This window comes from Lathyrus oleraceus, chromosome 7 (assembly GCF_024323335.1).
Source record: "Lathyrus oleraceus cultivar Zhongwan6 chromosome 7, CAAS_Psat_ZW6_1.0, whole genome shotgun sequence".
Classification (NCBI taxonomy): Eukaryota; Viridiplantae; Streptophyta; class Magnoliopsida; order Fabales; family Fabaceae; genus Lathyrus; species Lathyrus oleraceus.
The window spans coordinates 525,809,117-525,881,205 of NC_066585.1; the positions used below are offsets into that span (position 1 = coordinate 525,809,117).

General features: G+C 35.7%; 2 protein-coding genes and 1 non-coding gene across 3 annotated transcripts in view; all 3 read left to right on the top strand.

The window, feature by feature from the left end:
• The first annotated feature begins 29,881 nt into the window (after positions 1-29,881).
• LOC127109240 (small nucleolar RNA R71) lies at positions 29,882-29,988 on the top strand. The gene has a single exon (XR_007796570.1). It is a non-coding gene; the product is annotated as a small nucleolar RNA R71 (small nucleolar RNA).
• Positions 29,989-41,435: 11,447 nt separating this feature from the next.
• Positions 41,436-41,855, top strand: LOC127104764 (uncharacterized). The gene has a single exon (XM_051041922.1). It carries the CDS (start codon positions 41,436-41,438, stop codon positions 41,853-41,855), a length of 420 nt encoding a protein of 139 aa, XP_050897879.1.
• A 28,542-nt stretch (positions 41,856-70,397) lies between these two features.
• The window catches only part of LOC127108487 (uncharacterized), a 2,307-nt gene continuing 615 nt past the window's right edge, over positions 70,398-72,089 (top strand). Inside the window, exons 1-6 of the mRNA XM_051045962.1 lie at positions 70,398-70,529; positions 70,641-70,712; positions 70,988-71,167; positions 71,472-71,588; positions 71,700-71,834; positions 71,930-72,089. The exon at positions 71,930-72,089 is cut by the window's right edge and continues 615 nt beyond it. Coding sequence (XP_050901919.1) covers positions 70,461-70,529; positions 70,641-70,712; positions 70,988-71,167; positions 71,472-71,588; positions 71,700-71,834; positions 71,930-72,089 — 733 coding nt within the window. The 5' untranslated portion in view covers positions 70,398-70,460. The remainder of the gene's footprint in view (positions 70,530-70,640; positions 70,713-70,987; positions 71,168-71,471; positions 71,589-71,699; positions 71,835-71,929) is intronic.

A 72,089-nucleotide genomic window follows, 5' to 3' on the forward strand; every position in this document is an offset into this window, starting at 1 on the left:
TTCTCCCCGGCCAAATCCTTATAAAAGTTTAATAATTTCAGGGCCCACAATGCTTTGTGCTCCAATTCAACCGGCAAATGGCAAGTTTTACCAACCACCAATTGAAAAGGAGTTAGCCCAATTGGAGATTTGAAAGCGGTACGGTATGCCCATAACGCTTCATCCAATTTTTGTGACCACTCTTTTTTTGAATTTGACACGTTTTTTTCGAGAATTCTCTTAATCTCACGATTAGAGACTTCGGCTTGACCATTAGCTTGTGGGTGATACGGAGTCGTCACTCTATGTGATACACCGTAATGTTTTAAAACGTTTTCTAACGGTGCATTACAAAAGTGTGACCCTCCGTCACTAATCAACACTCGGGGGTTCCAAAACGGGAAAAGATGTTTTTCTTTAAGAATTTTATTACCGTTTTCGCATCAGCCCGAGGTGAGGCAATCGCCTCAACCCACTTAGAAACGTAATCAACAGCCACAAGCATATACTCGTTACCATAAGAGGGTCGGAATGGTCCTACAAAATTGATACCCCAACAATCAAATACTTCAACCTCTTGGATGTTTTGGAGAGGCATCTCGTCTCTCTTACCAATCCCACCGCTTCTTTGGCAACTATCACAACTTTGCGCATGGGTATGTGCGTCTTTGAAAATAGTAGGCCAATAAAATCCTGACTGAAGGACTTTAGTGGCCGTTCTTACCCCATTATAGTGTCTGTCATAAGGCGAGTTGTGACAATGCCAGAGAATGCTTTGCACCTCATCGCCGGTAACACACCTTCTCAAAAGGTTGTCACCACCAAACTTAAACAAATATGGGTCATCCCATACGTAGTACTTGGCATCCGAGAGGAATTTCCTCTTTTGGTTCGAAGTTAGGTCGGGAGGCACCAAAACACTAGCCTTGTGGTTCGCAAAGTCTGCAAACCACGACCTAACTTGAACTTTAAAAAGTTTTTAATCAGGAAACTCTTCTCGGTTTTCTTTCTTTGAAGTTGTAACCTCCACATTAACTAGGCGAGATAAATGATCCGCCACCAAATTTTCCGATCCTTTCTTGTCTTTGATTTCAACATCAAATTCTTGCAACAAGAGGATCCAACGGATGAGCCTTTGCTTTGAATCCGGTTTGGTGAGCAAATATTTAATCGCCGAGCGATCGGTATACACTACGACTTTGGACCCTATAAGATAAGACCTAAACTTTTCAAGCGCATACACTATCGCAAGTAATTCTTTTTCAGTGGTGGCATAGTTAATTTGAGCCTCATTAAGAACTTTAGTTGCGTAATGTATCGCATGAAAACTTTTCTCTTTTCTTTGGCCTAATACCGCTCCGATTGCATAGTCGCTCATATCACACATGAGCTCAAAATTTAAATTCCAATTTGGAGCGACTATAATTGGAGCGGTAACCAATTTTTCCTTTAAAATCTCAAATGCTTGTAAACACTCATCAGTTAAAAGAAATACCTGGTCCTTAGCTAGCAAATTACTCAAAGGCTTAGCTACCTTTGAGAAATCTTTGATAAAGCGCCGATAGAAACCGTCGTGCCCCAAAAAGCTTCGGATTCCCTTCACATTCACCGGAGGAGGTAACTTTTCAATCACTTCAACTTTAGCACGATCAACTTCAAGCCCTCTTGAAGAGACTTTATGCCCAAGCACGACCCCCTCGGTCACCATGAAGTGGCACTTCTCCCAATTAAGCACAAGATTGGTCTTCACACATCTTTCAAGCACCGTTTCCAAGTTTGCCAAGCACAGACTAAAGGAGCCACCAAATACTGAGAAGTCATCCATAAAGACTTCCATTGTTTTCTCGATAAGGTTGGCAAAAATAGCTTGCACACATCTTTGGAAAGTCGCCGGTGCATTGCATAACCCAAAGGGCATTTTACAGTATGCGAAAATTCCAAAAGGACATGTGAAAGCCGTCTTTTCATGATCGGCCGGGTCAACCGCAATTTGGTTATACCCAGAATAGCCATCTAAGAAACAATAGTATTGTTGCCCCGAGAGTCTTTCTAACATTTGATCCATGAACGGGAGTGGAAAATGATCTTTTCGAGTTGTGATATTCAACCGCCTATAACCAATACACATACGCCACCCCGTTGCAACTTTGGTCGGGATCAACTCATCTTTTTCATTTCGAATCACGGTAATGCCACCTTTCTTCGGAACCACATGCACAAGACTAACCCATGGGCTATCCGAAATCGGGTAAATCATTCCCGCATCCAACAACTTAACAACCTCCTTTCTAACAACTTCCTTCATAGTAGGATTTAAGCGGCGTTGTGGTTGAGCTACCGGCTTAAAATCCTCTTCCATTAAGATCTTGTGCATGCAATAGGAAGGACTAATTCCTTTGAGATCAGAAAGAGTCCAACCCATGGCTTCTTGATTCTTTTTCAACACATTGATCAAACGGGCTTCTTCATTTTTTGTCAAAAGGTTGCTTATGATAACCGGCTTGGCTTCGGTGTCGTCGAGGAATGCATACTTCAAAGTAGAAGGTAACATTTTCAATTCAATCGGAGATTTTTCCTCTTTAACCTCCTTCTTCAAGTCTTCCTCCTCAACTTCCCACGGTTGTAGTTCGTTTAAACTATCGAGTTCCCTCAAGCATTCATCAAGAGCTTGCTCTTCTTCAACTGTGAAAACTTCAAAGGAATCATCAAGAGCTAACTCCATAGGAGATATTTCATGAATATGCTTAGAAACTTCAAAGGTTGCCTCATCAATCGCATCAATGCAAAAACTATCACGTCTATCATTTGAATGCTTCATGGCTTCGAATAGATCGAAAGTAACTTCTTCATTTTGGACCCTTACCTTCATCAAACCGTCGTCAACGTCTATCATCATGCGTGCGGTTTTCATGAACGGTCGGCCAAGAATGAGCGGGGCATCGTCGTCCTCTTCCATATCAATCACAATGAAATCGACCGGGAAAAAGAATTTGTCGACTTTAACCAAAACATCTTGGGCTACGCCATGAGGATGGGTAGTCGACTTATCGGCCAATTGCAAAGTCATCCGGATGGCCTTCATTTCAATGTTGCCAAGCCTCTTCACAATAGACAATGGTATAAGATTAATGCTTGACCCCAAATCAATTAGCCCCTTTCCGACATAGACGTCACCAATTTTAACCGGCAAAGTAACTCGCCCCGGATCAACCTCTTTTTTCGGAAGCGTCCGTTGAATGATCGCACTACAGCTCGCATCTAGGACAATGGTCTCCGGTTCCGTATACCTCCATTTTTTAGTAAGTATGTCTTTCATGAATTTTGCATACTTAGGCATTTGCTCCAATGCTTCGGCAAACAGAATGTTCACTTGCAGTTGTTTGAAAATATCCATGAACCGGGCGTAATGCCGTTCATTCTCCCTTTTAGATGGAGCATGTGGATACGGAAGGTTTTGGATTGGAGTAGCGCTCACTACCTCCTTTCCTTTAGCAACTCTAGAACTTCTTGCTCTTTTCTTTTTCACTTCCTCCACTATCACTTCATCATTCTTATTTTCGACTTCCACACTTTCTTTATTTTCAACTTCACCATTCTTTTCATTCTTTTCAACTTCTTCCTCACTCCACTCCCCAACTTCACCATCAATACTATCCTCTATTATTTTCTCCTCATCATTTTTTTCTTCATCTCTTTTTTTCACTCTCATCTCTTTTTTTTACTCTCACTAACCAACTCCCTTCCACTTCTCGTCGTTATCGCCTTACAATGCTCTTTAGCAAGTTGTCCGACTTGAGTCTCGAGATTTTTGATTGCCGCATCGTTGCTCTTTTGATTAGCCATCGACATTTGCATAAATTGTGTCAATGTCTCTTCTAACTTTGAAGTCACGACCGGCGGTTGTTGAGGTTGGTAAGGATTTTGGGGAGGGTTTTGACGGCTAGAAGAACCACCCTCATAACCTTGGTTATGGTAATAGTTACTCCTTGGTGTCATACCCCAATTTTGTCCGGGCATATTAAAATTTTTGTAAAATCGATTTCATTTTTAATTTGCATCATATGCACAGCATGACATGCATTTCATCATGAATAAAACCTAAAATATCAGTCAGAATAAATTTATTGAAAATACAGACAAACTGGTTAAATCATTTCTCAAGAACATGTAAAATCAGCGGGTAAAAAGTTTCAGAATTAAAATTACAGACACCAGTATTATTAACCTACGGTTCATGTAGTTTAAACTGGTATGCCTGTTATATTTTTCAGCGACTGTTTCAGGTGCGTTTTAACCCGCCTGAGCCTTTTAACCGGTGCAAATTTATTTCAGAATTCGAAGAAACGTTGTATTTTTTCAATAAGTATATTGTGTGATGATCATTTTAGTGTTTCCAATTTAACTTTTCGAGTAAATTTATATCCAATTTCTATTTTTAATCAGATCATTTTATTTCTTTATTCAAAATATCAAATTAAATAATTAAAGTTTTTATTTGTAATAATCCTATTTATTAGTTAAAAATGAATAACAATGATGGTTTTTAGAATAATAATGTTAAAATAAGATAGCATAGGATTCTCTTCTTTTTCAAATTGACAGCTTGCATAACCCACCCCACACGTCTTTCTCAATCACTCAGCTACCAACACGTCTCTCTCAATCACTCAGCTACCTACACGTCTCTCTCAATCACTCAGTTACCTCTCTCTCTCAAATCTAAAAAAATCTCACGCCACTCCCTCTAAAAAAGGAGGACCCACTCACATTTCTCATTCAGAACTCTCCACTCTCCCTCTCTCAAGAAATCCTCATAAAAAAACCCACTGTAAATCGTCTCTCATCAACCTTCGCTCCCACCGCTCAAAACCCTCGTCAACACGACCACCTTCAATCACCTTAAACCATCACCAAACCCTAAATCCGCCGCCACAAAACCCCTTCAACCGCTGGAACCCCTTCCGCGTCGCCTCCGTCAAGCAGCTCACAACTCTCCAAACCCTCGCTGTTCCACCTTCAACAACCCCAAACGAAAACGCCGTTTCATCCTTTTCCCCCAGATCTACCCAAATGCCTTCATTCGACCCTACGCTGTGATAACAGGAGCACGCCGGATTTGCTATTGGACTAAGATGAAGTTTGTTGAGTCAAACGCGAAGAAGCTTCAAAGAATCGAAAGCGGTAACTCGTAGCACAGCAGTAAGAGCTAGCAGCAACAATAACCCAAACAGCATCATCGAGGAGGCAATAATCGGTAACGTTTTGGTTGTAGATCGTGTTTGAATTTCTATTTTGATTACACTGCTTGGTAGTTGACAGTACCAATGAAAGGTTGAAAGAACTATGTCATTTTGATTCGTTTAGGACTATGGAGTTATGCTTAATATAGTGTTGGTCTTGAGCATATACCGGCAACTCGTGTGTTTTACTGCATTTGTCAGTTTGTTTTATGTTGTCTTGTGCTTTAGATCTTGAGGAGTGAATTTCGGTGTTTATCTCGATTTATCTTGTGCGGTAGCATCCTTCTTGGGTGTAAATACCGTAAATAATTTTAACAGATTCTCACACTATGCCTTTGCGTTTCGGTTTTGGGTCAACCCCGTAATCTCATTAACATTTTGATTTAAGTTTGCATAAATATTTTACTGTCCATCCTTTCAATTGTGTCTTCAATTTTCAATATTGCTTGGTAATTGAGATTGATAACACTGGAAATATTGTGGTAATTACTAGGTGTTCATTTCGGTTATCCGGCGTGCGAATTAGTTTAAACCCGAATATCATGATTCAGTTGCAGTTATGTTTTGGTTTGCTTTGGTTTGTCATTAGCTTGCAGTATGATGAGTTACTGCGTTTGTAACATTCAAGTTTTTCTAACATTGTAAATGTGTATCTATGTTATGAACCGATCCTTTCTGTCTGTGCCTCACCGTTTCCGTTTCAGTTTAGTTTTCATTTTTCCGATCCGAATAATTGGTACTGATGCGTGAATATCATAAAGACAATGTAGGATTATGGAGGAATTTCACATAATTAGTTTTCTGGTCTTACTATTTCAACAATGCCTGTATTTGGAATCTTATTTAGTTGGTTCTCTAATTTTTATTTTTCAGTAGATTGTCTTTAGAATTCAATTGAGGTAGTTTTTATCTAGTGATTTCATTGAATTACACCAGGACAATGTCAATCTGCTCACATGCCGTAACCCTTTTGCATGATCGGTCTCAGCTATTCGCAAATGCATAGATTAAATTTAGGAACATATTTTATTTTACCTCTTAAAAAATGTATATACATGTAGATTTGCTGCTAAAAAAAAACATTTTACCTGCACCAAGTTTGGTAATGTTCTTAAATATGTAGGTATATTGTGATTCTCATGTATATATTAAATTGCCATTTCTTTTGCCTTTCTCTATTTTCATGCCATGTGCCGCCTTTATAAACTGGCTCTTGTTATAAAATTGTGGAAGGTATGCCTACGGAGTGACTAAAGAGGAGTACTGAATTCCTCTAGTTTTTATTATGCTAATTGATTTCAATTATATTTAAGCTTTCTAACTGTGTATATAGGTTAATAAGTTATTTAATTTTTTACAATTAATTTTAACTATTTTGGATATTCAATTTGATAAAATAATTTTAATAATCAATTTTAACTATTTTGGGTATTCAATTTGATAGAATAATTTTGTTAGTTAATTATAATTATAATTGATTAAGTGGTTTAGTTAAATTTTAATTAATTATTTTTGTTAATTAAGGATTAATCACTATAGCAATTTCCTAATCATTTTCAAACCATACGAAAAAGGAGATGGTTTTGAGTTTTCAACTCCTCTCCTCGATTGTTTACGAATTCTTTTACTCGGTTAGTCAAATGGTCGTCATTTCTAATCCATTTAAGCACAAACAAGTCAAATACTTTTATAACAAGAAACCAAAAGGGAGATAACTTTGAGTCTTCAAATTTTTCTCCACGACTATTTGAATATAAGTTCTCTTACTTGGTTAGTCAAAATTATTGTCGTTCCTCTACAAACTTCCAAATCCGATCAAATCAAATTATTTTCATAATAAGCTAAATGAAAAGGGAGATGACTTTGAGTTTTCAACTTTTCTCCTCAATTGTTTGAATACGAGTTCTCTTACTCGGTCAGTCGAACAAATGTCATTTTTACAAACATACAACTTAATCAAATCATTTTCATAACAAACTATACGAACAGGGAGATGGTCTTGAGTTTTCAATTCCTCTCCTCAGATGCTTGGATATGAGTTGTCTTACTCAGACATTCAAGCACTTGTCGTTTATCCTAAAATACATCAACCATACGTAAACCTATTTCCATAATCACTCAGATGAAAAAGAAAGCGGTCTAGAGTCTTCTATTCCCTTTCCCGATTATTAGGATACGAGTTGTCTTACTCGGTTATCCGAGTATTCGTCATCCGTTTAAAATACTTTAATCATCATTAAGATCCTTTCACAATTAAGGATGAAAAAAGAAAGCGGTCTAGAGTCTTCTATTCCCTTTCCCGACTGTTAGGATACGAGTTGTCTTACTCGACCATCCGAGTAATCGTCATCCAACCAAAAATCTCAACACAACCAATCTATCTTTTCTCGCCCTCGTGCGATCGAAACCAGTCAAACAAAACATCTAACATATTAATCCAACTTGTCACCCTCGTGTAATGAAAACTCTTTTCAGAAAGAACACTGTTAATCCTTTCTAATGCGCACAACAAACTAAATGCTTAAGCCTTCGCCGAGAGTAGATAAGCCAACGTTTAGCCTTTAGGATGCGATCTAAACAGTCGTTCATTAAAAGACACCAACCAACCGTAGTTCCCCGAACTACGAATGCTCTGATTTCCTTATTGCACCATAAGGATACGTAGGCAGGAGATTGCTGTATCTTCGCGAGCACACTAATAAAAAACCTCCCCTGTCTCCCTTCCGAAGTTCTCATCCATTTCTATTTTTCAATATCTTATAACCCAAAGATAACAAACAAACATAAATTAACACACGAAACGTACATTAGAACTAAAAGGTTCCCGTTGAGTACAACGGACGTAAGGGGTGTTAATACCTTCCCCTTACGTAATCCACTCCCGAACCCGAATATGGTTGCGACGACCATTATTCTATTTTCTAAAGGTTTTATCGATATTTTCCTTATTCCTTCATTGGGATAAATAAAGTTCGGTGGTGACTCTGTTCGAACGTAATTTTTTCCGCGACCATCGCGAGGAATCGTATTTTTCGAGATGCGACAGATGGCGACTCTGCTGGGGAAAGCTCCAAGCAAAAGAGGGTGAAGCCTAATTTAGTTCAATTTCTGTATTGTGTGTTAATCTTGTTTGTTTTTCTGTTTTTTGTATTCTGCAATTATTATTCTGTCATAATTATTATATTGTGATTTATTGACTATGTCTTATTTGGGGTTCTCTGGTTGGTGATACTTTGTGAGATAGGCTTTCCACCCGAGTCTGAGAAAAACCATAAGATTAAGTTGGTGGTTGCGTAGTGGGCGCCCACAAGGAGTCTTCCTTGTTGGGAAGAAACGAAGATCCCGCCTAGAGGAGATTCTCTTGAGATATTATTTTCCGACGAGTCTTCGTCACGACGATATTATTTTCAAGTTGGATCAATGACTCTAGGGACCTTTTAACCCACTATATCCGGTGGTTATGTAGTATTAACCTACAAAGTTTCAGACTTGTTAGGTTAATACGAAAGCCCCAATCAGATGAGATCCCTTGGACGTATTACTATCTTACAATAATATTTCCAACCTCGATCTATGACTCTGAGAACCTTGTTAGAACCCTGGACTCGAGAGTCGTGTAGTAGAATCCTCATGGAGTTTTCCTTGTTGGGATAATACGAAGACCTCACCTAGACGAGATCTTCTTAAGGATATTATTGTCCGACGAGTCTTCGTCACGGCAGTGACGTTCTCAAGAAATATTCGTGACTCTAAGAACCTACCGACTGTAGAGCCTACCCATGGGGTTCCATTAATCAGAGATATCTGTCATTTACCCGTTATTCTGATCCATCTGAAAACACTTTGAACCTGTGATCCTGAACATGTCACTACACTCATACACATATCATTGCATTTGCATTCATCATCATACATTTCATATCTCTTTTCACCAAAAAATATATACAAAAACTCATCCATCCTTCGTCCATAACCTGCGTTGATTTCCCGATACTCATATCAGACTTGAAGTAGCTCTTGAAAGATTATGGATCCATTGGAGCAAAGTCACATTGCATTAAGAGGAGATGTTGACTCGATGAAAAACCATCTAGACCAACTTGTGGAAGCTATGATAGTTTCATCAAAACAAGAAGACATCCTTAACACTGGCAATCATTGGACTAATTTGTTTCTATTTTGGCATTTGTAGTTTCTTTGTTGTTAAAAGCTGCTTGTGTTTAAACATTGTTTGTTTTTAATGGTAATATTGATGAAGTAATGATGCATATTTTGAATTAATTATCTCGTATTCGCTCATTTTTCTTCTCTTATATCAAAAACAAAAAAATACATCAATGTTTCTCCCATTCACTTTTCTTTATCATAACTTTTATTTTAGCAAAGATTTGAGGGAGGATGACGAAAACAAAATACCCATAATTGCTGACTACATGCTTTCGGATAAAATCCTGCTGATGATGTACATGCATTGTTTAAAATTCCCAAACACTGGAGAGATAAGGAGTTAATCCCTAGTCAACCACTTTGAGCCTAGAAGTAGGTGGTTCTTTCGGATAAACAAACCCTTATGTTAAACCTGGGGCAGGGTAGTGTTCAGTTAATCTGACTACACATTCAAATTACAAGATGAAATATCCAGTATGTGGATCAACTACATGCCATTCTTCGCACACATCCTAAAGTGTCGAAGGAACCTTGAAAAAATCAAAAAGTTATGACGGTTGTTCTTCAATGACCAATGACTTGGCAGTCACATTCTAAAAAAAAAGAATCAAAGAAAAGCCCGCTAAGTCGATACCCCAAAAGGAGACTTAGGCAAAAACCGGGGCAATCCCGATGGACTAAAACTTCAAAAAGCGGTCCATGCAAAAGTTAGGGATCAAAACAAAAATCAAAGGAGGTCACGAAAACCCTCAACAAAATAAAAACAAGATTTAGTGACCACCATATCAAGAATCAAAGGGTCACCAATATCCATGAAGAGCAAAATAAAGTGTCTGTCATTTCAAGAGATCTTACACCTGCAAACTCTCCTAAAAGTTGAATGTGTATGTTGAATTAACTGAACGTAGGATTGGAGATCATCGTGAAGAATGGGTGGGTTAAAATAAATTTCGAGCCTTATATCCTTTGTTTCAAAAACCATGAACCAAACCACGTTGCAACCTTCAAAAGACCTAATTGAGGTAGGGTTATTTCCAAAAGCATACTACAGCAAGGTTGCGTAAACTGACTCCTAAAGATTTGCTAATCTTCAACATCAATGTCATTACTCTCAATGTGTCTTTCACACTTTAAATTGCTAAATCAGCATTACATTTGGACTCATGGTCCACTCGTCACACATTATCACATCATTCAAATAAATTATTTTCAAAACTTGCATGAGTATCGCATTAAAATTACCATTTCTGAACAAACAATTTTAACTGCAAGACAGTACTTGACGTCAGGGAAATTCCAACAATAAGGAACAATCAGAGAAACTTGGACATTCGTTGGTGCTGACCCGAATCAAGACTACCTCACAACCTATGAATCTGGGGCATGCCACTTAAACATCAGTTGATAATGGGAAGATTACTCCAAGAATTGGCCAGTCTTAAAACAATCTCCAAACATCTGTTAATCAGGGGCAAGTCATTTCAAGAATCATTTGATCCAGAGTAAATCATCTCAAGACTCTATTAACTAGGGGCAAATCACCTAGAGGTTCTGTTGGCCAGGGGCAGACCCCTTCAATGTTCAACTAGGGTGAGTTACGTCGCTTCAACGCTCATACCGGGGCAAGCTACCTCAAGAGCACAGAAAAGTCAACCGCTCCAAGAGTCGGTTAACCAAGGATAAATCCTTTCATGGATCAAAATTCTGGGGCAATCCATCTTCAAATTATGGTACAATTGCTTTCAACATCCTTTCGAGGTAAACATTTTGCATAGACCCGTCACATTGGGGCAAGATAAGCCATACAGGAGCAAGTCATCTCCCTGACTTCAAGCTGTTCAAGCGAAAGCTTTTTCACACGTCATCAACTGCAAAGTTCAAGATGAGTGTCGGGGAATCATGCTACCACCCAAAAAAAAAACCTTCTGGCTGACAGAAGCCTTTCTACAAAAAACCTTCTCTTCCAATACCCGCGCAGGGGCATTTTGGAAACATTCCAATCATTACATAAATCATCATCATGCATTAGTCATGTCGCTTTGCTCTAGCATAAAGCCATGCATATCATATCATTTATCAGGCATAACCCATAACATGAACCTGACATCAAAAAGCCTTGAAACCCAAAATCTGACGCCAAAGTCCAATTCTCGTTTGGCAAATTATTTCAATGCCCAGTTCCCGTCTAGCAATTTATTACAAAGTCCAGTTCTCGCCTGGAAATTTATTTCAAAGTCCAGTTCCCGTCTGGAAATTTATTTCAAAGCCCAGTTCCCGTTTGGAAACCTTTTCCAAAAGCCCAGTTCCCGTCTGACGATTTATTTCCAAAGTCCAGTTCTCGTCTGGAGAACTATATCAAAAATCAGTTCTTGCATGACAAATCATTTGCCAAATACCAGTTCTCGTATGGTAAATTATCTCTTAATACCAGTTCTCGTCTGGTAGGTCACTTATTTCGATACCAGTTCTCGTCTGGTAGTCAATTATTTTCACCAGTTCTCGTCTGGTAGCCTATTTTAAAAAAGTCAGTTCCTGTCTGACAAACAAAAACAAATTCAGTCCCGTCTGACATTTCAATTATTTTCACCAGTTCACGTCTGGTAACATATCCTTCAAGTGTTGTCCTCATCTGGCAATTCAACCTCCTTCACCAGCTCTCATATGGCAGTTCCCATATAAAGTCCAACCTCATTGACAGTCAAAAATAAAACCCTACAAAAATATCCAATTACCTAGTTGCATTCCCACATGCATCACACGAATCATCCATACATGGTTTTCCTACCAAATAGAAAATTCAAAAAAACACAGTCATATCAATCATCAACATACTCATGCATAACACTCCACAAGATGGGAATTTCAACAAAACAAAAATCATTCGCATTCCTACATGCACATCCCAAATATCCCCAGCAATTGCATACTTGCATGCATCTCATGCACCATCTCATGCATGGTATTCCCACCTAAAGTGGGACATTATACAAAATCAAATATAAATATCAGGATCCAAGGTCATTCATGTATATCTTGGACGTTCCTTATTTCCAAATAAAATTATTACCCTGCATATGCTCGTGGGATTATTTCTCAGCAAATCATTTTTCAAACTTTATGATTAATAATGATATTCCCAGCATTTTCTTTGCTAGCATTGCTCCCCATGCAGAGGTTACCATAAAAAGTCTCTTATGAGCTTTCCCCCTGCAAAGCTTGACTAGTAAATATCCTCCAAAAGGAGTCCTTTCTTAAATATTTCCCCCAACAGACGAATATTCGAGATACTGCTTCATTTATCTGAAGAATCTCATCTCTCTGTTTGAGATACTGCTTCATCAATTTGAAGAATCTCATTTGTTTTTTAGAGATACTGCTCTAAGTATCCTCGGAGAGTCTTAGATTCAATTAAGGTATCATTCCCCTTGTTCGGAATATCTTAATTCTATCATATAAGATGCTGCTTCGACTCGATACAGAGAATCTCACTTTTACTATTTGAGATGCTGCTTCATCAATATGAAGAGTCTCATTTCAGGTTTTTTTTAGAGATACTGCTCTAAGTATCCTCGGAAAGTCTTAGATTCAATTAAAGTATCTTTCCCTTGCGGGAATATCTTAATTCTATCGTATAAGATGCTGCTTCGACTCGATACAGAGAATCTCATTTTTACTGTTTGAGATACTGCTTCATCAATATGAAGAGTCTCACTTCAGATTTTTTTAGAGATACTGCTCTAATATCCTCGGAGAGTCTTAGATTCAATTAAGGTATCTTTCCCTTGCGGGAATATCTTAATTCTATCATATAAGATGCTGCTTCGACTCGATACAGAGAATCTCATTTTTACTGTTTGAGATACTGCTTCATCAATATGAAGAGTCTCACTTCAGATTTTTTTAGAGATACTGCTCTAATATCCTCGAAGAGTCTTAGATTCAATTAAAGTATTTTTCCCTTGCTGGAATATTTTAATTCTATCATATAAGATGCTGTTTCGACTCGATACGGAGAATCTCACTTTTACTGTTTGAGATACTGCTTCATCAATCTGAAGAGTCTCATTTCAGATTTTTTTTAGAGATACTGCTCTAAGTATCCTCGAAGAGTCTTAGATTCGATTAAGGTATCTTTCCCTTGCTGGAATACCTTAATTATATCATATAAGATGCTGCTTCGACCCGATACAGAGAATCTCACTTTTACTGTTTGAGATACTGCTTCATCAATATGAAGAGTCTCATTTTCAGATGTTTTTTAGAGATACTGCTCTAAGTATCCTCGAAGAGTCTTAGATTCGATTAAGGTATCTTTCCCTTGCTGGAATACCTTAATTATATCATATAAGATGCTGCTTCAACCCGATACAGAGAATCTCACTTTTACTGTTTGAGATATTGCTTCATCAATATGAAGAGTCTCATTTCAGATTTTTTTAGAGATGCTGCTCTAAGTATCCTCGGAGAGTCTTAGATTCAATTAAAGTATTTTTCCCTTGCTGGAATATTTTAATTCTATCATATAAGATGTTGTTTCGACTCGATACGGAGAATCTCACTTTTACTGTTTGAGATACTGCTTCATCAATCTGAAGAGTCTCATTTCAGATTTTTTTTAGAGATACTGCTCTAAGTACCTTCGGAGAGTCTTAGATTCAATTAAGGTATTTTTTCCTTTGCTGGAATATTTTAATTCTATCAAATAAGAAGCTGTTTCGACTTGATATAGAGAATCTCACTTTTACTGTTGAGATGCTGCTTCATCGATATGAAGAGTCTCATGCCAGATTTTCTTTATACTGCTCTAGCATCTTGAAAAATCTTGAGTTTTAGCTAGGGATGTCATTCCATTGCTAACATGTCTCGACTGTGATGTCCAAGATACTGTTCTGACGACTCCCAGAAAGTCTTGGTTGTTCCATTTTACTTTAGGATAATGTCTTTCACTATTTCTCACTGCATTTTCTTTCTACATTTCTTCCTTGCATTTCAAAAAGACAAAATTTGGGTCTTTTCGTATTTAATTATCTCCCACTACGAATGTATGAAGACTGTTGTCATTCTTACCTTCTAGTTCAAGATAATGAAATAGGGGCAGCTGTCATACCCCAATTTTGTCCGGGCATATTTAAATTTTTGTAAAATCGATTTCATTTTTAATTTGCATCATATGCACAGCATGACATGCATTTCATCATGAATAAAACCTAAAATATCAGTCAGAATAAATTTATTGAAAATACAGACAAACTGGTTAAATCATTTCTCAAGAACATGTAAAATCAGCGGGTAAAAAGTTTCAGAATTAAAATTACAGACACCAGTATTATTAACCTACGGTTCATGTAGTTTAAACTGGTATGCCTGTTATATTTTTCAGCGACTGTTTCAGGTGCGTTTTAACCCGCCTGAGCCTTTTAACCGGTGCAAATTTATTTCAGAATTCGAAGAAACGTTGTATTTTTTCAATAAGTATATTGTGTGCTGATCATTTTAGTGTTTCCAATTTAACTTTTCGAGTAAATTTATATCCAATTTCTATTTTTAATCAGATCATTTTATTTCTTTATTCAAAATATCAAATTAAATAATTAAAGTTTTTATTTGTAATCATCCTATTTATTAGTTAAAAATGAATAACAATGATGGTTTTTAGAATAATAATGTTAAAATAAGATAGCATAGGATTCTCTTCTTTTTCAAATTGACAGCTTGCATAACCCACCCCACACGTCTTTCTCAATCACTCAGCTACCAACACGTCTCTCTCAATCACTCAGCTACCTACACGTCTCTCTCAATCACTCAGTTACCTCTCTCTCTCAAATCTAAAAAAATCTCACGCCACTCCCTCTAAAAAAGGAGGACCCACTCACATTTCTCATTCAGAACTCTCCACTCTCCCTCTCTCAAGAAATCCTCATAAAAAAAACCCACTGTAAATCGTCTCTCATCAACCTTCGCTCCCACCGCTCAAAACCCTCGTCAACACGACCACCTTCAATCACCTTAAACCACCACCAAACCCTAAATCCGCCGCCACAAAACCCCTTCAACCGCTGGAACCCCTTCCGCGTCGCCTCCGTCAAGCAGCTCACAACTCTCCAAACCCTCGCTGTTCCACCTTCAACAACCCCAAACGAAAACGCCGTTTCATCCTTTTCCCCCAGATCTACCCAAATGCCTTCATTCGACCCTACGCTGTGATAACAGGAGCACGCCGGATTTGCTATTGGACTAAGATGAAGTTTGTTGAGTCAAACGCGAAGAAGCTTCAAAGAATCGAAAGCGGTAACTCGTAGCACAGCAGTAAGTGCTAGCAGCAACAATAACCCAAACAGCATCATCGAGGAGGCAATAATCGGTAACGTTTTGGTTGTAGATCGTGTTTGAATTTCTATTTTGATTACACTGCTTGGTAGTTGACAGTACCAATGAAAGGTTGAAAGAACTATGTCATTTTGATTCGTTTAGGACTATGGAGTTATGCTTAATATAGTGTTGGTCTTGAGCATATACCGGCAACTCGTGTGTTTTACTGCATTTGTCAGTTTGTTTTATGTTGTCTTGTGCTTTAGATCTTGAGGAGTGAATTTCGGTGTTTATCTCGATTTATCTTGTGCGGTAGCATCCTTCTTGGGTGTAAATACCGTAAATAATTTTAACAGATTCTCACACTATGCCTTTGCGTTTCGGTTTTGGGTCAACCCCGTAATCTCATTAACATTTTGATTTAAGTTTGCATAAATATTTTACTGTCCATCCTTTCAATTGTGTCTTCAATTTTCAATATTTCTTGGTAATTGAGATTGATAACACTGGAAATATTGTGGTAATTACTAGGTGTTCATTTCGGTTATCCGGCGTGCGAATTAGTTTAAACCCGAATATCATGATTCAGTTGCAGTTATGTTTTGGTTTGCTTTGGTTTGTCATTAGCTTGCAGTATGATGAGTTACTGCGTTTGTAACATTCAAGTTTTTCTAACATTGTAAATATGTATCTATGTTATGAACCGATCCTTTCTGTCTGTGCCTCACCGTTTCCGTTTCAGTTTAGTTTTCATTTTTCCGATCCGAATAATTGGTACTGATGCGTGAATATCATAAAGACAATGTAAGATTATGGAGGAATTTCACATAATTAGTTTTCTGGTCTTACTATTTCAACATTGCCTGTATTTGGAATCTTATTTAGTTGGTTCTCTAATTTTTATTTTTCAGTAGATTGTCTTTAGAATTCAATTGAGGTAGTTTTTATCTAGTGATTTCATTGAATTACACCAGGACAATGTCAATCTGCTCACATGCCGTAACCCTTTTGCATGATCGGTCTCAGCTATTCGCAAGTGCATAGATTAAATTTAGGAACATATTTTATTTACCTCTTAAAAAATGTATATACATGTAGATTTGCTGCTAAAAAAAACATTTTACCTGCACCAAGTTTGGTAATGTTCTTAAATGTGTAGGTATATTGTGATTCTCATGTATATATTAAATTGCCATTTCTTTTGCCTTTCTCTATTTTCATGCCATGTGCCGCCTTTATAAACTGGCTCTTGTTATAAAATTGTGGAAGGTATGCCTACGGAGTGACTAAAGAGGAGTACTGAATTCCTCTAGTTTTTATTATGCTAATTGATTTCAATTATATTTAAGCTTTCTAACTGTGTATATAGGTTAATAAGTTATTTAATTTTTTACAATTAATTTTAACTATTTTGGATATTCAATTTGATAAAATAATTTTAATAATCAATTTTAACTATTTTGGGTATTCAATTTGATAGAATAATTTTGTTAGTTAATTATAATTATAATTGATTAAGTGGTTTAGTTAAATTTTAATTAATTATTTTTGTTAATTAAGGATTAATCACTATAGCAAATTCCTAATCATTTTCAAACCATACGAAAAAGGAGATGGTTTTGAGTTTTCAACTCCTCTCCTCGATTGTTTACGAATTCTTTTACTCGGTTAGTCAAATGGTCGTCATTTCTAATCCATTTAAGCACAAACAAGTCAAATACTTTTATAACAAGAAACCAAAAGGGAGATAACTTTGAGTCTTCAAATTTTTCTCCACGACTATTTGAATATAAGTTCTCTTACTTGGTTAGTCAAAATTATTGTCGTTCCTCTACAAACTTCCAAATCCGATCAAATCAAATTATTTTCATAATAAGCTAAATGAAAAGGGAGATGACTTTGAGTTTTCAACTTTTCTCCTCAATTGTTTGAATACGAGTTCTCTTACTCGGTCAGTCGAACAAATGTCATTTTTACAAACATACAACTTAATCAAATCATTTTCATAACAAACTATACGAAAAGGGAGATGGTCTTGAGTTTTCAATTCCTCTCCTCAGATGCTTGGATATGAGTTGTCTTACTCAGACATTCAAGCACTTGTCGTTTATCCTAAAATACATCAACCATACGTAAACCTATTTTCATAATCACTCAGATGAAAAAGAAAGCGGTCTAGAGTCTTCTATTCCCTTTCCCGATTATTAGGATACGAGTTGTCTTACTCGGTTATCCGAGTATTCGTCATCCGTTTAAAATACTTTAATCATCATTAAGATCCTTTCACAATTAAGGATGAAAAAAGAAAGCGGTCTAGAGTCTTCTATTCCCTTTCCCGACTGTTAGGATACGAGTTGTCTTACTCGACCATCCGAGTAATCGTCATCCAACCAAAAATCTCAACACAACCAATCTATCTTTTCTCGCCCTCGTGCGATCGAAACCAGTCAAACAAAACATCTAACATATTAATCCAACTTGTCACCCTCGTGTGATCAAAACTCTTTTCAGAAAGAACACTGTTAATCCTTTCTAATGCGCACAACAAACTAAATGCTTAAGCCTTCGCCGAGAGTAGACAAGCCAACGTTTAGCCTTTAGGATGCGATCTAAACAGTCGTTCATTAAAAGACACCAACCAACCGTAGTTCCCCGAACTACGAATGCTCTGATTTCCTTATTGCACCATAAGGATACGTAGGCAGGAGATTGCTGTATCTTCACGAGCACACTAATAAAAAACCTCCCCTGTCTCCCTTCCGAAGTTCTCATCCATTTCTATTTTTCAATATCTTATAACCCAAAGATAACAAACAAACATAAATTAACACACGAAACGTACATTAGAACTAAAAGGTTCCCGTTGAGTACAACGGACGTAAGGGGTGTTAATACCTTCCCCTTACGTAATCCACTCCCGAACCCGAATATGGTTGCGACGACCATTATTCTATTTTCTAAAGGTTTTATCGATATTATCCTTATTCCTTCATTGGGATAAATAAAGTTCGGTGGCGACTCTGTTCGAACGTAATTTTTTCTGCGACCATCGCGAGGAATCGTATTTTTCGAGATGCGACACTTGGTTGGAACCCTTGATTCCCTTGAAAGTGTTGTTGTTGACTTTGAGGATGTGGTTGATAAGGTTGTTGTTGTTGTTGCCTCGGTTGGTAGTCTCGTTGGTTCGCCATGTAGTTCACTTCTTCGAACCCGGGAGGTGGACAAAATCCGGTGTCATGCTCACCTTTGCAAAGCTCACAACAAGCTATTTGTTTAGCTTTTGAAGGTTCTCTCAACTCTTTTATTTGTTGAGTTAAGAGTTCAACTTGTTGAGAAATGAGTTTGTTTTGGGCAAGAATAGCATCGTTCGTCCCAAGTTCAAGCACTCCCGGTTTCTTCAAAGAGTTGCCTCTACTTTGACTTTGGAGGTCATTTAGAGCCATTCGGTTAATGATGTTTGTAGCTTCTTCGGCACTTTTAGACAACAAAGAACCACCCGAGGTAGCATCCAATAAAGTCTTGCAATTCGGTTGGAGGCCATTCTTGAAAATGTGGATTTGAGTCAATTCATCAAAACCATGCCTTTTACACTTCCGAAGCATGGATTTAAATCTTTCCCATGCCTCATTCAACGATTCGTTGGTCCCTTGTGAAAACACGGAGATTGCCGTTTTGGATTCCATGAAACGGTTGTGGGAGAAAAATCTTTCAATGAACTTCTCTTCCAACACGTTCCAATCCGTCATGACTGTAGGTGTTTGATCCAAGTACCAATCTTTTGCTTTGCCGAGCAAAGCGTGGGGAAAAAGTCTTTTGAACAACGGTAGCTCTTGAGCTTGATCAACTCCGGCCGCCAATGCTATCTCATAAAATTTGGTGAGAAAAGCAAAGGGATCTTCATGGTCCATTCCGGTGAATGGACTTCCATACAACAAGTTAAGAGTTCCTGTCTTCATCTCGGCTTGCCTTCCCGTGTGGTTGGCAAATTGAGCAGTATTCCTTGGACTGTTCACACATGGTGTGGAAATGGGCGGTGGTTGTGGTGGTTGATCCATGATAGGTGTGAAAGGTGGTGGATGTATTGTAGAAGAACTTTCTCCTTGTTCTTGTCGTTGTCTAGCTTGTTGCCTCTTTCATCTCGTTCTGCTATTCAGTCTCCTTGCGGTTCTTTCGATCTCAGGATCAAAAAGAAGTTGGTCCTCAGGAATCTGCCCTCGCATAAAACGAAAGCTGCACACTAAACCAAACAAATTACAAGCACACGTCAAAAATTCAAAAGTTAAAAATTAAGCAACTATTGCGATGCTCGCAATATCAATTCACAATCCCCGACAACGACACCATTTTGTTGGAAATAGGTTTGAGTGTCGGGTTTTTATTATCGTCTCCACAGGGATTGCGAGATATCGCCGCCTTTCGACAGTTGTTTTAATTCTTAACTCGTAGTAACAAGGGGGGGTTTTGGTTTTTGTCACGGTATCTTGCATAAAAGTGTAAGAAAGTGCGGTAAAATTTTTGGTTTTTCTATTTGAGAAAGATTGTCAAAGTTAGGGTTCGACGATCACTTTGCATGTATATGTTCGATCAACAAAACTTATAAACTCCTTTAGGTGATAAACTATTTCACAAAGTCCTCCCAATGTGTTTATCTCTAACACACATTGTGGGTTTTCCCATTTTGATCCATTGTTTATCTCTAACACAATCTATCCAAATGACAACTTGTTGGTTCAACTTTATGGTGAACAAAATCATTCATTACTATCTCTAGCTAACAAACAAGATTGGATGAAAACCTAGGTAAAGAGTTGGTAAACATCTCTCGATCATAAACCAACACAAAGAGTTATCGATAAAACAAAGTTTTCACCGTATATTTATCATTAAAGAGTTTACAAATGAAGATCATCTCATATACACACAAAGCTTATGATCATCTACATCTAACCTTGACAAAATGAAGAACTTAGCCACTCATTTTCATGGTGGCTTGCACAACAAGTCTCGGTTGAAGGTTGATCAACATCCAAGTCGAAGAATCGAGATTGGATGGGAATCCGCCTTCTTTTTGTAGAATATTGTTAAGAGATGAAGAAAAATGAAGAAAAAGTATTTCTAGGTTACAAAATATCTCTAGAACAATGCTGGAAAATATCTAAGTTCTAAAGTATATCTTCCAAAAAGTAGCCCCAGCTACTTATACTACTAGTGTTTGAGCTGTCATGCTCGCTAGGCGAGCAGAATGGTTCGCCTAGCGAGCCCCAAAATGAGGCACCTGAGGCACCTGCGCCCAGAAAATATCTAAGTCCATAATTCACATGTTCGCTAGGCGAAGCCCGCGCTACCTCCTTCGCTCCAGCGAGCTCTGAAGGTTTTGCTACTGGAATTGCTCGCTGGGAGCTCGCTAGAGGCTCGCCTAGTGAGTGAGTGCTGGTTGCGCTTTTGACCAAGTCTGGGCGTGTTTGCTACAACCTTCGCTGGCTGCTCGCCTAGCGAGTTTGCTGATATTACTATTGTAAAATACTGGAGATGTTCGCTAGCAGCTCGCCGGGTGCTCGCCTAGCGAGCACTTCGCCACAGCACCCGCCTAGCGAGCACGCTGATGAATGCATCCTTTTCTTGGTCCCTTTGCCAACTTTCTTGTGCCTTCATTTTCTATTATTTCATGCCTAATTCCTGCATAATAACACACAAATTAAGGGTACCAAGATCATTTAACATTGTATTGCAAATCATCAAAAGCAATGGCGGTTTCGAACACTTTAGCAACAAAAATGAGTGAAAGATACCCACATTTGATAGCTCAAATAAGCACTTTTGGGCATCTAACAGTCTTCCTAACAAGCAGCTATAGGCCAGGTGGATATCTATTACCTGGAAATTAATTTGGAAATCACTTGGACTTATCTTCACAGGAAGGGCCACTTTACCGATCACGATCTTGTGAGAACCATCAAATGCTTTCACGATCACGCCACTATATCTCATTGGAGCTCCTTGATATGACAATCTTAACATAGTTGATTTAGGAAGTACATTCAATGAAGAGCCAATGTCGACCGACACATTTGACAGAGGATCCTCCTTGCGATTCATCGATATGTGTAGAGCCAAATTATGATTTCTACCCTCCTCGGGGAGTTCTTCATCACAGAAGCTAAGATTGTTGTAGTAAGTGATGTTAGCCACAACCAACACCAAAATTAAAGACAAGGACATGTATTTAAAGTAAAAATGCCATTGAGCTCTAATTTGGCCTCAATTTATCCAAACTCCAAGCATATTGAGAGATACAAGGAGTTGAAATTTGAGGTGCACGATCTGAGTTGCTTCGATTTGACCTCAAAGCAACACAATCTTGTTGCCTACATTGGTAGGACTTCAGACAACCAAGGATCCAAGAGAATTATGGAGAATTTAGTGAGAATCGAAGAGATGAAAATTTATGGAAAATACCTTCAATGTAGGTCTGAATTCGATTGATCTTGCTCTTACTTGTGCTTGATCTTACTCAGGACACTTGGAGGAGTATAATTGAATGATCAAAAGGTTCAGGATCCTTGGAGATTTGAATCTCAAAATAGTGAGATTCAAACTCAATTTACAATGGAAATTATCAAGATTACCCTCTGAAATGAAAGGGTTTGAAGGTTTGGAAGCAAAGCTGGCGCGCAAGGTCCTTATTTCTGAGCATAGAAGGCTCTATTTATAGCCAAATGGTTTGATATTTGCACACTTAAAATGGAATCCAAAAATAGCAATGTGCAATGCATGGGTGCATGGGCGTGTACATGCCTATGAAATCACTTCTTCTGATCCATAATTAAGTACAAGCAATGCTGAGATCATGTTGGAATGCAAGGCAATGGTGTATGGAATGTTCAAGTTCAATCTTGCCAAATGATGATCCAATGTTCAAGCCATGCGCAACCCATTCAAATCTTGTCCAAAATGGATGAAATTGAACTTTTTGGAAAGGTTTGATCAAGAGTAACAAATTTCATGTTGGACACTATTTCATTTGAAGCTTAGATCATGATGAATTTTAAGGTGGAAGTTGGGAAAATCAAACATGTCAAAAAAAATTCTAAGTGTCAAGCCATATGTTCACTTATTCCACCTTGGCTAACTTTTTATGTGAGTTTCAAATGTGAAAAGTGTATTCATAAAAGTTGCATATATCTCAAAGTCCTTCAAAATGGTCACAAATTTGACCTCATTTGGATTTACTATAAAGGAGTTATGCATTTTTGAAGTTGAGGAAAATCACTTGTTCAATGGCATTAGTCCAAAATGACCTATAATGTACCCTCATATCACATGCATATAAAAGTTGAATTAGCTCTTCTTCCAAACATAAACGTTGAAGTAGACATCTTGAATTTGATTGTGAAATTTGGAAATCTTTCATCTCATAAAAATTGAGAAAGTTATGACCTTGGGAAGTTGGCCTCCAAATTAGGGTTTAGACAAAATGACCTATAATCTTTCACCATAAAAAATGACTTTCCAAGCAAACCTAGATATAGATCTTAACATGAAAGTTGTTTGGAATGTCATTTAGAGTAACGTTTCTCTTGGAATCATTTTCATATGACAAAAATTGTAGGAGATAGGGTCTAGGGAACCCAGTTTTGATCAGATGAATTCCTCTGGTCAACCACCATCAACCAACTTGCTAACTTGCAATTCTATTGACTTTTGGGATCCATGGAAGATCATATGTGCATAAGATGATGAAATTTGAAGTATCCCTTGAATTATTTGATCAATTTGTTGAAGAATCTTATTGAAGAAGTTACACAAGATACCCATATGAACTAGGGTTCCCAAGGCAAACCAATTCTAAACTCTTGATGAATTCTTGATCAAAATAACATGTGAAGCTCATGGGGATTCATATATGATGTCTAGAGCCATAGTAAACCACTTCTTGATTGAGGTCTTTGCAATGAGGGTCTTAAACCCTAGATGTGAGCTTGATGAAACAAAGGTGAGCACATGCCCTACCTAAAAGAGTTAATGCATATAAAGACATATTCTTGGTATTTTGGTTAGTAAAGATGATAAAATACAAAGTATGATATAATCAAACGGTGCTTGATGATCTCTCCCAATGCAAACTGTAACACCCCGATAATAATAAAATAATTATTTAAATTGAGTTAATAATATATTTATTAATTTAATTAGATAATTGGATTATTATTATTATTATTTTGGAATTATTATTATTATTGGGTTATTCTTTTATTGGAATAAAAGTTGGAATTTAGAAAAAAGTCCCATTTAGTAAAAAGGTTATTTTTCACGTAAAAAGGAAAAAGGGGCAGAAAAGTGGAAAAGGGCAAAGAGAGCCAGAGAACAAGGGTTGAAGAGAGGAAGAGCTTGAAGCTGCAGGATTGCCGGATTAACTCAGGTAAGGGGGGTTTTATCATCGTTTAATGGGTATTATGGGATAATATGTGATGGGTAGTGAGAAACCATTGATTTGCCTCTGATTGAATGATGTATGATGAATTTGTGAACTTTTGGGATGAACGAAATTTGGATTATAATTGAAGAAGATTCGTAGGAATTAGAGGTAGAAAGGTTAGCAATTTGTGAAATCGAAAAGTGTATGATTCGTGTTAGATGATATGAATGAATTGTGTGTAAAATTTGGACTGTGGAAGGTTGAATTGGATAGATCTCGTAGCAGAGAAAGCCATTGCAGATCTGGAAATTCTGGTTCTGGTCATACGCGTATGGCACTAGGCAATACGCGTATGAGATGGCCTGGTACGCGTATGGCACTAGGCAATACGCGTATGGATGAGGAAGATGAGGTTTTGAATGTGGTTTGGTCTCTGTTGGTATGCGTATGGGGAAGTGGTACGCGTAGCATACGCGTATGGGATGGTGTTACGCGTATGGGTTTTGGCTGAGAAATGGGCCATACGCGTATGAGACTAGGCAATACGCGTATGGGCAGGATTGTGATTTTCCTGAGCTGTTGTTATGCAGTTTTTTACTGTTCAGCTGAGTAACGTAGTTCAGCTGATGTATGATATATTAGGGATCATTTCCCGTTGATTTGAGTAGTATAGGTATTGGTAGAGTGGGCTAATATTGTGGTTGTTCTTTGGCATGATCTGATATGCTTATGCGATAAAATACTGATGATGTGTGATGATATGCATGATGTTGTGAATGTATCAGTTATGTGTGCAATTGTGAATAGACTGTTTTATGGCTTAGAGTGTGAGCATATGTCTATTCTTGATTTGTTGTTGATGATGTAGCATTGCTAGGTGATTAGCATGCATATTGTGGCCTTATGGTGGTAGCTAATTCCCATTGTGAGGAATTAGTGAGTTAGTCATTATGGACTGTTGTCGATGTTTGCATGCTAGGTGAATTAGCGTGCATAGCATAGCCCTTGAGGGGTGGTAGCTAATTCCCATGGTGAGGAATTAGTGAGTGAGTCACTAGGTCTCAAATGAGTGGGACTAGTGGGCTTGGTAGCCGTGCCTGGATTTGGACGGTGAGGTGAACTATATGTTCACAAATAGTCGGTACCGCATGCATGGAGTCTCATTGCATTTGTATTGTATGGCGTATAATATAAATGGATGTATTCCAATATTATACGTGTGTTGGTGGTTGAGTTGAGTATGATTTTAGTTGATGTTGCCGTTGCTGAATGTATGATCTGATTAGGGTGATGAATGTGTGAAATTACTTGGCATTACATGTTAATTTATAATGCTTATTATATCGATTGAGGAACTCACCCTTACAACTATGTTTTCAGGTAACGAGCAGTGATTGAGTAGAAGCTAGTCCTTGGAGTCTAGTGTAGTTCCTTAGTGGGTCATGCTCTGGTAGATGTAACATCGGGACGGGATGTTTTATTATGTTTTCATTTGATTGTTGAACAATTTTACATGTAATGTATTACATGGTTTGAATATTGTTAGTTTGTATCCGCTGCGTATTATGCGAATGTTTTATTTTGATTAAATAAATGAGCATGACAGGATATTTTGGAAAATGGTGTGAAATGATTGTGTGACACCCTTAAGGGCATAATTACTCTGATGATATACTGCTATTTTAATTAAATATTTGGGGTATTTTAGAAGGGTGTTACACAAACCCAATGAATTAAGGGTAAGTAGGATGCTAAGATGTGATCCCAATGCCAATGCATATGATGAGATAGCATGAGGGATCTTAGGGTCAAAATTAGGGTCTTACAGCATCTCATCGTGTCGAGAGATGTTCCTAATGTGTTGACACCAATCATATTTAGCGACTGCTGCATGGAAGTCCTTCTATAAGTGAGTCCAATAAAGGTCTGCTTGAAGAATTTTCGCATAAGTCTTATATCTCCTCACATGCCCTTCATAGGGGGCAGCATGTCAGTGGGTTATGATGTCTCCAATCTCTTCTTTAAGGACACAACGACGGAAAATACCATCGATTCCCCTTTTTAATAGGAGTAACTCGTCCCAATAATATTGTTTAAGGTCATGGAAAAACTTCTTTTTCTGTTGATATATTAATTCTAGGGGTAATACTCCGGCTGCTAGGTAGTTGACGAAGTCAGCATAACATGGGATTTTGGATTGTTGTAATATCGCTTCCACGTCTTCTATGTTTTCATCACCAGAGCCATCCCTTTTATAAGAATCATCTAGTTGAGAATAACTAGGTGTGTTATTTCCTAAGTATGCTACAAGTCTTTCATAAGGGAAATCATCGTTGATTCGTACTTATTCGGTCTTGACATTTTCCAACCTAGAAAGGTGATCTACCACCACATTCTTTGTTCCCTCTTTGTCTTTTATTTCTAAATCGAACTCTCGTAGCAGTTGGATACACCTAAGGAGCCTTGGTTTAGCGTCTTTCTTACTCAGTAGATACATAATAGTTGCGTGCTCTATGTAAATGATGATTTTATCTCCCACTAAGTAGGAATGAAATTTGTCAATCCGAAGACCATAACTAGCATATCTTTCTTAGTTGTGGCGTAGTTCATTTTAGTCGTCTCCAAGGTCCTACTTGCGTAGTATATGACATGGAGCTTCTTCTCTTTCCGTTTCCCCAAGACAACACCTACGACGTAGTTGCTTGCATGGCACGTGATTTCAAATGGTTGGCTCCAATAAGGAGGTTGCATTATGGGTGCGAAAATCAAGACTTATTTAAGCAGTTTGAATTCTTTTTAATTTTTTTCATCAAAAGTGAACTCAACATCTTTCATTAAAAGACCGACCAGGGGTTTGGTTATCTTAGAGAAATCTTTAATGAAGCGTCGGTATGGCATGTCCTAAGTAACTTCTGGTTTCTCTAACAGTTTTGGGTGGTTAGAATTTTTCAATTACATCAATTTTAACTTTGTTCAATTCTATCCCCATGCCGGACACTACATGTCCAAGAACTATTCCATCTCTAACCATAAATTGACGCTTCTCCTAATTAAGCACTAGGTTAACCTTTACACTTCTCTCTAAGACCAACTCTAGATTTGCAAGACAACCCTCGAAGCTCTGCCCACATACTGAGAAATCATCCATAAAGACTTCCATGATATTATCCAGAAAATATGTAAATATTACCATCATGCATCTTTGAAAATTTGCGGGAGCGTTGCATAGTCCAAACGACATTCGTCGGTAAGAGAACGTGTCATAAGGACAAGTGAAAGTAGTTTTCTCTTGGTCGTCAGGGTGGACCGGGATTTAAAATAATCCAGAGTAGCCACCTAAGTAGCAGAAGTGAGAGTGCCTAGCTAGGCACTCTAACATTTGGTCAATAAAGGGTAAATGGAAATAATCTTTACGAGTGGCTTTGTTCAATTTTCGGTAATCTATGCATATTCTCCACCCTGTTTCTACATGTTTTGTTACAACTTCGCCTTTCTCATTTTTAACTACTGCGATTCCTCCCTTCTTAGGCACTACATGAATTAGGCTGACCCATTTACTGTCAGATATCGAGTATATGATTCATGCTTCTAGTAGTTTCAAAACGTCTTTCCTAACTAGGTCACTAATGATAGGGTTAATTATCCTCTGGTTGTCCCTAGAGGTTTTTAAGTCCTCTTCTAACATAATTCAGTGTATACAAACAAAGGGATTTATTCCTTTTTCAAATAGGAGATGTTATACCTTAGAGTTGTTGGATATTTCCTTAAGACCTCTAATAATCTCTCAGTCTCTTCTAGACTTAACTTTGCATTGACTATCACTGGGATATCAAGTGCCTTATCTAGAAACTCATATCTTAGGTTTTTAGGCAACACTTTAAGCTCTACGATTGGTTGCTTTGGGTCTGGCATATGATATGGGGTAAGTGCAAGACATTCTTTCGAACTGTCATCCTCATATGGATCACGCCATTCATCATCTTCGAATATAGACGGTGTTGGGATTTTTAGAACTTCAGTAACTTGAGGTATCTCCATCTCCAATTCTTTCACATAATCATCGATGATGTCTTTGACACAACAAGTATCGTCTATGGCAGGTCCTTTCATAAATTTGGATAGGATAAACTCAATCTCCGCCTACTTTGAAGGTTAGCTTTCCTCTCTTCACAACTAGTATTTCTCCTACAGTGGTTAAAAAGGGTCTTCCTAACATAATCAGAATGCTTGAGTCCTCCTTCATATTTATCACTACAAAATCTGTAGGAATGTACAATTGAACAATTCTAACCCGGACGTTTTCCAGGATTCCTATATGATATTTAATTGAGTGATCGGACAATTGAACATACATTTTTGTTGGCTTTAGGTTTCCTAGGTTCAGTCTTTCACTAATTGAGAGCAGAATTAAGCTCACACTAGCTCCTAGATCACACAGTGCTTTGTCAATAACAAATTTGCCTATAATGCAGGGAATGGAGAAACTCCCAGGATCTTTGAATTTTGGAGGCATTTTATTTGGTATGATTGCACTACACTCTTCATTCAGTCCTATAGTACTATCATCATCAAGCTTCCTTTTGTTTGATAGGATCTCTTTAAGAAACTTGGCGTAAGAGGGCATTTGAGTAATCACTTTAGAGAAAGGGATTGTCATGTGGAGTTGCTTTAGAAGTTCTAAAAACGTTTGAACTTACCCTCTGTTTTAGATTTATCCAGTCTTTGAGGGTATGGAATAAGTGGCTTATATGAAGGTGGAGGGACATAAGGTTTCTCTTTTTCTTGGGTTTCCTTATCCTTAGGGTCTGGCCTAATTTCTTTCTCTGGTTCTCCTTTAGGGTTACTATATATCATTCTCTCTGGCTCCTTATCAGTCTCCTCAATTCTCTTACTAATCGTCTGGTTGTTCATTTTAGGATCAACTGAACCATCCAATTATGTCCCACTTCACAATGGTATAGCATTAGTGTGGCCCTTTGGTTTCGGGTGTGGTTGGCCAAGAAAATTACCAGTTGGGGAAGCTGTATCTACTTGTTGCTGTATTACATGGAAGATTTGTGTCTCTAGCGTTTTATTATGCGTGGCTAAAGTATATACCTTATTTTCCAATTGTTTCACCAACACATTGTTATGAATGTTTTGATTCATAAATTCCTTATTTTGTTAAGTCTGAGATGCGACGAAGTTTTCCATCATTATTTCGAGATTCAACTTTTTAGGCGCTTGAGAAGCTGTAGGTGCAACTTTTTGATAACAAGGAGGGGTAGCAGGTGCTGGGCTTGGAGCAAACAACGCATTGTTGTTCTTATAAGAAAAGTTAGGGGGATTCCTCCAACACGAATTATAGGTATTTGAGTACGGGTTTCCTTGGGCATAATTCAATTGGTCGTATGAAATTCCAGCAAATAATTGACATTCAGGAGTGTTGTGCCCAGGGGCTCCATATAGCTAACAATTAGGTGTCACAATAGCCACGCTAACTACTAGTGTTACAGTCAAACTCTCGATCTTTTATGTAAGGTCGTCTACCTTAGCATTGACATGGTCTATGCCATTAACTTCATACATAACGCCCCTCATCTGGCATTTCTCTACAGGAGTTCACTCACCTCCCCATTGGTAATGATTTTGTCCCATGTTTTCTATGAGTTGATAGGCGTCTTGGTAGGGTTTATCCATTAGAGTGCTGCCAGCTGCAGCGTCTAAGGTTAATTTAGTGTTGTACAGGAGACCATTGTAGAAGGTGTGGATAGTTAGCCATTGTTCAAGTCCATGATATGGACAAAGTCTCATCATATCCGTGTACCTTTCCCATGCTTCAAAATGTGATTTTACATCTTTCTATTTAAATCCGTTGATTTGGCTTCTTAGCATAAATGTTTTGCTAGGTGTAAAGTTTCGTGTTAAGAAGGCTTTCTTCAATTTGTTCCAAGTGGTAATGAAGTTAGATGGTAGGGACTGGAGCCAAACTCTAGCTCTATTTCTTAAAGAAAAGGGGAAAAGATGTACTCATATGGCTTCTGGATTTACACCATTAGCTTTCAATGTGTCTGCATACTACACAAACACTAACAGATGAAGGTTCAGGTCCTCTGTGGGATTACTAGTGAACTGGGTCTGTTGCACGATTTGCAACAGAGCGGGTTTCAACTCGAAATTGTTCGCCTCGATGGAGGGGGGTGCAATACTCGAGTGTGACTCTTCTTGAGATGGAGAAAACTAGTCCTTGAGAGGACAATTTTGGTTGGCAGCCATATTTGATTGTAGGATATTATACTCTAAGCGAAGTTGTCTAATTCGGCATCTAAGGATAAAAAACTAGATTTCGTTAATGGGTTGTACTAGCTTGTCCTATGAGGAACGAGTGTTTGCCATACAATCAACTAACTACTAGGGAAATATAACTAAATTTTGCCTTAATTTAGCAACAACGGAGTTACGATATTGACTAAATTCGTCCCCGATAATGGCGCTAAAAACCTGATGGTTTCTATTCCGCAAGTGCACGTAATTAATCGTAGTTTTAAAAGATATTGAACCCACAAGGACCAATAATCAAACTTATCGTTGTCTATTGATGCTATGTAAATCTAAGGCTATAATTCTTGGATTTGAAGGAAACTAGAAAAAACTGAAATTAAAACTAGTTGGTTTGGTGACTATTTAAATAAGTGAGACCGGAATGTGATCTCCAGTGTGCCTCAGAGACTCGGATAAATTTAGGCACTTTTCACTAAGTTTAAAATAGTTTTTGGAGGAAATATAAGTTTAAATACACTGCCCACTCTCGTGCAGCCCGTGTCATGTTTCAAAACCGTAATAGTCATGTTGTTCCTCCACAAATTACAATTTTGAAATAAGTTTTGAAATAAGTAAGTCCTAATTAATAACTAAAGTGTTGTCGCTTTTTTAGGAATTCAAAATATAAATTTTAGGATCGGATACACGGTTTCACACCGTCGCACTATTGATTGCTATCTGCGTGTTTTCGCTGTCGCACAAAAGCTTTTTAACTTTTTAAGAATAAAATTCATAACTGAAAAGAGAATTAATATTAATAATTAACGCCTATTAATTTTACTGAGTCCAGCAGGACGACGATCCTCACATTCCAGACTCCAGAAAATTTGTTGGACATATTGGGAACAAATAACATATTGTTGACTAAATTATTAATTAAACTAAAAACACGATTTTATATATATTATATAATATATATATATATATATATATATATATATATATATATATTATATATATTATATATATATATATATATATATATATATATATATATATATTATTTTTTTTTTTTGAACAAAGAAACGAAAATACATATATATGTTTACCGTGAAGTAACAATAAACTAAGAAGAAAAACTAATATATGAATAACCTACTTCAATGGAGTCTTCAAACGATATAGAGAAACTTTAAGTAAAAATTATGGGAAAATTATGCTGACAAGCTTAAACAACGAATGACTCGAATATAATCAGCAACTCTCCAAATTCCTAGGCTAAGGTGCACTTATCACTCGATGTGAGTAGTAAGCACTTACAAAAGTAATCTTTCTGCCGAAATTCTAAACCCTGAAAACTTGGATGCAAAGTTGAACAAATGAAATCCTATTTATAGAGTCCAAAAAGTGATAAAACTACTTCAAAGTCGTGCAACAAATGATGGAGAATTCTACTCAAAGTGGGAGAAAAATCAGCAAAACAGAAGACTGTGCGCTACCTGCTGACGCTGACGGTCGTCAGTAGGATGACGGTTCATCTGTCAGGAAGGGCGAGGAGGCTGACGATTGTCAGGCCTCCGACGGTTGGACTGTCAGGCTCTTAAAGCTTGACTTTTATGCCTTGTTGACCGACAGTCCGTGACAACAACATTTTTATCCATTTTCTTCCCGATATTGCTGTTTTACACTGATTTCCTACACGAAGAGTCTTGGGGCTTAAATACTGGAAATACACAAATATCGGCATAATACAATGAAAATAGATGAAAATTAATAATTCATGTGAATCAAGTCAAAATACATACGTGTTTACGCGTTATCAAACTCCCCTATACTAGAACCATTGCTTGTCCTCAAGAAAATTAGCTAGCATATAATAAATGATGTGTAGCAACATGATCATAAAGACATAAGGAATAACAAAGCATTGAAACTACTCATATGTGACTGATAAAAATTAGGTTGGCTAGGACCGACTCAATAGGTACTAATGCAATACTAAGGGTATTGCAATAACATAAATCACTCTCATGGACACAAGTAACCCTCATATGCAAACTGGTTCCAATCATATCAATGAATAAAAGTATAATTCCCCTGTTCATCTTAATCCTCTTTCATTCATGACAATCACATTAAGGCCATTTATCTCTCATACAACATGGTAGGCAATCTATTAGTGATTATGGTGAAAACCTTTTTTTTCTTTTCGATTTTAACAGTTTTCTTTCTTTTACAAATGTGCATTTTTATTTATTTTAAAGGATTCAATCATATTTCTTTGGATTAAATGAACGGGTGAGAGTCACCTAACTTAGTAAAATGCGGATTTTCCTTTTTATTCATTTTTTTCTTCTACACAAAAGACCATTCACTTATTATTCGTCGAGTGTACTACTCAATGACTACAGATGGTGCCTGACTGGATAGAGAAACTACTTTGAGGATATTTTCAACAAATAGAAACTCAAGACTAAAATTCAACGGGGACTTAAACTAATGTGCATAATTGGTAGTCATGAGGTTTTAAGGAAATACCGATTTTGTCAGTTTTTCCCAAGTATCCTCGTCCTAGCCTCTCCTCTCTTCACAACCTATATACTTTTGAATCAAACTGAGCTTCCTAAGTCTTTGCAAAAAATTTGGTATGGCTCAAGAAATTAGGAAATTAAATAATAAGCGGAAAACCACACATACATGATTCGACAACACATACAATGGCTCAACTAACGATTAAACTAATAATTAAACAGAAATACTAACAACATGAAATAAATAACTTAAATATAAATCTAACTAGAAAAAGATAAATGAAAGTTATTAATGTTCCTCCCCCACACTTAAATCAAACATTGTCCCCAATGTTTCAATATAAGGTGAAGAAGGAAAGAGAAAACCTGTACAGAATGCTCAGTAACGACCACAACCTTGGCCTCTAAATCCACCCCTACCATGTTGAGGGTGTGGCACGCCTACATGCTATATGTATTATTACAAATCGTCTATCCCAACCCGCACTTCTTCCATCTGCTCGATCAGGTTTGCCATTTTATGCTCGGTACGTTCCACGAAATCGAACTGATGTGTTTGTATCTCCTAGATGATGGACATCATCTCGATCTACTGTCTCTGCAATTCAGCCTGTTGTGCTGGTATATACCTAAGTAGATAGTCGTGTTCGACATTTTCATCGTGAGAGTCACGCAGCTGACATATGAAGTCGTCTAGTAAGGTCCGGATGCCCACATAGTCATACTCCTTGCGGGACTGATGTCCAGAGGAGGTACCTGCAAAATGGCCAGCAACAAAATGTGTGGTGTGTGTAGGTGATACATGAATATGGGGTGAGTGAGGTTATGGAGGTGAAGGTTCATTCTCTATTGGTTCCATATCAATATCTGCATCACCCTCAAGAGGAAGCTGGTTAGCACCCTTAGGAGAAAGCTGGTCAACACCCTAATCCTAGTTGTCTTCTATATCAAAGATCCAATTGCAATTATCGTGTACATCAATGCACCTAGGGTGAGGAAACACAATGCTAGCAATCTCACGACAAGCAATCATGACGATGTATCTATCGGGGATCTTGGCCCTAACAATATACTATGAATGACAGGCAGCGATGTCGAGGGCAAAAGAGCCTAAAATAGCACTATAGAGCTGAAGCTCATGCTCTAAGCACAAGGCAACAACAAGGAAGGTTAACAAACCTCCAACAATAATGGATCCCGAGGAGGATCTGGATACAGTCCTCGGGTGGGCGAGCAGAAATGACGTTGCATTGACCTGACTAGGCCTAAAAGCACAGTGAATGAACCATAGGTCTCTTTTATTGACATTTCCACTATCCCCACGACCGAAAATAGTAATTACATATAATCTTTTGAAAATAGAGGATTGCAGGGTTATGGATAAGTGAAATTTTCTTTCCATCCATATCAGTAATAATCTCATCAGTTATATGATGCCATAAGTCATAGAAATCTCTCTAAAAGAGATCATCCTGGTCATCACAAGGGATCTCGAGACTGTGTAAACACTATAATAGTTGTGCTACTTCGGCTAAGGTTAAAGAGTATTCACGATTAAACATGCGGAATGTGATTATGGAAACAGAGTGCCAACTGTGTTGTACCAGTGAGTATTCATATGAGTTCAAAAGTTCAAGTGTTAACCTCTCATAAGTGTTATGCCTAAGAGATATGAAATTCCGAAGACCGGCTCTATCTATCATATAGTATATGTTGGCGTATAATCCTATGATTAAAAGACACGAGTCATCGACATACCTTGTCGGGAACATGAACCATCAAAATGTTTTGGCGTAGCGTCGCCGATGAGTGCCACCGTCGTTGGTTCTGAACTGGATGTCTAAGTAATTAATTTCGAACGTGTCTTGATGCTGCATTTTGTGTTAAAAAAATGATAAATATCCAAATTCAGATTTGTGTAGAAAGGTGAAAAGTTTGGATTTTGTTTGGTGGAAGTGATAAAGGGTGGAATAGGGGTTCCATAATAGTTTACAGTTTGTGATTTGAGTGAGAAATGAGGAAGTTATGGGGGGTTTTGTGGGAGCTCTAATGGGGGTTTTATGGAAGGAAATGGTGGAAGGAAGAAGAAAAAGTTTAAAAAATTAGTAATGGTTCTGTTTTAGATTGTAAATGGTAATTATTTTTGTGAATAATGAGAGAGAAGTCCGAAATTGGGGTATTACTGAGTATTATAATGGTAAAAAATGGTCAAAATTATTCAAAATGCATTTACTGGTTTCTCATGTCATAGACAAACGTCAGCCTATTGTCGGTCTAATCGTCAGGCATCCAGAAGGGGCTGACGAACGCCATCCTCACGACGGTCTAACTGTCAGGTTTATGAAGTTCGATTGTTTCAAATTTTTCGAAAATTTTCCATTTCTATCCTCTTATGGTCCCACACTTAATACCTGGTCACTTGTTAATGAAAGCAAAACATAAAACGAAAAAAAAACATAACATTAAAAATATTTGAAATCATGGGTTTCCTCCCAAGCATCAATATGTTTAATGTCGATAGCCCGACTAACAAATGATCATTCAACAAAAATAAAATGAAATCCTAAATTAGAAAACGATGAATATCCTAATTAGAAAGCAAAACGAAAATTCTTAATTAGAAAAACAAAAAATAATTCTTCCCCTACACCTAAACAAAACATTGTCCTTAATGGTCAAGGGTAAAGAAGGAAGGCAATAAACCAAAGTAGAGATCAACCACCATGAAGGTCTACATCAGGACCTAGGAATCTATGAATGGTGTAGATTTCCTGGTACATGTGATCCATCTGCTCGGCCATCACATCTGTATAGTCTTTGAAATCACGACGAATAGTGGTTAGGTCAGTTCTGAGGGTGGTAAGTTTTGTTCGGAGGGTATGTATCTCTGTATGGCGTTCGCAAAGAGGAGGTACACCAGCTAAGAAGAAGGAGGAAGAAGTATCAGATGATGGAGTAGGGTGGTAGTCACGTGGAGGCGGAGTCTAAGGTGGTGTGGGTGACTCATCTTGATTTTGTATAGGGTAACGCCAGTTGTCACGATTGTGCACACTAGTCTTCTCATGATTAGGAAAGGTGAATTGGTGAACCACTTAACTTAGTATTACTATCTTGTATTCATTTGGTCCCTCATGCCTCACTAACCCGGAATTCAAGCAATGGTTTATATCTATAAAATCATATCCACACCAAGGGGTCAAGAGAGCTATTTGGTTACATAGGCATAAGGCTATAACTATATGGGTAACAGTACCACCTACATAAATATTATCTATCTCCTGATTGACTACTCTATCTAAACTGACAAGAACGAAGGCAACAAAGTTTATAGGTCTAGACTTAAACATACTAAACATGAAGAATAATTCATCTCTACTCACTGAGCCAATGTTCCGAGCTTTCCAAAAAAAGGTATGGGACATAACCATCTGGAAATACCTAATGGATGGGTTATGGATCAGGTCCTGGTTCATTCTAATATGGTCTGCTGGGTAGTCTTCTGTAATCCCACCCCAGAAATAGTCTAGTTCAAACTGCATGTCATCATCAGTGGGTACCTCTGAATAAACATGAGGGCCATGTTGGAATGCTAGGAGTCGGGCTAATTCATTGTGGTTAAGGCGTAGTTTCTTCCAAAGAGTATAAATGAAACTATGCCTCTAGCTGGTCCTAATCCAAGTTAGGGTGGTAGTCAAAAGAACTAAGGAACTCTAGGGTTAGGTTTTTATAAGTGGGATGCTTTGCAACTGAGAAGCGGTCCCAGCTCATCTGGCTAAACATAAATGGCACACTATCTGTGAGTCATACGACTATAAGGATAGGAAAATCAGGGTATCTGGCAGATGAGATGGTCTTCGCAATAAGGATTTCGTAGCGTCTCCTTTAAGCGTCGTTCTTGAAAACAACCCTCATATTATCTTCGCGTTGCATTCTCTAATTAGTTAGTAGAAAACTTAGTATGTGAACGTGACATGAAAGGAAATAAAAGAAAATTTAGCATTGATCAATAAGTTAGTTTACCGCTTCATTATATCAGGGAAAAAAAGAGTAATATGAATAAAAAATTGTGGCTTTCCTCCCACGCAACGCTATGTTTAATGTCGGTAGCTCGACATGGTTTCTAGTGCCTCTAATCTGGCGAGATGGTGGGAAGCTCCTCTAAATTTAAGCTAGTATAATAATTTGCATCCTTAGCACAATGATAGTGCTTTAGTCACTACTCGTTTATAGTGGACGACTCGTTGGACTTGCCTATTATTTCAACAACACCATTTTGGAAAACTTTAGTTACTTCAAAGGGTCCTGACCATCTAGAGTGGAGTTTTCTCGGGAAAAGTCTTAGTCGAGAATTAAAAAGGAGAACTAACTCCCATTCTTTTAACTTTCTCCTTGTTATCCGCTTATCCTGTCACTTCTCAGTTCTTTCTTTATAGATTTAGGCGTTTTTGTAAGCATTTAACCTTAGTTCCCCTATCTCGTGTATGTCTAGAATTCGCTTACCGCCTGCGGCCTCGTATTTCATATTCAGAGTCTTTATGGACCAATAGGCCTTGTGCTCGAGTTCTACTGGCAAATGGAAGGACTTACCATAAACTAGTTTAAACGGTGTAGTTTCAATGGGTGTCTTTAAAGCTGTCTATACACTCACAAAGCCTTTTGCAACTTTGGTGAACAATATTTCCTAGATGTAGCAACTGTATTTTCTAATATTTGCTTAATCTCCCTATTGGAGACTTCGACATGGCCACTTGGTTGTGCATAATATGGGGTTGCTATGGGGTGTTTGACTCCATACTTAAGTAATATTTTTTCAAATATTCTCGACATGAAGTGAGACCCACAATCACTAATAACGAGTCTCGGAATACCATATATAGGGAATATATTATTTTTAAACATCTTGACCACAACTCGTGTATCGTTGTTAGGTGAAGATATCGCCTTAATCCACTTAGATATGTAATCTACTACGACGAGTATGAATTTATTTCGAAATGATGATAGGAATGGACCCATGAAATCAATCCCATATACGTCAAAGACTTCTACTTTTAAGATGTTTTTAGAGGCATTTCGTCGCGTCAAGATATGTTCCCGGTGCATTGACACCAATCACATTTAGCGACTGTTGTGTGGACGTCCTTCCATAAGTGAGGCCAATAAAGGTCTGCTTGAAGAATTTTCGCACAAGTCTTAGATGTGCTAGCGTGTCCTCCATAAGGGGCATCATGGCAGTGGGTTATGATGTCATCAATCTCTTCTTCAGGGACACAACGACGAAAAAGACCATCGGCGTCCCTTTTGAATAGGAGTGGTTCATCCCAATAATACTGTTTAAGATCATGGAAAAACTTCTTTTTTTTGTTGATATGTTAATTCTGAGGGTAATACTCCGACTGCTAGGTAGTTGACGAAGTTAACATACCATGAAATTTTGGATTGCTCTAATATGACTTCCACATCTTCTATATTTTCATCACTGGAGCCATCCCCTCCAAAGGAATCATCTAGTTGAGAACAAATGACTGTGCTATTTCCTAAATGTGTTACCAGTTTTCTTTCAGAGGAATTGTCTAGTTGAGAACAATTGGGTGTGTTATTTCTTAAAATACTATATTATATACATAAATATATATATTTCTTTGACTATTTAGAGAAAACTTAAAAAGAAAGTTAAGGACATTATATGCCATTTATGATATACCACATGATTTACACTAATGTCCAAAATTCCTTAAATTAGGTTACCGTTGTTTTGCGACCAAACGGCAAGAAAATCACTTCTTCTAGAAAATGTGTTTGTAAAAAAATTATTAGTGATATTTTATCAATAAATATTGATATTTTTAATCCCAATTTTAAACAAAAAACATAATCCCTCACATTTTTTATGTTTTAGAAATTTTCTCTACAAAAATTTGGATATTATTTATTTATCATATTTAGAATGAGCTCAAAAGTGAAAAAGATGGAGATGGTAATATATATATAATTTAAAACTCTAGAAAAATATTTTTAAAAGAAAAACAAAATGCATAAGCAAAAGAGAAGTCCAAAACTCAATGGTATTGAATCAGTATATCACTCGCACATATTTGTCCATCTAAATATCCTTAAAAAGATTTCAATGTCTCAACAATTACTAAGAGTTGTCAAAAAGACAAAGAAAAAGAGAAGGATCGAAAGGTTAAATTTGAAATAATGAAATTTAACGATAGTTTTACCATCATGATTTGAATTAACATTAAATTTTTAACTGCGTTATTCAAATTGGGTAAAAATAGGATTCAAATAAACTTGACTTGATGCTAAGAATGAACGGGTGACTTTTTTTTTTACTTCAAACCCAATTTCATTGAAAAAGAGGTTAGATTACAATAATGTGGGAGGAATGACACCTGGGATACGATTAACCAAAATTTAAACGTAAATTCTTTCTAATTGAACAATAATACTTATTCAAAATCTTAACATCAAAATCAGCAATTGAGGTCGAAATCTAAAAGTAAGGGAAGGGTGGGAGCTCAATGCGATTTTCAGAAGGCTTTCTCCTTTGTTGTAAGTCGTGTATTGATTCTGATGTTCATCAGGGTAATAGTCGATTTTTGAACGAAATTGAGAATGATGTTCTAAATTGGATGTGGAAGAACATCAAGGGTTTAGGAATAACAACTACCAAAAATAATGAGGCTCATGTGAAAATTATTAAAGAAATGGAAGAAAGAGACCAAAAAGAGAAGAATGCAAGGAAGACGATGGTTATTGAAATCAAATGAATATTATGACTTTCAATATCAGAGGGTGTGACAATGCCTCAAAGAGAAGAAGGATAAGCCAAATAATTCAAAAAGGAAGTATATACATATGCTTCCTTCAAGAAACAAAAATACAAGAGATGACTGAAGAGATTATCAAGGGACTATGGGGATATCAAACATTGGGATGGTCGGCAAAAGGGACTGTAGGACAATAAGGAGGAGTCTTGATTGTGTGGAAACCTGACTCGATCATTCCCAATTATAGTTTTAAGGGTAGCAACTTCATTGGAATCAACACAGAATGGAAAAAGGTAAATTTTTACTTTGTCAGTGTTTATTCACCACTCAACCTAGCAGAAAAGAGAAATCTATGGACTGATCTGTTAAACTTCAAAATCAAAGATGTGTCTGGTGAATGGGTGGTGGGGGGATATTTCAATGTTGTTAAAAATGTTATAGAGAAATTTGGAAAGATTCTTATAAAATGAATATGGAGATGGTGAAGTTTGGTGACTTTATAGATCAAATGGAGCTTATTGACTTACCTACTGCAGGGAATACTTTCTCTTGGTCTAATGCAATGGGAGGGTTTGCTAATAGGATAGATAGAATATTATTATCAAAAGGAGCAATAGAAGAATAGAACATTGTGGGACAAGAAATATGAACTAGAGATATTTCGGATCACATGCTAGTTTGGACTAAATCAAGTAATTTAAATTGGGGTCCAAAGTCATTCAAGGATGGCTAAGACATGGCAAGTTCATGGAATTTGTTAAAACTGGATGGAACTCATCTAATATTGTTGGTAAGAAGGCCTACATTATTAAGGAAAAATTCAAGTTGTTGAGAGAAAGAATTAGGCGCTGGAATAAAAAAGTGTATGGATGACTGAACTTGAAAGTTGAAAAATATGTAACCAAACTTAACTATTTGGATGATTTTCTCCTCAATGATAACAATGTGGTTATTGAAGATGATAAATTGGAGTGGATGAAAGAAGAAGAAGATGTTTAGAAATTCATGAACCAGAAGGAAAGCTTGTTGAAACAGAAGACAAAATCATCAGGGTTTCAACATGGAGATAAAAATTCAAAATTCATTCACACAATGATGAAGACAAGAATAAGAATAAACACAATAACTTCTCTATCAACAAGCCAAGGAAGGGTGGATAGTGTTGTAGATATCAAAGAGGCTACAAGGAAATTCTTTAAAGTAAGGTTTACTGAACCAGACAAATGTGAACATGGATTAGAGAACATAGAATTTAATAAATTGAATGACAAGGATAAACAAGGTCCTGAAGAGATATTTTGAAAAGAAGAAATCAAATAAGCCATTTGGGATTGTGATGGAGATATAAGTCAATGCCTAGATGGATTTAATTTGGTGTTTCTCAAGCACCGGTGGAACATTATGGGGATAGATGTAGTTAATTTGATACAATAATTTTATGAAACTTCAATTCTTCCCAAATCCATGAAAACATCCTTTATAGTTTTGATTCCTAAGGTGGATAATCCATAAGAACTGAATGATTACAGGCCCATATGCCTCATTGGGTGTATGTATAAAGTGGTGGCCAAGATACTCGTTTCTAGACTGAGGAAGATTATTGGCAAGCTGATCTCGAATACTCAGACTGCTTTCATCCTTGGAAGAAAAATACTAGATGTAATTTTAGTAGCTAATGAAATTTTGGACTATGCCAAAATAGAAGAATTTTATGTTGCTCAAAGTGGATTTTGCACAAGCCTACGATTGTGTAAGTTAAGACTATCTTAGAACCATGATGAGGAAGCTCGATTTTGGATCTAAATGGATGTTTTGGATGGAGGCAGGTCTCTTTAGTAGTTCTATGTTTGTATTGATAAATAGAAGCCTTACTAAGGACTTTGTGGTGGGTAGAGGCCTTAGACAAGGTGATGCATTCTCACCTTTCCTATTTGCAATAGTTGTGGAGGGCTTGGCTGGTTTAGTAAAACAAACTACAAGTTATGGACTATTCAAAGGATTTGAGATGACACAATTTGATGATGACACGATTCTTGTGGGGGAGGCTACTTGGTCCAATCTGTGGGATATCAAGTCTATTTTGAGAGGATTTGAGATGATTTATAGGCTAAGAATAAATGTGTGGAAGAGAAAAATCTATGGTATTGGTGCTAGGGAGAACTTTCTTCAGGATGCATACTACTACTTGATATGAAAAATTGATTGTATTCCCTTTAAATTCCTAGGGATTTTGATAGGTGCAAATCACAGAAGAATAAATAGTTGGAGAGCTATACTTACAGGTTGGAAAGGGAGAATGCTTTCTCTAGTTGACAAAGCTACTCTCATTAATTCAGTCATCAATAATTTACATGTACATCATCTCTCTTTCTATAAAGTTCTTGTTAAAGTATTACACGAGGTAATAAGAATCCAAAGGAACTTTGTTTGGCATGGATCTGCATCAGGGAAAGGAATTTGTTGGATAAAGTGGTCGAAGGTATGCAAGTCAGAAGCTGAAGGGAAGGGGGGGTCTTGGTATTAAAGATGTGAAAGCATTCAATATAGCCTTGATGTCAAAATGCATTTGGATATTTTTAAATGAAGAAGATCCAATATGGAAGGGATTGATGGAGCATAGATATGGGAATCTCAAGACTTGCATCTGGTCTAATACACTGCAATGTAGGAGGTACAAATGTCCTCTATTATGGAGGGACTTGATTAGAAATAATAATAATAAGATTGCTAAAGATTTCATAAACCATTTGTCCTTTAAGTTGGGATCATGAGTGAACATACCATTTTGGTATACAAAATGGTGCAGTCATGTTCCATTGACAACCTTATTCTCTCACTTATACAGTTACAATTCAACAAGAATATTAAGGTTGGAGAGATGGGAAGTTGGACTTTGTAGGTTTGAAACTGGGATTTTTACCATAATATTATTGATGAAGATGTTCTTTCTAATTCTGTCGTGGAAGAAATAGTGGGACTGAATCAATTACTGAGTGAAATCTCTCCAGTTTTTGATGTTTCTGATTGTGTGATAGGATTAGTTCAGGGGACAAATATTTTTCTATCAAAGATTGCTATACAAAAATAATGCGGGGTGTAGATGTGGTTTTGATTGAGGATTCAATTCAGAAATATTGGAAATTTATGCGGGAAACAAAAGCTCCGGAGAAAATAAAAACTTTCTGTTTGAGGCTTCTCCAAAACAAACTTCCAACCCGTCTTCAACTTAGAGCCCGCAATGTCTTACATGATCCATACGAATTGGTGTGTGTTTTCTATTTTCATCAGGATGAAGATCAGGAACATCTCTTCCTCGACTTCCCTGTCGTGATGACTGTTTGGCTTAACATTTATTTATGGACAGGTATGGATGTTGGTGAAAGTCAACATTGTAGAGCATTTTTTTTAATTTGAGGACATTTTGGTTGGGGGAGATTGATTGCAAATGGATAACTATTATTTGGATGACATATTGTTGGCTGATTTGGAATAAAGGAATGACATTATCTTTGGATGTGCTATAGCTGATGTGAATGAGATTACTTTCAATATTAAATTTTTGTCTTGGTTTTTACTTAATGAGGAGTTTAATTTCAATCATAATTGCAAGTTCTATGATTGGTATAAAAATCCTTTTCTTTATCTTAAACTTATTTGAAGTCTATGTATTTGTGTTAGAGTATCCCCTATCACTCTTTTGATCAATACACTCTTTTCTTATTAAAAAAAAGTAGACAAAGGGCAAAAATGCTTAATGAGTAGTGAAACGGAAACTAGACATTCCTAGCCTTTCCCTAACCACTATAGATCGGATTTGAAATTCTGGTACCAGATATGAGATGTCGAAGGTAATGTCACGACACTAATATCTGAACAACAACTAAAAAATATAAACAAGATAAAAGACAAAGAAACAATAGAACAAGTGACACAAGCAATTGTTAACCCAGTTCGGTGCAAACTCACTTACGTCTGAGGGCTACCAAGCCAAGAAGGAAATCCACTAAACAAAATTAGTTCAAAGACTCTCAGTAAACAACTTCAAGTTACAGTCTTTTCACCTAATCTCTACCCGCATGACTTCTATCTAAGAACTCTTAGATATGAGACCCTACTCACCCCCCCTCAATCACAACAGTGATATAAAAACAAATATTACAAAGAAAGAAGACACTCTTCAAGAACACATACTTGATCTTGCTTAAAAGCTTTAACCAAGTAAACACACACTCATGCTTTAAAGCTTAGAGTGGACAAATTACAACACAAAAATCAGTCCAATTCAATCATCAATAAGATGAGTGAATGACTCACAATACACAAGCTCACACAAAACTAAAACACTTAAACTCTCTCACTATTTCGTTCGTTTCTTGTGTTTTAAATCCAGGTTTTACATGGCCTTTAAATAGAAGCTTTTGAATGGGCCTGGGCATCATAGAACCCTAAATCTATTTTCCTTGCGTATCTTCTTATTCACGACAGTTAATCATCCCTTATTGGAAAATAAATCAATCTGGTTTTAAATCAAATTACTCCTTGAATAGCGCATTCAATATCCACATAATCACACATAGATTTGCATGAAAAGTGCAATCTTAAGATACATAACATTCAGACTGAATGTTTTGTATACACATGTCTTAACATCAGGTCTGACATCTTAGCTAAATCCTGCACAACCATATTTAAACATTCTGCAGGAAACTGATATCACATGTCAAGACAACACGTGTGACAACTTGTGATAACTCTAGGTTTTACCAAAATTGATGCCAACACATAGAACCAACAAACTCCCCCTTTGGCAAATTTTGGCTAAAACATACATCAGATCATACGTTTCACAAGAAAATAATCATAGTATCAGTTCAGCAGCAGAAGTAAACATACACACATTACTAGCAAAAATAACAACTAGTAAACACATAGTAAATACACATGCGTTTGTGCTCAGAACACACCACCCCCCCTTTAGCTAGCACCAATCTGCTTTACACAGACGAAACATTTCCCCATCCAACATCATCTCCAACAACATTTGTAACATCACATAACACTTCCCCATCCAACATCATCTCCAACAACATCTGTAACATCATCTATAACATCATCTATAGCATATCATATTTCTACTTCTCCCCCTTTTTAGCCAAAAGAGACCAAAGAGACAAAATAAATGTATATTCAGTCAAGAATCAGAATGTCAAAAGTTAAGGGTTACAAAACCAAGTACATAAGCAGCTTTAAACAAGCTGAGATACAAACCAACAAATGCAGAAAATCCAAAAAAATAAACATCAAAGCAGCAAAATATAAATGCCAAAATCCAGAACATCCATCAACACAGCAACAAAAACATCATCACATGAATGAGGGCCAAATCCAAAGGAGCTAATCAGAGGAGCTTGAGCTTGCAGCTTCATCAACATCAGAAACAGAATTGTCACTTGTCTCATCATTAGTTGCAGACCTCTCACTAGAGGTTTGGGCTTCAGCTTCCTTAATCAGTTCAATATTCTCACCTTCAGCTCGCTCCAAGCTTGCAATCAGGGCTTCCAACGATTCTTTCCTAGTTGTTGCTACCCTTATCCCTTCACCCAGCTCTTTACACGTTTCCTTCAACTCAACAATAAGTCCAACTTTTGAGGCTGGCTTTTTCATAGCAGATGTCATGACAATGTCTTTGACATGACTACCTTCAAACAGTTTATAGTGGACTGACAGAGCAGGTTTCCTTCTACTTGGTAGGTCATTAGTACTCAGAATCCCAAGGTATTGACTCAGGATAATCCCACAAATCATAGAGGGAAAGGCTCTAGGCAGCTTTATTGCATTAGTAGAAGCATGCTTGATAATTTGTTCAAACATAAATCTACCATAATCAAATTTTAGTTTGGTTCCAACAGCAAAGATAAATCTTCCAAGGGTATTAGAAATTGTGAAAATGTGGTTGGTAGGTGTAGCGGTGTATTCGTCACTTTATGATTTATTGACTAAACCAAAAGCAAAGTATACAAAGAATCGAGTCGCCACCGCACTTTTATTTATCCAAAGGAATGGCTAAAAAGCGAACAAAAGCCTAAGAAGTTTTACACATAGAAAACTAATGAAAAGATCAGAGAATCTGGGTAAGGGGTAAATTACGCAATGGGAAGGTGTTAGGCATCCAAAACGTCCTAGGTACTCCTAGGGAGCCCTTTTCACATTTGTTGTATAAAAAAGTTTGTTTGTTTATGACATATTGTGCAAACATGATTGGGAGGATGAGAAAAGAATGTACAAATTATTATTTTTGTGTTTGGATGGATAACCATTGCCTACGTACCTTTACAGGATCAAAACCTCGTAGTTCGGCTAAAAGATTTCCAAAATATGAGTGGGTTCATTTTAAACAAAAGCCCTAAGGTCTTTCGTTATCCACGGGAGAAAACTCAACCTTATACAACAACAAGTCCACCACGTGAGAATAGCTTCAACTTGCTAGTGAGGGGTTAACCCTATAATAAGCAAGGAAGTCTTACAATTCAATCACTAAGGACAAAAAGGTGAGATTAACATCAACCAACTAGGATAAATCAAACCTATGGCTAATGTATGAAAACTTATCAAGAATGGACAAAGCCACAAAACAATTGAATGAGTGAAGTTAACTAATTATGAGTATTCACAAAATATGGTCAAAGTATGATTAGAATTCAATTCAGAAAGAAGTGTTATGAAATGAAGTTTGAAAATCAAGAACTTAAGGTCCAGGTTTCTAATTTGAAACAGACATGAAAATGTTTGCACAATCTGTATTTCAAGTTTCAAAAGTCAACAAGTGAAAAGGGTTTAGAACAAAGAGGGTGTGGGTGAGGGAGTGTAAAACTTCTCAGGTGTTCACCTCTTGAAATCATATGGAAGATGATTCAAGTGTGTCCTTTGGAATGAGGCAACAATGCAAGTAAGCAAATGAACAAAGCAAGGTGATACCGGATGCCAATCAATGGACTTATACCAATCTCACAAACAAAGGTGGATACCGGATACCAATCAATGGATTTACACCAATCTCCTAAAACAAAACAATGATACCGGATGCCAATCAATGGACTTATACCAATATCACAAACAAAGGCGGACACCGAATACCAATCAATGGATTTACACCAATCTCCTAAAACAAAACAATGATACCGGATGCCAATTAATGGACTTACACTAGTCTCACACCATATCATTGGAACAACTGCCAAGTGATGGACTTATGCTTGTCTGTTCCATGGACAAAGCAAAAATGCTATAAAGCAAAGCTTATGAAATGATATACAAATGATGATGATAAATGCACTAAGGCACACTCAAGCAAATATGCACAGATGGATCAAGTAAACAAAACACTCAATTCAGTTAGCACACACTATATACAAGCAATTAGGCTCAAGCAAGGTTAGACTTTACAGTCAACTGGAATGGGGTAAGATGAGCTCTTAACCTTAACATTGAGAGTTAAGGTGAAGCAGATGAAATGGAGATGAGGGGTGTGCCTCATAGCTCTTATCCCTGGCCTGGGAGAGCTTTGAATAATAGAAGGTGTGGGAGTTCAGAAAGTTGGAACTCTCTCCACAAGAGAATGACTCTATAGATCTTGGGTTAGTATCCCCAATGCATCAACATGTAATGTGAGCAAAGGGATGACACACTGAATAGCAGGAGATGGACTACACATCTCTTTTATCTACCAATTGCCTCATATGAGGACTTTTCTTGCTTGGCACAAAAAGTAAACAATCACAAGCATTGCCTCTTAAGGAGGACTTCAGACAGGTGCTTGGCCACATAACAGGCCAGGTCTTCCAGACTACATGAAGAAGAGGAATTATACCTAAGTGGTTAAGCAACCAAGAAAAAGCAAGTTCAAAATGAACTTAAGCAACTAATGTACCTGTGGAAACATCAAACAAATCAGTACAACTATACAGACAGACAACCAACAGTTAATATCAACAATCAACCAATAGGCAAAGGCATGAGCCACAAGTCAAACTCAAGAGAGTCAACATCAACCTACAAAACACACATTAGTGATCAAAAGCAAATATCAAATGCTCTCAAGATGAGGCATCATCAATTGTGTAACTTGTATGTGTAACCTGAAACAAAACTTCAAACACGAGCAACCAACCACTAGGTCAAAGCCTAGGGTCAAAGAAAGAGAAATAATCCAAAACAGAACATGAAAATTGACATGAATCAAACTCAAACAATTAAGAACATAATCCAAAAGGTCTCATGTCAATAGCATCAATCAAATTCATTTCACAACCCAATCATGTCAGGGTATGCAAGTTGGAAACACATTGAAGCAACAGAATGAAGAAATGCATATTAATTCAAAAATGGTTCAATAAATCTCAAGAAAAATCATGGCTAACCAACACTCATCATATGATCAACACACCAAAAATCAAGTCATTTGGACAAGTATAAGCATGGCAAAGAAATTCCATAAGGCAAGGTAAGCACAAACAAGCTCAAATAGGGCACAATTTGATGCACTAACTTAGCACAAGCCTAAAACATAATTGACAAATGATAAATGTCTCAAACCAAAGCCACAATAAACTTCAAAGTGTCTAGAAACAATGTACAAAATTTCACAATCATAGGATAAACAACCATCATTTCACAAATCATTGAAGTTCAACACTCATCAAAAGTTCAAACATGACAATCCAGAAAGAAAAATCCCAAAAAAATCAGAAATGAATCCAAAAATTCCACAAAAAATCATGATCATCCACAACATGCATAAGAAGTATCACACAAAAAAATCAGATCATTTCGCATTTATTTGGCATGGGAAAGAAAATAAACAACATGAGCAAGCAAAGGTGTGACACACATTGTCACACCTACATTAAACAGATCATATCTCAACAACCATAAATGCTAAAAATGCAAACTCAACACCAAAATTACCAGCAAGGTGTCTAGTTTAAGCATACAAATTTCACATTCATTGGATCAACCATCATTATTTCACAAAGAAAATGGCAAGCAAGGTACAAGATAGCATATGCATACACAAACCCTAGGCTAAAACATTTTTCAACCGTGCACAAATTCTGGAAAAATAGCCAAAAAATAGTAGACATCATGAGGAGAACAATGCAAAAAATCTCATGTCATTTAGATCATTATTCATGGAGTTATGGATTTTTGAATGAATGAAAAAAAATTAAAAATCATGAAATAGCATGGCATGAATGGCATATGGATGAATGAAATAAAATGCAAATGGCCTATTGAAGTTGTCCTCGGCCAGAATCGAAGGGAGTATTTATTTGAATTGAGGCGCTTAACATGTGAAACGCGCTGTTTCACTAATCATATGTGGCAAGGCGAAGTAATGTGAGCCAATCATCAAGCCAGACGTACACCACGTGGACCAGTGCATGAACATAAACATAGAAACACATGCAACCAAACGCTCATGAAGATCAAACAGGTTCTGGAAAACGCAAACCCTAGCATTCATCAACATTCATCGTGTTCATCATCCTCAAGAACACATGTGCACAGAAATTCACAATGAGCACACCAATGGATTCATCTTTCAACATACAACACGGATCAATGATTATTTTGCCCTAATTCAGCCTATGTTCAAAGTTTCGAGCAAGAAAAGTTTCACCTATCAAACTTAAATCCATCATAACTAACTCATTACTGCATGAAATTCAAAGATCTAAAGCTCAGTGTACTCAGTGTTGCACGATCTACAATAAGCACATAAAAATTTCAAGAATTAAAGCATTCGAAATCTGACCTTCAAGAAGCTACAGAACTGGAATCGCTCGAATCAGGTCTTGTAATGCAGAAACAGATGCTCCTCAACTCTTGGATGAATGAATGGATGAAGAACAATAGCTCAATCATGCTTGATTTGTCCAGAAACTTCAACTGGCATTGATGAGTATATGCTTCAACAGTCCTCAATTCTGCATGAAAACCTCTAGATCTTGCTTCAATCCAGCTCCATTATGCTTGTGGATGATGATTCAATCAAGGAAATAGCAATGTGTATGAAGAAAATTGAAGAAAAAGTTTGAGAGCAAAGTGGAAAAAAGTTTCAGATCTGGAAATTATGAAGTGTTCTTCTGATTTTCTGTTAGGATTAGCTATATATATGCTCTCCTAATGATGCTTGTTAATCATGCTTAAGCTAATGCCAAGGGATTAAGGAAAACCAAGTGTTGATGCAAATTGGCAAATTCACCCTCATGTGTGTAATGCAATGGAACAGTGCATGATTTCTGTTTCCAATTCACTTCAAATGTTGTTTTAGAGCCAAGGCCAATGCTAGAACATGAAAACAATGCCTAATTTTTGAATTTGGAATTTCCCTCTAAAATTCAAATGAAAATGCCAAAAATTTTGTGATGGAAATGCATGATATGTGATGCATGTTTTGGATAGTTCATGTCAAGAGAGGAATTTAGCAAAAAGAACCACTTCATTTGGCCATTTGGTTGAGAAGTTATGCATGTTTGAAGCTCCATGTACACCTTGCCATGTTTTGATCATAATTCCTTAACCACACATGAGAAATGGATGATCTTGGACTTTTTGGAAAGGTGAGAGCAATATCTTCAACTTTCATGTTGGACAAAATTTCATTTAAAGCTTTCTTGATGATGTAATCTTGAGGAGAAAACCTTTCCATTTTTGGCAGTCTTGAATTACAGGTCACTTTCTATTTTTGGAAAGTTTTCATCTGACTTTATTTTCTTCAATGTTGATGTTTGAAATGTCAAATGAGACTCGTATGGACATGAATGAGGCCTCTCTAACCATCTCCCACCTTCAAAGCCATGATTGAATGCACAGTTGACTTGTGTTGACTTTTCTAGGGTTTCAGTTGACCTGGCTATGCTCAGATGAAATTCAAGCCTCTACCAATTGGGATCTTGATTCAAAATGATGCCATAGCTCATATGAACTCTTGATTAATGATCATGGGGTCCAAATTCTTCAGAATGGCCACCATCTATTGCTCAATGAATGCCTTTGACTGGCTTGACCTAGTATTGCTTCAGCTGCAAGTAACAAGGTTAGATGACATATTTTTGGTACTTTTGGTTAGTAAACAAATGAAAAGCAATGATATACAAATGCAAAACATGCTTGGTGATCAAGAATCACACTCAAAAGATGACCCACCCACAGGGAAGGAGGCAAGGTGCACAATGATCCTTGAGGCAATGATATGATATGATATGATGCCATGAGGGATCTTAGGGACAAAATTGGGGTCTTACAGTAGGCACCCAATTTGCAGATCCTATTTTATGCAATATGGCATACTTAACAGTCAGCTTTCCAGCAGGAAGATGCTTTTTAATAGGCCACTCTTTCATCTGCATTGTTGTAATTTCTCTATAGACCTCATTGTCTGTAACTTCCAATTCACCTGCACCCTCTATAATTCTTCCCAGAAAATTGTTAATGACAGTGGGATAAAATGTGATACACTTACCTCTCACAAAAACTTTGCAAAATTCCTTGTTGTTCTTATTAGCAATATCTTCAGGAATATTGACAATGAATTCCTTAACCAATCCCTCATAGCACTGAGATAACCCAGCCACAGTCTTCATTAATCCAACATTCTTTATTAGGTCCATGACCTCTTTGAGTTCAACAACATCCTTTCCTAACTCTCTCTCTACAACCGCCCTTCTTTGAATCACAAACTTCCATTTGGCAGCTCCATCTTCAAGATGGAAAGAGATATTATCCAAATGCACAACAACAACTTTCACATGGGACTTCCTCACGGTGGTCCTCTTCACAGGGAAGATGTCAGGGACATCTTCCTCAACATCTTCGTCAGACTCAGAAACTTCTCTAACCTTCCTTTTCTTCACATCAACTTTTCTCCAAGATTTGGAAGGACCTACACCAGTAGTCTCCTTAGCTGTTTTAGCTGACATCAATTCATCTACAAATCTACCTTTTCTAGTCTTCATACGCTTAGCCACACTAGGCTTTAAGTGATGAAGTAAGTTATCATCTTGATCATCAGACCTATCATCCTTTAGGTCAATCATATTGTTTGCAGAATCATGCTTCTAAGAATGGGAAGCATTGACAATTGTAGATGCCACACATTTTCTTTTACCAGACACAATTTGCCCTAGAGAGCACAAACCTTCAGCAGCCATGTCCTTCTCAGATCTAGAGGAATCGCCACCCTTCTCACTATGAGGTTCAACCTCAAGATAGGGGTACATTTTAGACATGGGATTAGAGACTCCCTTCACAGAATGTCCTTCATTAAGGATTCTAGTGACTAGGTTTCTTATGACACGATCAGTGTGGTGCATATCTTCCTTAGAACTAGTGGCATGAGTTGAGCTAGAAGGGATACTAGAGTCGTTACCTTGATTGGGGCATGCAGAAGCAGATGCATCCATGGGATGGTTTAAATCAAGGGCTTCGCCTGGAATAACAGACAGAGGGACCACATCTAAAATTTCATCATCGAGAAAGTCCATGGAAGGAGTGTTATCCTTGTGAGTAGGCTTAGTAGTTTTTGAACCAGATGGAGTTTGATGTTGTGACATCTTGTCGTTTTTGTGGAAAAATTTCAGTTGCCCTAGCAGAGGAGTTTGAGGAAGAAGCAGGGAGTTGGAGATGTTTGAGTAGGTAGTGAGGTTGCGTGTGAAAAGGTAATAGATGGTATTTCCAAGACTAGGTGATGATTTACCATAAAGGGGGCGCTTTATTTTAAGAAAGGAGACAATAATTTGATTACCTTTTCCACTCCATATTAATTTCTACAAATTTTCATAAATACAAATCCCTAATTTCCCTCTTAGGAATTCAAATTGATTTTCATCCAAGGCCTTTGTAAAAATATCAGCTAACTGCATCACAGTAGCAACATGCTCTAGGGCTACAATTTTATCCTCCACAAGTTCTCTAATAAAATGGTGACGGATATCAATATGTTTTGTCCTGCTGTGCTGAATAGGATTCTTAGAAATGTTTATAGCACTCAGGTTGTCATAGTACAATGTCATGACATCTTGCGTGACATTGTATTCAGTCAACGTTTGTTTCATCCACACCAGTTGAGAGCAACTACTTCCAGCTGCTATGTATTCAGCTTCAGCAGTGGACAGAGACACACAATTTTGTTTCTTACTAAACCAAGATATTAAGTTGTTCTCCAAGAAGAAGCATCCTCCAGATGTGCTTTTCCTATCATCAGCACTTCTAGCCCAATCAACATCACAATATCCAGACAACACAAATTCAGATCCATGAGTGTATAGCATCCCATAGTCACTAGTGCCATTGACATATTTCAGGATCCTTTTCACTTGGTTTATGTGACTCACCTTTGGTTCAGCTTGATATCTAGCACATACACCTACAACAAAAGCAATGTCAGGTCTGCTTGCTGTGAGATATAGCAGACTCCCTATCATGCTTCTGTAGAGAGTTTGATCCACGCTGACACCATTTTCATCTTTAGACACTTTCAGATGAGTAGAAGCAGGTGTCCTTTTGTGGCTTGCATTCTCCATGCCAAACTTCTTAACAATATTTTTGGCATATTTGCTTTGAGATAGAAAGATAGAATCTTCCATCTGCTTGACTTGTAGCCCAAGAAATAGGTTAGTTCTCCAACAAGGCTCATTTCAAATTTAGACTTCATTTGTTCAACAAAATGTTGAACCATCTTATTTGACATCCCACCAAACACAATATCATCCACATATATCTGAGCCACCATGAGTTTTCCTCCTTCACTTTTGACAAATAAAGTCTTATCAATTCCTCCCTTCCTATATCCATTGTCAATGAGAAACACTGTGAGTCTATCATACCAAGCTCTAGGAGCTTGTTTCAACCCATAGAGGGCTTTCCTCAACTTATACACATGCTTTGGAAGATTTGGGTTTGTGAACCTTTTAGGTTGTTCAACATACACTTCCTTATTTAAGTAGCCATTTAAGAAGGCATTTTTCATATCCATTTGGAACAGTTTAAACTTCAGAATACATGCCACTCCGAGTAGTAATCTAATGGACTCCAGGCGAGTTATAGGGGCAAATGTTTCATCAAAGTGAACTCCTTTAACTTGAGTGTATCCTTGTGCTACCAATCTTGCTTTATTTTTAGTAACCACACCTTTTTCATAAGATTTATTCTTGTAAACCCACTTTGTTCCAATAACATTTATTCCTTCAGGTCTTGGAACCAATTCCCACACTTCATTTCTCTTGAATTGGCCTAACTCTTCCTGCATGGCATTGATCCATAATTCATCAGTTAAGGCTTCTTTGACATTCTTGGGCTCAATCTTGGACACAAAACAACCATGTGAGATCACTTCCCTTGATCTAGTGGTGACCCCTTTATTTGGGTCTCCTATAATGAGATCTTTCGGATGATCCTTCTGAATTCTGATAGAGGGTCCCTTATTAATTTTATCAGCTTCAGGTTCAGCTTGAATGGACTCACTCTCATTACTGTTGTCCATGAGATCAGCTGGGGCATCATTAAGAGATGTTTCAACATTGTCTGTGACATTAGTCTCTTGATCATCAACAACAACATCAATAGATTCCATCATAACTTTTGTTTTGGAGTTAAAGACCCTAAACGCTCTGCTGTTTGTTGAGTAGCCCAGAAATATTCCTTCATCACTCTTGGGGTCCATTTTCCTTCTTTGTTCACGATCAGCCAAGATATAACATTTACTACCAAACACATAGAAGTATTTGACAGTAGGTCTTCTTCCCTTCCAGACTTCATGTAAAGTGGCTGGGGTTCCTTTCTTCAAGGTTACTCTGTTGTGAACATAGCAGGTCGTGTTCATAGCTTCAGCCCAGAAGTGGTAAGGCAACTTCTTAGCATGAATCATAGCTCTAGCAAATTCTTGGAGAGTTCTATTTTTCCTTTCTACCACACCATTTTGCCGAGGGGTAATGGGAGATGAGAACTCATGACCAATTCCTTCAGATGAACAGAATTCAGCAAATTTACTGTTCTCAAATTCTTTCCCATGATCACTTCTGATTCTGATAACCAGACTCTCTCTTTCTCTTTGAAGTCTTAGGAAAAGATCTTTGAACACCTCAAACACATCAGATTTTCCCTTATAAAATTTACCCAGGTATATCTGGAGAAGTCGTCCACCATAACATAAGCATACCTTTTCCCACCAAGACTTTCCACCTGCATAGGTCCCATTAAGTCCATGTGGAGAAGTTCCAACACTCTATATGTGGTATCATGTTTGATCTTCTGATGTGACATCTTTGTCTGCTTTCCAATATAACACTCACCATAAACTCTTCCTTCATCAATTTTTAATTTTGGGATTCCTCTGACAGCTTCAACATATATAATCCTTTTCATTCCTTTAAGATGCAGATGACCCAGTTTTTGATGCCATAGTTTCACTTCTTCTTCTCTAGTTGGAGTACACATTGATGAATAACTAGTTTCTTGAGAGTTCCACATATAACAATTGTCCTTAGACCTGACTCCTTTCACGATCACCTCATTTTTTCCATTTGTAATCAACCATTCAGTTTTTGTGAAATTCACATTTAGACCTTGGTCACATAGTTGACTGATGCTAATCAGGTTTGTAGTCAATCCTTTAACAAGCAACCCATAATCAAGGTTAGGGACTCCAGGACAGTTTAGCTTTCCAATCCCCTTGATTTCACCTTTTGCTCCATCACCAAAAGTCACATAGCTGGTGGCATGAGGTTGAAGGTCAATTAGCAGGTTTTTGCTTCCAGTCATGTGTCTGGAGCATCCACTGTCAAAATACCAGTCTTCTTTGGCCGAAACTCTGAAGGAAGTGTGAGTTATCAAGTTAGTAGCACCAGCCCTAGGAACCCACTGTTTTCTGTTAACAGGGATGTGGTGTTTTGATCTAGGTTGATGATGAGTAGGACTAAGATAGCCATACAACTTAAAGCAGAATGGTTTTATGTGGCCAAATTTCCCATAGTAATGACATCTCCATCTTTGGTGTTTTCCTTTATGTTGTCTTTCCTTGTGATGTTGAGACACCTGATGTGACATCTCTGGTTTGCTACCAGTGGGACTACACTCAAGAGAGGACTTATTGAACCCAAGGCCAGTCTTGTCTCCTGCAATCTTTCCAGTCTGGAGGATTTTTTCTAAGGTGTTAGATCCACAGTTTAACATTCTGACATACTTTGTCATCTCATCCAGTTTGGAGTTCAGGAACACGGCTTCGATCTTCAACTTAGAAATGGTTTCCAAGGGTTCTGTCTTCTCATCCTCTAGTTGGGTTATCATTTTCTTCTGATTCTCCACTTGTTGACACAATTCTTCACTTCTGTAATACAACTTCCTGTAGGTAGTAGCTAATTCATCAAAGGTTACTTCATCGTCACTTGAGTCTTCATCAGAACCCCATCTTCCAGTCAAGGCAGTCACAAGATTGACAGACTCTCCTTCTGTTTCACTTTCATCAGGCCAAGTAGCAGAAAGACTCTTCTTTTGTTTTTGAGGTAGGTCCCACATTCAGCTCTAATGTGTCCATACCCTTCACATTCATGGCACTGAATTCCTTTGCCTTGTTTGGATTTTTCTTCAGATTTTGTTCTTCTTCCATCATCATTGGACCTACTGATGTCAAATGAGTTGCTCTTGACATTAGACTTTGACCTTACATCCATCCTCTTCAGGAGTTTGTTGAATTGTCTCCCCAGTAATGCTACATCATTTTCCAGATCTTCATCAGTATCCTAACTACTGTCTTCCTCTTTCTCTTCAGTGTTTGACATAAAGGCTATGCTTTTAACTTTCTTTTCAGATCCATCACTCATTTCCAACTCGAATGTTTGGAGGGATCCAATTAGCTCATCCACTCTCATATTGCAGATATCTTGAGATTCTTCTATGACTATTACTTTCATGGAAAATCTCTTGGAAAGTGACTTAAGAATTTTCCTCACAAGCTTTTCATCTGATATCTTCTTACCCAGGGCTCCTGAGGCATTAGCAATTTCAAGGATATTCATATGGAAGTCATGAATACTTTCATCTTCTTTCATTCTCAAATTCTCAAACTTAGTAGTAAGCAGCTACAATCTAGACATCTTCACTCTAGAGGTACCTTCATGAGTGGTTTTGAAAATATTCTAAGCATCTTTAGCCACCTCACAGTTGTTCACCAGTCTGAAGATGTTCTTATCAACCCCATTGAATATAGCATTCAATGCTTTAGAGTTTCCAAGAGCTAGTTCATCCTCTTCCTTTGTCCATCCTTCCTAAGCCTTCTTCTCAGTTGTGACTTCTCCTTCCTTAGTAATGAAGGGATGTTCCCAGCCTGCTAGAAAGCCTTCCAAGCCTTATTATCCAAAGATTTCAAGAAGGCTACCATTTGAGGTTTCCAGTAGTCATAGTTAGATCCATCCAGAATTGGTGGTCTATGTACAGATCCTCTGTCTCTATCCATAGTACCAGAAAGTAACATCCCAAGATCTCACCCAGAACCAGAGCAGGATGCCTGCTCTGATACCAATTGAAATTCTGGTATCAGATATGAGATGTCGAAGGTAATGTCACGACACTAATATCTGAACAATAACTAAAATATAAACAAGATAAAAGACAAAGAAACAATAGAACAAGTGACACAAGCAATTGTTAACCCAGTTCGGTGCAAACTCACCTACGTCTGGGGGCTACCAAGCCAGGAAGGAAATCCACTAAACAAAATTAGTTCAAAGACTCTCAGTAAACAACTTCAAGTTACAATCTTTTCACCTAATCTCTACCCGTGTGACTTCTATCTAAGAACTCTTAGATATGAGACCCTACTCACTCCCCCTCAATCACAATAGTGATATAAAAACAAATATTACAAAGAAAGAAGACACTCTTCAAGAACACATACTTGATCTTTCTTAAAAGCTTCAACCAAGTAAACATACACTCATGCTTCAAAGCTTAGAGTGGACAAATTACAACACAAAAGTCAGTCCAATTCAATCATCAATAAGATGAGTGAATGGCTCACAATACACAAGCTCACACAAAACTAAAACCTTTAAACTCTCTCACTATTTCGTTCGTTTCTTGTGTTTTAAAACCAGGTTTTACATGACCTTTAAATAGAAGCTTATGAATGGGCATGGGCATCATAAAACCCTAAATCTATTTTTCTTGCGTATCTTCTTATTCATGACAACTAATCATCCCTTATTGGAAAATAAATCAATCTGGTTTTAAATCAAATTACTCCTTGAATAGTGCATTCAATCTCCACATAATCACACACAGATTTGCATGAAAAGTGCAAGCTTAAGATACATAACATTCAGATTGAATGTTTTGTATACACATGTCTTAACATCGGGTCTGACATCTTAGCTAAATCCTGCACAACCATATTTAAACATCCAGTAGGAAACTGATACCACATGTCAAGACAACACGTGTGACAACTTGTGATAACTCTAGGTTTTACCAAAATTGATGCCAATACATAGAACCAACAAACTCCCCCTTTGGCAAATTTTGGCTAAAACATACATCAGATCATACGTTTCACAAGAAAATAATCACAGTATCAGTTCAGCAGCAGAAGTAAACATACACACATTACTAGCAAAAATAGCAACTAGTAAACACACATGCGCTTGTGCTCAGAACACATCACCTCCCCCTTCAGCTAGCACCAATCTGCTTTACACAGACAAAACACTTCCCCATCCAACATCATCTCCAACAACATCTGTAACATCACAGAACAGTTCCCCATCCAACATCATCTCCAACAAAATTTGTAACATCATCTATACCTGATAAGTGGTTTTCACATCACTTTTATTTCTCTATGTTTTTGTTTTGTATTTAAGTCTCCATTGGAGCACCTGGATCTTTACCTATTCAAGTTGCTTTCTTGTCGGTCAGATTACATTTACCTTTGTTTATCATTATCAATTTACGATTTTACAACTAATCAACGTTTCGATTGCGATTATTGCTCTGTTTGTGTTATTGCTCATCATTAGTGAGTAGTCCACTAGGGAATAAGGGTCGTGGGACCTATCTCATGACTTTTTCGTATGATCCTTAACATATCGATTATGAGAATTTAATTTACGCGTTATTTTAAAACCTGAGTTTTTTCATTCAAACTCTTGTACGAAAGTAAATAGTTTTCAGGTACCAAACGTAATCTAAAAGGATATGCATTGGTATCCGAGAGCGGGTTTTTGAATAATTAAGTCTGATACAATGGAATTGCTTAGATGCGATTGAGAAATGTTCCATATCTTATAGTTGCACAAATATAAAAATATCTGACAAATAATACGATCGTGTGAAACCAGACAAATTATTCGCCATAGATAGGACAACACGCTAATGAAAGTAGGTGTTGTCCATATTTATCAATTTTCTATAACCGTGTCGAAATTCTCGTAATTGAAGCGAAAGGATCATATGAATACGTTAGAGTAGGGATCATGACCCTAAATCTTGTTTGTCTCATAATATTTTAAGTGATTTTCATTTAAGTTGTTTTTCCAAAAGTGCTTTCTATATAAGCTATTTTACAAAACACAAATTTTCGGTTGCTCTAGATATACACTGATATAATGGAATTCGATAATCAAACAGTCGATCTTTGTGGTTTGATAACTTTTTTTATTACTTCACATAGTCGAACACATGCGCTGTGTCATTATTATTGATAGTTTTCTATACACTTCTTACGCATTTAGATTATTTTTATATGAATGGTCTTCATTTTTTCAATATATTATTTTCCCATTAAAAAGGATAGAACATTATTAACTTATCTTTTAACTTTTGAAAACTTTTTCACATTTAGATTCCAAAGATTAATATGGATAGTTATCAAACACGTCAAGAAAAATGTGAGTTTTGAGAATCCTTTCTTGGAACCAAGTTTGAAATAATGGCCTTTAACTATTTTGGTGATAAACAAAAAGGGGTTACTTTTGACATTCTTAGTGGTGTTTTCCTACCCCGATGAAAAAACTAAAAATATCCCTATAATTCGGAGACACATTTCCTAAAGCATCTCATTCGCAATCCATCAATTTGTAATAGAGTCACACCCTTATTTTGGCAAGAATTAGTACAGAGATTCATCTCCGTAGCAAAATATCGAAATATACCTCAGAACGGGTTTTGAGTCTAATATGCAACAAACCTTTCCCCATCCTCATTTTCAACAAAACATACCAAGTGAGTTTCTAAAGCTTCTCTAATACCCCCAAGGGCTTTACCAATCCAAATGCTTTTTCTTCTCAATTCAATCCAAGCGCTTCAACTTCAACTGCACCTTTTGTAAATATTTTCATTTCCATCTTTTTTCTTTTCTTTTCATGCATTACAAAATATGTACACTAGGTTGCTTAAGAAACATTATTATATAGGTAGTGACACTCATTGTTAGATAGTTTATTGAGCCATGCATTTTTTTTCTTTTATTTTTTTGTTTTCCCTATTTTCTGTCATTTTTGCATTTTCCGTGTTTTAGGAAACTACGGAAGTGCACTTTCGTATTTTGTCTGAATTTGATTTTCTAGGAATATGAAGTGCAGTTCCTTGTTATGTCAGCATTGTTTGATTTTGATGTCTTTTATTTGGGTTTGTTTTTTCTACTTTGTCTGTTTTGTATGGTTTAATTATGGGTAAAATGACTGACAATCAAGAGTGATTGAGGGACGATAAAGTGTCTTAGCCTGCATATGTTTACAAGGAGAGATCTCGACCCTCGCGACGACCGGTTGATTCCAATTCATTTGATGCAAAAGCATCCACATATGGGCTTTAAGTGTCTCCGACTTCGTCTTTCCGAAGTCTTTCCAAACGACAAATCTTAGTTTCCAAGAGCAGCATGTGATGTCAACACTGCATATATGATTTCAACACCGCACTACTGATTTGATACAAAGTTGATGGACAAGACTAAATCTAGAGGACCTAGTTATACAAAACAGAGTTAGAGGACTCACTTGCACTAAAAATAAAACTCAATTTCCAAAAGAAACAAACAATGTAAGCTCTGAACTATTGATTTGACACAAAGATAATGAAAAAGATTAAGGGATGTCAAGCCTTTTTCATGATTTGGCCGTAAAGAATCAAAATGATTCAAACTCACACTAAAGTGGAAAAATCCAAGGACTCAAATGCCTACTCTTCTTGCCTATAAACACAAGTCATTTCTTCAAAGACAGATGTAAAATACACTTGATAAAAACTTGACCAAATCATAATAATCATAAGTAAAAGCATTGTATTCATCCAAATACAATATAACCACATTGTTAAATATAGAAAACTAATATTTCACTTCCATACGGTGAAGTTGTAAGAAATATTTGAGAGAATCACTTTCTATTACAATTGTATATCTGCTAGCAATATAAACGTTTGGTGTCATATAAGCTTACTGAAATCTATATCAATCAACATTATAAGAGTGGTGAGATTAAAAAAATACATAGTTGTAAGGTGCTAAGTTAGGAAAATACATAGTCGAAAGGTGCTCATGTCAAAGAAGAAAGAATAGACCTGGTTGTGAAAAAAATTTGAAACCTTTTGAAACGAAAGATGATGAAACGATAGATGAAATGTTTTCCAGACTCACTATCATAGCCAACAAACTTAGGTCTCTTGGAAATACATATTCAGCTCATGAAAGAGTAAGAAAATTTCTAAGTCTTCCAAAGATTTGGAGATCCGTGGTTACAACCATCACTCAAGAAAAAGACCTCAAAGAATTACAAGTTAAAGAACTTACTGGATCACTAAACACTCATGAAAGTTTGATGTTTGAAGATAAATCATAAAAGAAAGGTAAAATAATTGCTTTTAAAGATAGCGAAACATGTCACATTATCCTAAAAGAAAAACTAGGGACTCTTGTTATACATGCAAAACCATGCTTATTTCAAAAAGAGAAAATGTATAATTTAATAAATAAAAAAATATGAATGATGGAATTAAATAAAAGTCTTCTAGAATAAATTCAGATTTTGCATAAATCCTACTCTAACGTATCCCTGCATTAAAAATCTTTGAATGAAAAATTAAGAACAACCAAGTATTCATAAAATCCTTCAAACAAAAATGGAATTTCAATCTCTTGAAAAAACAAGTAGAAAATCTAACACAAGATATTTTCAAGTTTGTTCAATCTGGAGTTTTTGATAAGTCTGGAATAGGTTTTAAAGCATCTAAAAAAAGAAAATATACGAAATTTTTTCTCTCCCTCACTTAAGCAAAGAAAACAAGTGCTCATTTTGCATAAAAAAAGTAGGTCATTAAGAAAAAAAAATGTTTTCTAGAAAATAAGAGAACAACTCCAAATAAAAGATTCTCAGATTCTCTTACTGTAAAAAAACAAATCAGTTTGAATCAAATTGTTATTTTAAAAAGGAAAAAAGAATACTTCGTTAATAGAAAATATTTAATATGCGGAAAGACGATTATTGTTACGAATGTGTCTTTAAACATAATATCTCTTTCGTTAAAAAACCAAGCTCTGAAAAACTCCTATTTTCTTGAACTGGGCAAAAAATATTTATACTCTGTACTTATGAGATCTATACTCGGAATCATATTTTATATATTTAAATAAAGATAAATGGTCATGGCATAGATGAGTTAGTCACGTAAATATGAAAATAGTTTCATCTTTATCTAAAATGGAACTAATAAGAGGATTTCACAAAATCAACTTTTTATAAAGATTATGTGAAGCATGTTCATAAGGAAAACAAGTTAAAAGTATTTTTCATTAAAAAAGATCGTTTCTACAAACAAACCCCTTGAGCTACTTCACATAAATCATTTTGGACCAGTTTAAACTAAGAGTTTAAGTGGAAAAAATATGGATTTTTTTTATTGTAGATGATTTGTCTAGATATACATGAATTCTATTTCTTTAAAAGTGGTGTATTTTTTTTTTTTAATTTTTAAATTAATGATCTAGTCTTTCGGTTATAATTATCATATTTTACTATAAAAATACTCGTTAATCAGATTTTATCCTAAACCTAACTTATATGTAGCCGCTCCAAAGTCTTACACATCATTATTTGGGATGAATTGCAAGATAATTTTTTTTTAATATTCTTCAATATTGAATAAAATATTTTATCTGTCCTTACAATCTATCTCACATAATGATGTTGTTGTTGTTTTTGTATTTTTATAATAATCTTCTTATATTGTTAATTAAAGAAAAAATTATTTATCTTTCATGTGAAAGCATTTTCCATGAAAATTTTAAGATATGTTGTTCTCCAAGAATCCATTGTCAAACTCTTGATTTGTTTAAACAATTTATTTTAATATTTTGTGTAAACGATGTAAATATAAAAAAAAAAACTTTTCTCCTCGATTTTTAACAAAAATCGAAAGGTATGTGACGCTTGGATTGAAACATGTTTTATTGTTTTTTATTTAAAAAGAAACACATTTTACATCAGTTTTGAGTAATAACTAAGATAAAATATAAACGTGTTTATTCAATTTCTTCACCGTCCTTAAACAAATCTTTACCGTCCATTTAGTGAGTATCAATGCTCAAGACACTATCATTAGTAATCCCCGTGAAACCTAAAACACTCATTATAAAAGTATTATGAATATTAAAATTTGATAGTGGTGAATCCATAAGAAAATCAAGCGTTATTGTGAAACCCTTTATGTTTAATTAGAGCGCCATGAGATTTACAAATTAAAATTATCAATGTGATAGATTGCAAGAACATAAATTTTTTTGGTTTATTTAATATGTGATTGGTGAGAATGTATTACTTTTTTGTTAAAATCAATTCACCAACTTCTTTGAAATTTTTACCACGAACTACTGGGTTTTAATCTCTCATTTTTAGGTTGGTATGTAGGCATAAGACTGAATGTCTTGTCAAACACAAAAATATAATTAATTATTTCTTTTCTCATCCCCCCCCCCCCCCCCTTCCATTTTTTATCAAACATCTTTTCAATAAAAACACTTGCACACAAAAATGGCTCCCTAGGAGTACCTAAGACACTTTGGGTGCTAACACATTCCCTTTGTGTAACCAATCCCCTCACCTGCAATCTCTGACATTTTATTAGTTTTGATTTGAAAACTTCTTATCTTTGGGCTTTATTCATACTTTTCCTTTTGAAACAAATAAGGCACGGTGGCGACTCTGATTTTTTCAAATGACGCCGAGTTTAACTATAGCTTGATGGTCACAAATGCACCACTACAGGTATATTGTAAAGAACACAGTCTGGAGCATATCGAATATAATTCAAGTGACTAGAAGGGATGCCAACCATAATATCCAGTTTTTGATAAGTCAAAATTCACGAGCTTTGATAAGCAGTTAATCCACTATCACTAAATTTCTTTAGACTTTTATTATGAACCATGATTTGTTGTTTAATGATAGTAGGAAGTCTAGCCTGGCCATCGGTCTTCCCTTCAATCACAACTCCTTGCATGAGTCTCATAAAGTCCATAAGTGGTAATGTCATCTTGACTTGCTTCCCAGCTTGACAAATGTCATTAAGTTGACTTTTTCCAAGATTGATATTAGACATAACCTTGATAACTTCATTTGTAATAAAGTTCCTTATTCTAAGAGCATTAATGATCTCATGAGGAAGAGCCTTTATGTCACACATCCCCGATATCAATTGCTCCATGCAAAAACCAAGTGCAGTTGGAATCATTGTATGACATGCCTTTTCATTCACCATTTTTTGCATTATGGTCACACCATAATCTCTTTGTGACATATTAACATTGTCTTCTAATTGCTTTATTTTCAAAAAGACAAGAGAGTTTTCTTGAACCGTTTATCTTAAGGTTAGACTTTGCTTGTTGAACACAATACTGTAACATTTTGCTTGACATTCCAACATATACATATTCAGTTCTTGAGACTAACCCATATGGACTCACTTTCGTAATATTTATCCAGGATTCAACAGTCAAATATTTCTTGTTGTTTGTTGGATCAATGAAGCATGAATTGACAATCATATTTCTGAATCTTGTGGGGACTCCATCATTTTGATTTCCTATGATATTTTTAACAAGGTGATATAGCTGAGTTTTGGATGAAGTTCCCCCATTGGTTGAATTATTTTCAGCATTATTGTTGCTAGAAGAAATGTCAGCCTCCTTGGGTAGGACATCTGTTGGGACATAAGATACTTTATGATCTTCTTCTTCAACTAGTCTCTCTTATTCATATATAAAGATTTTGATACTTATATGGTCACTATTTAGGTGCCTCAGTTTGGTCTCACAAACCTTGGATGACAAGCATGTTGAGGACAAATTTTTGGTTTGAGGTATCCACATGAAGAAGCTGTGCTTAGATTTTGATCCTTTCATTAACAGTTCTTGATTCTTGCAGGTGACAACACATTCAACCTTGTTAAATTTCATATTTAGACCTTGATCACATAGTTGACTGATGTTAATCAAGTTTGCAATCAAACCTTATACTAGAAAAAGTTCATCAAGGCTAGGGAGACCTTGATAAACTAGTTTTCATATTCATGTTATCTTTCTTCTAGTTCCTTCACCAAAGGTAACATAACTCCTAAGAGTAGGATTTTAATTCTTTAATATGGCTCATTTCACAAGTCATGTGTTGTGAACATCCACTGTCAAATTACCAATCCTCTATAGAAGAACCTCTAATATAAGCATGAGCTAAGAGACACTTGACAAATTCCTTAGGTATCCACACTTTCTTAACTTCGATCTTCTTCCCTTTTCTTTTGTTGAACATTGGTTGACTATAGGATTCATGAATCCATACAATTTATAGCAAAAGGCCTTATATGACCATACTTACCACAATTGTGACATCTTTTAGCAGAGTTCTTAAAACCTCTATGTTGAGAGTACACATGTCTAACATGATGCTGAGACATGTGATCTGACATTTGAAACTCACTCTTCTTTTTATGAGGGACATTGTTTTTTGTTTTGTTTTATGGACCTGAAGTAAAACCTTACAATCTTCATATTCCCTTCCAAGACATCATCCAACATATTTGAAGTGTTGCTCAACATATGTACATATTCTGGCACATTTTCAAGTTTAGTATTCAGCAAGGTGATTTTTTCTTTCAGACATGTGATGGTTGAGGCAAGCTTTCCTTTTTCTTCATGAAGGACACTTATGGATTTCTTTTGATTCTCAACTGTTGTGCAAGCTTCTTTCTACTTGGTGTGCAGAAGTCTAAAGGTTTAAGTTAGCTCTTCTTCAAACATGTCTTCATTATTAGATTCTTCTTCAGACTCATACTTTTTAGTGAAATCCATTAGTTTTGTTAGAAGTTTCTCTTTCACTTTCATCATCAGATTCAAACCGAGTGATTGGAAATCCCTTTTTTATTATTTCTATGGGAAAGTAGGACATTCAACTTTAATGTGACCAAATCCTTCGCATTCATGACATCGAACTATTTTGCCTATGTTCAAGGGACTGATGTCTTACACCTTGTCTGGAACATTTGTCCTCCATCTTCTGTCAAGTTTCTTTAAATATTTGTTAATCTTACTCCCAACAAGAGCTATAGCCTCTGGAAATATTTATCAACCTTGATCTTCATCCTCTTCAGTGTTGGATAGAAAAGAAAAGATTCTCAAACTTTGTAGGGAGGAGCTGCAACCTTGATGTCCTAACCTTGGATGTACCTTCGTGGGCAATTTTGAGAATCTCCCAAGCATCTTTGACTTCAGTACATGTGTTGATCAATCTAAAGATGTTATTGTCAACACCATTAAAAATAACATTCAAAGGCTGGGAGTTTCCAAGAACTTCATTATCTTCTTCATCAGTCCATTCAACTTTAGACTTCAAACTTATTGTACCATCTTGAGAAGTAATCACATGATGTTTTCACCCTTTAATCACAACCTTCCAAGTTTTGTTGTCTATAAATTTGAGATAAGAAGCCATTTAGCTTTCCAATAGTTATAATTGGTGTTATCCAAAACATGTGGTATGTTGATAGGCCCTCCATCCTTTGTGTTGTCTGTAAGAACACAAAATATCTCCCTAGAGCTCATCCAAACAGAAATGGATGCCTACTCTGATGCGAAATAAAATTTTGTTTCTGAGTGAACAGATGTCGGACACGATGTTGGGACAGCTGGTCCAACGTGATATATCAATATGACATCAATGTATAATATCTTAACACATATAAGATGATGAAGAAGAAAAGGAATACAGAGAACACAAGAGATTGGTAACTTAGTTCGGTGAAAGCACACAAACGTCTGAGGACACTCTATCCAAGAAAGGAAATTCACTACTTTGAATTAGAATAATTAGTGTTATAAGAACCTCAAATCTTATGAAGTTCTATGTCTTCCATTAATCCTAGTGACTTTCTATTTAGGTTCCCCCCTAAATATGAGAATCCCTATCACTTTATCTCAATCTCTAACCCCTAGTGATCAACTTCAATAACAACTATATTAATTGTTGAATTTACAACTTAACTAAGATAAACTAATAATTATGACAGGTTGCTGAAAACATCAAATATAATAAACTCAACTCGACGGAAAAAGATGAGAGTTGCACAAAGAATCACAAAAAACATAATCTCAATATCAATAATAACAACAAAAAGAATAAGAAAACAACAACAACATCAACATCAATATCAAGAACAATAATATCAATAAATAACAACAATATTAATAACAACAACGTCAATAAACAATCTCTAGGATTTAGGGTCTCAACAACAAGAACAACAACATCGACAAAAAACATTAATAATAACAAGAAAAACTCTAGAGTTTCAGATCTCAACAACACCAAAATAACAACAACAACAATAACAACAACAACAACAATAAGACAACAATATTAGTAGTGATGTGATATGTGTTTAAAGAAGAAACGGGAGCACTAAACACATAACATCTTCCTATTGAATATGATATGTGTTAATGGCTCTCATTGTTTAGAGTTCTTCGTTAGGATTATGTTTGTGTTGTTTAGACAAATGAACTTGATACTACAAGCTAAAGCTATATATATATATATATATATTATATATATTATATATATATATATATATATATATATATATATATATTATATATATATATATATATATATATATATATATATATATATATATATATCAGAGAAACATATTTACATCGATTGGAAAGAAAATTGAGATGAAAAGTAGCGTACTTTTAAATTATTTTTTTTTTAAGAATATGCCACTTTTAATGAGATAAAAACATAAGCTGAGACTTATGAAATTTGAATCATGTACACTGAATATGTTTAACCTTTGATTTTCAAAATAACCAACGGAATATATTGTATATTTTTTTTATAAAAAAAAACAGTGTGCGTCCATGAATTATATCTTACTTTTTCAATACGTGGGGTGAAATCATCGTCATAAAATATATTATTTATAGTAGTGTATGGACAGATTCGAAGATACATCTTTGGATTAAAAAAATCCAACTCCTATAGAACGTCACTCACAATTGACATATGTTAAATAGTGGTTGAGTGTGTCCTGACATGCATCGATATTTTAATATTTTTACATAATACACTAGTAATATAATATATATATATATATATAATATTATATATATATATAATATATTATAATATATATATATATATATATATATATATATATATTAAGAAAATCTCATTAAATTTAGTCTCATGAATGTTTGTAAGCACTACTCACATTTTGCATTGTTATTGATACGTTACCTTCATTTGTATATATTATTTGAATAACCTAATCACAAGTTTTGTTCACAACAACTTATAGCATGAATGATTTTCAATTTGTGAAATTGTTATTTTGTATTTGGAATATTTTATTTTATTATTTAAATTTAAATAATAATAATAATAATTTATCTTGTTATTATTTGAATTGAACAACCCATGAATGTGCACGCTTTTGATTTGCATGGCTTTAATTACAATGTGTTCTCGATCACTATCTAGGTTGTAACACTCACTATTGCGGTAAATTCAATAAAAAATATTACTGATAATACGGGTCCTATTATATCACAAATTTAAACTTAAAAAAAACCGTTAATACAATACAATCTGGTGTTGGTTTTGTATAAACTACAAATGGAGAAGATTAATGATGATATGAGTATCATGATATAATAATTAAAGATTTATACAGTTTTTTAATATCGATAAATTGATGTGTTATTGATTTTCGTTTTGGTATTTTATTTTAAAAATAATTTTTGAATGTTAATTTCTTTTTTTAAAAATTTAGTGTTTAAAATTAATATCCATAAGAAAATTCAAAAAAATCTGCAGGATGGATTTTAACTTTAGGAATTAAAAAAAAAATTAAATTTAACATTTAAATACTTTATTCATAAAAAAATACATAAACAAAAAACAAAAAAACAACAACTCACATGAATAAAAAATAATTAAATTTGTATAAATATTTTTATTTTGATTTTTTTTAAAAGGATAACTATGTTAATTAAGGAACCCGTTGCACAAAGGTTTTACATAAAATTTCCTTTTTATCTTTTTATTTAAAAAAACTCCTTCTTTTTTGTTCCTATCCAATTCAAAGAGTTTATTAATTGACATTGTTTTAATTATAAAAAAACATAATATGTTATTTTACTGTCCATGTTCATTGTTCTATAATAATAAATATTAATAGAAAATATATTTGATGATTAAAAAAATGAAATTTTAATTTACTGTTGGTATAAAGATATTTTTACAATTTTTCAATAATATATTATTATATCTACAATAATAAAAAAAATACAAATTAAATATGTATTTACAAAAAATTTCGTATTCATTAAACAAACAAACAAACAAACAATATATATATATATATAATATTATAATATATATATTATATATTATATATATAATTATATATAATATATATATATATATAATATATTAGAATGGTATTATATATAAATGATAAATGAAATCATTAAAAATATATATTATTTTAATGTAGTTTTAATTACACATAGACTTTTTGTCCACCATTGAATTTGGGACTTCTTTTTTATCTTATGCATTTGTTTTTGAGGATATGATTTTTCAAATTTATCTATTTTGTTACTGATTAAATATAATAGATCAACAAAATTATATCCAAAATTTAGAAAAAAATGTCTAAATCTTAAAAAAATTTGATGCAATAGAAACAAGGAATATCAAGATGGAATTTTTATTATTTAAGAAAATAGAAAAATGAGAAATTATTTTGGCAAAAGTATCATTAATAATAATTTTTACAGCCATCGATTCTAGAATAAGTGTTTTTCTTGCAACCTGGTTGCAAAACGTTTTAAGCTAATTTAAGGAAATTTGAGAAAAAGTGTAAATCAAGAGAAATGTGATTAAAGTAAAGGACATAGTTTCAATATTTTTTTATTAATTTAGGCTAAAACAAATCTTTATTTTTTAAAAAAGAATTCTTACTTAATTCTTAAGATACATGAACAATGAAAATTCTGACTATATTAATTACTTTTTCCTTAATTTGCTTACACAAATATTTGTACATATTTTTTTTTTTTTTGAATGGTCAAAATTATATATTATATATTTTCAATTCTCAGTCTTTGTTTCTCTATATAAAGAGTTAAAAAAATCATTATAATCACTAAAAAGTAGTTTCACTCAAAATTGTTGTTTCATTCTCATTTCAAAGCATGAGTAACAATCAAGCAAATGGTGTTTATGGCCACGAGCTGGCTTACCTGCTTAGAGATAATATCAATGTAAGTATTGATATATTATTTTTCCCTAATTATTAATTATTTATTTTGTTAGAAATAAACAACAAAAATATAATAGCTAATCCAGTGTATCTATCTTCTTACATGACACAGAACAAAGTAAAAGGCTTTAAATCGATGTGTCGTAAAATGGTTAGAACAAATGCGGAAATCATGCCAGTTTATGTATGTATTCTTATATCCTTCATTTACTCATAATTATTTTTATAAACACATCGTTTTTATTTTGTGTGGAAAAGTTGAAGTTGGAGAGTGAAAATTTGATATTTTTTATTCTATAAGCAATAGGAATAATTGTGAACCATTTCAATTTTTCTTACTCCAGTAACCAATCAAAGTTCAACTTTTTAATACATTCAAAAAATTAAATCTTGAATACAATTGATTAATTAAAACATTTTTGTATTTATATTATGGTATCTGGTTGTCTTGTTTTACAGGAATCGACAAGCCGTCGCAGGAAGTTTCGAACAACATTATTATTGAAAAAGAAAATATTTTCTTTTTCATTTCCTACAAATTTTGACGTTACATGTTTTTCGGGAATAGATAACATGTTGTCTAATCTTAAAAGTTGGGAAGTACAATGTCGAAAAAGGAGTTCAAAAATATGTGATACGGTAATCTTTTTTTGGTCCCTTAAGTTTTTTTAATTCTGTAAAACTAAGTACTAATAAATTTATTGGTACCAAGAGTTTATTTTATGTCGAGAAAAATCAAAATTTAATATTTTATAATTCTGATTTTGTAGTTTATGATATAATATTTTCATTATATAATTATATAGTAAATAATATGTATTTGTCAATAATTAATAATAATAATAATAATAATAATAATAATAATAATAATAATAATAATAATAATAATAATTAATAATATATGTAACTCACTTATGTTTATTTTTTGGTTGTTTTTTTTAAGTACTATGTTCACGCTTCTATCAATGGTGGTAGAAAATTGCGATCTGTTACGCAAGTTGTGAATAACTTACTTCCTGAAGGATATGCTAAGTTGAAGACAAGAAAAAGGAAAAAAAAGGTGATGATTGTAAATAATGTTAATGTTGCATTATTTAAATTTTACGCTACTAGCAATATTAGATAAAAAAAATTATACTTCATTACTTATATTTCTTCTAATGATTTTTAGGATGGTGAGCATAATGGTGAAGAAAATAATTTTGAAATTGAGGCTAATGAAAACAACATTCCTCAAATAAGGGTTGATGATTTACTTCCTCCTAGTCTTTCTGTACCTAGGAAGAAACGAAATTACAAAAGGAAGGTGATAAGTCAAATTGTATTTAATAATTTTGTTGCTATATGAATTTTTTAAACATAACTTTAACTTTATATTTCATTAATATTTATTCATTTTAGGTTCAAAAAAGAAATCATGTTGAATTGGAGAAGAATATTGCTCTGGGATATCCTCAAGAGGTTCTTGATAACAAAGAGAATAATGTTGAGGCTGAAAATGTTGTATGTCCTTTACAACACGAGGACAAAGAAAACAACATTGAAGTTGGTAATATTTTGT

What these genes read in the sequence shown, in the direction of transcription:
- LOC127104764 (XM_051041922.1), top strand. Translation starts at nt 41,436, where the DNA reads ATGATGAGGAAGCTCGATTTTGGATCTAAATGGATGTTTTGGATGGAG.